At 35.9% G+C, this 72089-nt stretch overlaps 5 protein-coding genes and 1 non-coding gene across 7 annotated transcripts; 2 read left to right on the top strand and 4 right to left on the bottom strand.

Moving 5' to 3' along the window:
- Positions 1 to 734: 734 nt before the first annotated feature.
- Positions 735 to 3285, bottom strand: LOC140864042 (cytochrome P450 86A8). The gene has a single exon (XM_073267936.1). It carries the CDS (start codon positions 2823 to 2825, stop codon positions 1161 to 1163), a length of 1665 nt encoding a protein of 554 aa, XP_073124037.1. The 5' UTR covers positions 2826 to 3285; the 3' UTR covers positions 735 to 1160.
- Positions 3286 to 5706: 2421 nt separating this feature from the next.
- On the bottom strand, positions 5707 to 9469 carry LOC140865650 (ATG8-interacting protein 1-like). The gene is made up of 4 exons (XM_073270367.1): positions 9384 to 9469; positions 6584 to 7396; positions 6100 to 6171; positions 5707 to 5933 (listed from the first exon to the last, which is right to left on the bottom strand). The coding sequence occupies exons 2-4, from the start codon at positions 7394 to 7396 to the stop codon at positions 5919 to 5921; spliced, it is 900 nt and encodes a 299-aa protein (XP_073126468.1). The 5' UTR covers positions 9384 to 9469; the 3' UTR covers positions 5707 to 5918.
- A 39799-nt stretch (positions 9470 to 49268) lies between these two features.
- LOC140894299 (bifunctional L-3-cyanoalanine synthase/cysteine synthase 1, mitochondrial) lies at positions 49269 to 53422 on the top strand. Its single transcript, XM_073302770.1, has 10 exons — positions 49269 to 49710; positions 51095 to 51204; positions 51307 to 51364; positions 51692 to 51955; positions 52170 to 52307; positions 52394 to 52445; positions 52582 to 52661; positions 52752 to 52811; positions 52976 to 53056; positions 53159 to 53422. The coding sequence occupies exons 1-10, from the start codon at positions 49531 to 49533 to the stop codon at positions 53255 to 53257; spliced, it is 1122 nt and encodes a 373-aa protein (XP_073158871.1). The 5' UTR covers positions 49269 to 49530; the 3' UTR covers positions 53258 to 53422.
- A 219-nt stretch (positions 53423 to 53641) lies between these two features.
- TRNAY-GUA (transfer RNA tyrosine (anticodon GUA)) lies at positions 53642 to 53726 on the top strand. Its single transcript is given in 2 exon segments — positions 53642 to 53678; positions 53691 to 53726. It is a non-coding gene; the product is annotated as a tRNA-Tyr (tRNA).
- Positions 53727 to 54779: 1053 nt separating this feature from the next.
- On the bottom strand, positions 54780 to 58030 carry LOC140859968 (ubiquitin-conjugating enzyme E2-23 kDa-like). The gene is made up of 6 exons (XM_073262645.1): positions 57796 to 58030; positions 57578 to 57657; positions 56561 to 56675; positions 56411 to 56463; positions 56201 to 56329; positions 54780 to 55164 (listed from the first exon to the last, which is right to left on the bottom strand). The coding sequence occupies exons 1-6, from the start codon at positions 57837 to 57839 to the stop codon at positions 55034 to 55036; spliced, it is 552 nt and encodes a 183-aa protein (XP_073118746.1). The 5' UTR covers positions 57840 to 58030; the 3' UTR covers positions 54780 to 55033.
- Positions 58031 to 58739: 709 nt separating this feature from the next.
- On the bottom strand, positions 58740 to 61751 carry LOC140860210 (ubiquitin-conjugating enzyme E2-23 kDa-like). 2 transcript variants are annotated; one of them, XM_073263091.1, is made up of 6 exons: positions 61496 to 61751; positions 61318 to 61397; positions 60451 to 60565; positions 60301 to 60353; positions 60090 to 60218; positions 58740 to 59105 (listed from the first exon to the last, which is right to left on the bottom strand). In XM_073263091.1, the coding sequence occupies exons 2-6, from the start codon at positions 61394 to 61396 to the stop codon at positions 58975 to 58977; spliced, it is 507 nt and encodes a 168-aa protein (XP_073119192.1). In that variant the 5' UTR covers position 61397; positions 61496 to 61751; the 3' UTR covers positions 58740 to 58974. The 2 variants fall into 2 exon arrangements, with proteins under 2 accessions (XP_073119192.1, XP_073119191.1); XM_073263090.1 differs by having other exon boundaries at positions 61540 to 61751.
- Between the last annotated feature and the right edge of the window lie 10338 nt (positions 61752 to 72089).

The raw sequence follows: 72089 nt of genomic DNA, 5'->3' as shown, positions 1-72089 counted from the left end.
AAAATTGTATATATAATATATTAAAATAAGTAAAAGGATAATACTTTATCCATTCAAGAAATCATTATCTTTAAAACAAGATATCAAATTGATGCTTTTAAATCATTTTATTATATTTTACTATATGTTAGTATACATTCATTTTAAATTGTTAGTTTGATTTTATTATCAAATTTTTCATTTTTTTTAGGCATTTTAAAACGAATATTCAAATATGTACAACCAATTTATTCTAGAACATAGAAGTAAATTTATTATTTAATTTAATTTTATTAATTAAACGTAAAACCGAACTGAATAAACTAAACCGTAAAAAAAACCCGAATCGAACTTAAATGATCCGATTTTTGGATTAGGCATTTAGAAAACCAAAAATGGAAAAACCAAATCAAAATTTGTCGAAACTGAACGGAATCGACCATTGTTCACCCCTGTTTTCTACAATTTCCCCCTTAATTCGATCTCATCCCTTCAGTTTAAGTAATAATTTTGGTTCATAAACCTGGATCAAAGCCAACCATGGGCCTTTCTCATAATAGGCCCAAAACTAAGTATTAAATTGAAAATAATAATAATAATAATAATTGAGTGGACTTATTTCTCCTTCCTTTCTTCCAATTATGCGTGGGAGATTTTATGATTATCAAGAATCCAAATGGTAAAACACATACACAAGATGAAGCACCGAGGCATGTAAGTTGTGCGCACTTGTTTGAAAAGATATATATATTTCATTATTGTTACCCAAACAAATATAGAAAAATTACAAAGAATCGAAGCAATAATAAGAAACCAACTTTGTAACAAAACTAAAAGTGCCAAAACTATTAAGAATTTTGTGATATAAAGAGAACAAATAGGGCACTATTGGCCTCACAAAAATAAAAATTTTAAAATTATGAAAAAGACCATTCTTTCTTCCACCCATTAATGATTCCACCACCTTTCATCTTGCTGCATTGAATGATTGTACCTTCTAAACATGTACACCATGTGTCTTGAGCAGCTAACACAGTTTAATGCATTCATTCCCAAAATTAAGCTTCCATGTGACATTGTCCCATTATTGCACCAAATGTCAGAGTGCCAGCCTCACACTGAGTTATGCTAAAAACCTCAGTAATTAATTTGCCACCCTACATTGTACAACCACCACCACCTCAAGCCGCCGCAACCACCGGCTCACCCCCTATTCCACGACCAGCCTCACCCTCATTTCCGCTGTAGCCACCACATTTACCGGCACAAGATTCACCGTCGCCATATTTACTAACACTTGCAACCAATGGACCCAAGTCCCTTTGATGAACATTGACTTTAAGGCCATGCTTCATGAACAACGTCAATGACATCTTCTGCTCCACTTTATGGCCCGATGCCACCGTAAATCGGTGGCGGAGCAGGGCAGCAGCCGCTATCGATTTCATCTGCAAATATGCAAGATCCTTGCCTAGACATATACGTGGCCCGGCATTGAATGCCACGAACTTGTAAGAATCATGCATCACAAACTTGGTTCCATCAGAAGACAACCATCTCTCTGGCCTGAACTCCAGACAATCCTCGCCCCATGTAGACTTCATTCTCCCGGCAGAATATATCGAATATGTGATGGATGATCCCGCCGGGACGAATGTGCCGTCAGGCAAGACGTCGTCGGCCACAACATGCTTCGAGTCCTCCGGCACCGAAGGGTAGAGCCTGAGAGTTTCTGATAATGCAGCTTTCAAGTACACCAAACGATCAACTTCTTCAAATGTTAGTGGTTCCTCCACCCACGAGTTCATGTCCTCGCCACGGGTATCGATCATAACCGAGCATATCTCGAGCAGAATTTTCCTTTCCACTCTTGGGTTCTGAGTGAGAAGCCAGAAAAACCAACAAAGCGCCACCGATGATGTGTCGCGTCCGGCTAGGATGAAGTTGAGCGCCACATGTTGCAAGAATTTGTCCGTGTATGATTCCTTTTTCTTCATAAATCTTGACAACAGGTCATCATGTTGGTTAGAATCCTTCGGCTGATTTGTCAGTTCAAGCTTACGCGTATTGATGACTCCGCTCAAATACTCGTCCAACTCGCCCAGGCTTCGGCTCAAGCTGACTTCCAGTCCAAGCCGAAGCCATTTCTTCAACCTCCATACGACTTCAGGAAAGATGAACCTTTGCAGAGAAGCCTCGGTAGCTCGGTCAAAAGCCGACGCAAAGACGTTATTGGGGAGCCCTGGAGCCAGAGTTTTAGGGTCCTTCCCGAAAGCCAAGCCGCATATGTTGTCGAAAGTGAGCCTAAGCAACAGGTCTTGCAAGTCCACCGGCTCGGCTGCAAGATGAGCCTCCTTCAAAATGGGACAGAAACGATTGTCGATGGCTCGGTTGACCCATCTGGCCATGGCTTGGCGCAGGGTCCTTGTGGTGAACTCGAGAGCAGCAGTCTTTCTTTGGAAAAGCCAAGTGTCAGCATCAGAATTGAATATGCCATGGCCAAGAAAATCATGGAAAACTGCTTGCCAAGTTGGCCCCTTGGGATAATTATCGAACCGAGTCTTCAAAATGTGCTCCAAATTCTTGGGATCACAGGTGACTGTCACAAGGCCTTGTTTCCTAGCCAGAAAAGGTATAGCACATATACATGTCTGATAAGTACCACCGCATGCTCGGAGATTGTCGGCGATCCACTCGTGCATTCGCTCGGCGTTCTCTATTAAACCGGGGAGGCTTCCCAATAGGGGCCACACACGAGGACCCTTGAGTGATTTGGAGATAAAGGTGAACCACATCAGGTAGCAAGTGACACCAGTAAATAACACAACTGCCAAGGATAAATCCATGTTTCCAGTACTTTTTCCTCAAAGAATTCTCCAAACTACAAGAAGGCCTTCACCTAAAAAACATCATCAAACTCACAGCAATAAAAAGGACTCCACCAAGAACTGCATTAATGGTGGAGCGATTGGTATGATAAAAATATCAGTGAATTTTCAAGAAAAAGCTGTGACTTACAACATGACCTATATATGAGGAAACAATGTTCAAAGAAAAACCAGAAAGATTTGTGGAGGACGAAGAGATGTAAAAAAGTTGAATTTATATTTGTGTATGGGATGAAGAAGGATGAGCAGAAAGGGGAATTTATAGATGAGAGGACAATGAAAGGTAATAAGTTAGGCCAGTCAGTGCCTTGAATTACTCCATCCCCTACTTTGTATAACTTAAACAATCAGATGGCACCACCATAAATGCATTGCAGAGGCAGTTGAAGATTTTTAAGGAACAAGTGTTAGAAAACAACCAAATGAGGAAACAACTCTGTTCAAAAAACCAGCAATGGTAAAAAAAAAATTTAAAATAAAGAAACTCCTAGTGGTTTTTTCATCAAAGCAAACCACTTCCTCTCCCCCTCTCTCTCCAACTAATTTCTGCAGAAAAGGAGCTGGTGGCATTAAATTCGAGCATTCAATGAATGGAAATAAATGAGATTGGTTGAGAAACTACATAGAAAAGAAGAAAAGAATTTCAGTATACATAGACAAAATGCAGAAAATAAGGAAAAGTGGCTGTAATGATTTGGTTTAATACACTTTTATTTCATTTTCTTTTTTACTCTATGAACTTGATTTATATATATATAATTTATGAGAATCATAAATGAAACATGGGTTGGAGGTAGTGGCTAGTTACAGTTGGGTGAACAACTCACCAACAATTTATAACAAGCAGCTTAAATTGCGTGACCCAAAAGTTCATCTTTCTCCATTTGGATTTCATATATCTACAAAACCCAGTAAATTTCTACGTTTTTTTTTATCTGAGTTTCACAACCCAGAGTTGACCCTCTTCAATGCAGAAGACGAAAGTCAACCATTCTGCCATGATTTTCCTGCCAAGAAAAAGTCGACTTTGTCAGTTCCTTTTTTTTTTCGAAAATACAAATCTTACCTGCTTTTGGACTTCGAGCCTTTTGTCATGCCAATCTGTGGGCAATCAAGATGCGGTAATTCAGAGGAATCAAACTCACACGACCTCAAATTCCATAACAGGCTAAAAAGAAAGAAACTTAAAGGTGGTAAAATATTTGCATTTCAAAAGTTAATGACATCATCGTCGAAATTTGTATCTAGACATTCGGTACGTTTAATCATATGATATGACACGTGAAACGAAAACATCGTCTGAGAACCCACCAAGTGTACAAAAAGATTTTGATGTAATATTTCCCCCTCTGATCACTGACAATCAACAGAGACGCATTTAACAGTTTTTCACATCCATCAACTGATGAATAAAGAGAGCTTGAACCAGTATTCCATTAAACTCACTGCGGTTATGAAATCTTGACACGCTACCACCCCTTTATTTAAGAAAAAAACTAAACTAGAGCCGGAGCTTAAGTTGGTCTTGATGTCCTAGAGTAGTGAAACCACGAGTGAAGGGACGCGGGGCGCTATCCGTAACCCCGTAGCAGACAATTCTCCCTGCCCAACAAGAAAGGGAAGAAGGTTTGCTCTTAGCATGCTAACAATCCATCTTTGAAAAGCGAACTGGTTTTTCTTTTTTCCGCTCGAGAGGTCATGAACTTCTTTAACCCCTTCGGCCAGGTTGCATTAGGCCTGAAGTCAGTATAAAAAGGGAGCATCATAGTCTTGATGAGAGGGTACTTTAAGGAAATGGATCATCATAGTATTATAAAGACACTGTCGAATGATTTTTGTTGCACGAACATCAACCAGGATATATGCATGTTATCCACTCATTGTAAATCCAAGCCGGTGGATGATCTTGCTTAGGGATACGCTCGAGACAATGAATACATAGTCGTCGCTCTGAGTTATGCAGATACGTGTTGTGCCTTGGACATTCATACTTCTTGTTGGGCACCATGGCAACGGTCAAAATCTGGCTCGTGAATTTTGAACAGATGTAGCTATCATTACAACGATAGACTAAACTGCAATCAGTAGCATACCCCGATTGATTCCCAGATAAAAAGTGATATTTCGGACAATTTTGCAGCAACCAAAACATGGGCTTTGAGTTGCTTCGTAGGTAGAAAAACTTGAGCCTTAAAACACTACAAATGAGATCGCGTAAGGCGACCAGTCTTTCATGCTTAGAAGCAGGTAATATTAGTATGGACGGCCAAATCTAGTCACATGGATCATATCAGCATGTGAACAGATTCTGGTCGCCGATGCCAGAGGTCACCGCTCGGGTAGCATTCAAAAAGCAGGTAGCATTGAAGCTGGTTGATGGAACAAAAGAGGAGGAAATGCGATCAAAATGAATTAAAAAGGCGATCAAGCAAAGAGAAACACACTAGTAGGATCCCTGGTGCATGTCACGCCCATGAATTATGTTATGCTGCGATTAGTTAGAATTCATACGCTTGATTATTTCTAAGATATAATGTTTCCATGAAAATTGAAAAGTGTTTATTCATTGACTTCATATAAAAACATCAGTTTTACAACATCATCAGTCACACAAATTTGTTACCAATATGGATATTAACATCTGGAAAGTTAATCCAGGTAATCAAAGCTTAAAATATACAAATATTGTTGAGTGACCGGATGTTATAAAATCCAAGAAATAAAAGACCATATTTTGTACTTTCTTTCATGCATATCGATGCATGGAATTAACTTGTTACAATAAATCCATAATTATTTCCAAAATCACCCATCTTCATAAAACAGAATAATCTGAGCATAAAGAACATCACGTCAATCACTCCATCACCATAAAACACATGCTTGCAATATATTACATTAAATTTGTTCCAAAGCCTCGCGCACAGGTCATATTTACATTACAATAAACATTTCCTTCTTCACCTTTCAATGCTAACAATATGACAAACCTTATGGGGTATTAGCATCAGGGTTAAACTTGGAGAGTCGAACCATTTGCAAATCTCGATTCTACTGAGAAATGAACTGCAAATTCAGATAATTTCTTTAGCCAAGTGTTGAAAAGTCAAAACTCACCCTAAAGACCGGTGTCTCGGTCAGTCAGAACACAATGAATTCATAGTTTTTTAAAGGAAACTTCGACAATAAATTGTTATCCCGTGAGCATTTAAGTTTTATCAGAGGTACTTACTCTGATGTATGAACCAGGCTTGCCACCTAAAGCTTTAAGTCGAGAAACTGGACCAAGTATCCAACCTGTGCCCTGTATACAAGAAAAATGAGATACAAGACGAGATAAGATAAGTCTGTTAGTAGGCATGCTGTGTTCACAGCCTCAAAGATTGTGGTTTTGAGTCAACGGATCTGGAACATCATATTTCATCTTCCTTTCTTGAAGTAAGAATAATAATCGGAATTCTCAAAAAAAAAAAAAGAATAATAATCTGATAAAAATTTATATCAGGCAGAGCTAAATATTAAGTTCACTTGCTGAACTGTTAATAATATTTTTAGAGAGGAAATAATCCCAAAGCAGGAAAGACAAGTCATTTTGAATCCTAAAAATTTCAAGTAACATGGCACTGGTTTAATAACGATAGAAGCATGGTTCATAAAATGCTAACCAGAACACATATGGACCAGCACATGAACAAAATTGACATTAGTTAATGTACCTCATCATCAATAACTAACTGTGACTTCGGTAGCAGAGCTTGTTGTCTATCTCGCTGCCACCGATGACCAAGAATCACAAGTCCCATAACAGCTGCAGCTACAAAAATAGACCAAAATGGAGATTTGTTTTTTGCATGGTCGTATAAAGAAGCAGCATGCCTTTTCCACCAAGCTTCGCATGGAAGATTGGTCGGTTCACTATTATCCTCAACTTCTTTGTCATGCTGCTGTACATTTGATAAGTTTGCTTTCTCAGCATCGCCCAGAGACTCAGATGGTTCAGAAATTCCTGAGCATTCTTCATTCCTCGGTGAAGTTGATTTGCTGTCATGCAAATCAAACTTCACAGCGCTTTGCACGCTCTGCTCTTTTCCTAACAAACTGGGGGGAGCATCATCAGCAAAGTTGAAGAACATCTCATCATCTTTTTCATCCACATTTGGAGTTCTAGGAGATTCATCAGGAATCAGTCCCTCATCAATCAAATGTTCTTCAAGCTTTGAATCCGGTTTAACCTCTTGATTCACCATCCGCTCATTAGCATCATCGAAACCCCCCTTTCCACTATATTCTTCCTCGTGTTCAGATTTTTCTTGCAAGTTCTCGTTCTGACTACGTGGAAATACAAAATGCCCTGACATAAACATCGGATTTGAAGTTTCAGCAGCATCGTCCCCATCTAAAGTGCTTTGACTATCATCCAGGGGGCTTTGTTTGGGACCGGGAGCAGCAGCATACTCGGAGTCTGTGAGAGCCAAAACCTCCCATTCATTTCCTTTGGGAATGGTTTCTTCTTCCTTAGCATCAGCCATCTGTAGGAATTTCAGAAGTCATTAGCATACATACAATATATAGACAAGATAAGGCCATGAACGTGCAATATCTCAAACCTATTAAGCTCGTGAGAAAAGAAAAGGTTGGCCACATAAGGGCACTACACAGAAATTATAAGTAGCAGCTGACTTTGAACGCACATCATGGAAGGAAATAACTTCATGCATAAAATATGTGAGATTGACATATGACCGTTTATTTCATTGATCTCCTAGATTTATGCCACTCAAATTTATGTTTCACACAAGAACAAGATCAAATGCATGGATGTAGGCTGCTCCAATACAAAACTCACAATCTACATGTTACACGCATGCAATTCTACTTTATACCACTAGAGATAAATGTAAACAAATTACGAACAAAAAATCAAATTAAATTAAAATTCACCCAAAAAATGAAAGAAAAAATCAAACTAGCTGATGTGTTCCCCTTCAATGTGTTATAATTGGAGTACTTAGCTAATAATTTCAATACCTAATGATAGTAAACGTTAAATATCACTACAAGATAGTCAAGATATCAGCCACAAACAGACCACTAATCCATCGCCATCCTTTGCATGTTGCCAAACCAGCCAAATGTGACTTTCATCATTTTTTTTTTCTAAATTCAGAGTATTTCTCAATTCTAAAACTTTGCACTGTAAACAGAACCATGAACAACCCACGGACGTATGGAAAAAAAACATTCAATCAAATGAAACCCAGGTCCTATGATGATTCACCATCACAACTGTTCTAATTAATGCCAGATCATATTATTTCAAACAAGGCGTTGAAAGAATAACAATTCAAGCATAAAAGCCAATAACCACCATAGATCCTACGTATTGGTAGATGCAACACTTTCGTTCAATTGTATAAGTGTGCTTCAGTAAACACAGAAAACACAAATCTTGGGACATCTCCAACCCTCCTCTATCCTCCATTATAGAGGAAGGTTGGCACTCCAACCCTCCTCCAAAGGAGAGTGCTACAGTTCATTTGGAGACTTATTTGGAGGATGGCATTAATTATAAAAATGTCATCCTCCAAAATTGCAAAAAGGTCCTTCTGTAATTTTTTTCCTCTTTTTGGTCCATTTCATTTTCTAAATTTTTTTTAATTAATTTTAGTGTTCATTTTTTTTTAATTTATTTGAAGTGTTTTATTTTATTCATTCTAATTAATTGTAATTTTAATATTTATTATTATAAATAATAAACACCAAATGCAAATAATAAACAAGGTCATGATAAAAAAAAACACATAACACAATTTATTACAAACATTTTAATACAAACATTTATTGTCGACTTAATTTAACTTGATAAACAAGCGATATTTTTTAATAATATAATACATAATTATTAATATATTATACGATTTGAAGCTTATCAAATTAATTCAGTTGAACGATATATTATGTAATTATTTAATTATATATAATATATATTATGTAATTATTTATTTAATTATATATATATGTCTGTTTGTAAAAGAAAAAAAAATAAAGTATTTGGTAATATTTAGAGGATATGGATTGGACAAACTTTTTGAAAATAGAGATTAGTAATCCAACATAGAGGATAAAAAATAGTGCATATGGGTTGGAGATTACCTAAACGAAGTTTTTTTTAAAAAAATGAAGCAAAACGATTTATCAACGGTGACTACATATATGGAATAAGAATTCACATGCTACCATGAATTCATAAAAACACAAAATCAAGCAACTTAAGCAAACAAATAGATTAAATTACGGCGACTCAAACAGGTGAAAAATTGATGGTAACTAAGTTCAGATCTACATGTTTATCTGAATCATAAAAAAAAAAAACAATAATAATAATTATATGACAACAAATTCCAAGAAGAGATTAAAAAACAATTGAATCCTACTCCAATCGATCAATTTGAAAAAACATATATATATAACACAAAATTAAATAGCATATTCTACTCCGTGATTACGATTACTCACAGAATTAATTCCGATGAAACTTGCAAGGTAAGCCTCTATGACGATGAGATGAGAAGAAGGAATGAGAAACCGAAATTTATACTGGCTTTTTGGGGTGGATAACCGGCATAGCCGGTAGCACATCTTATAGTGTTTTTTTTTTTTTTTGGGAAAAAAACCAGATCCCATTAATTATACTATTATAGTGCTTTTAAAAAAACAAAATATGTGTGATATTTTTCGTTTTGTTACGTACCGTTCGAAGTTACTTACTATTAATTTATTGATAATTTTTTTTTTTCAGTTTTATGTTTGTTTGATCATATTAGTTATTCATCTATTAATTATTTAATATTTATCTTATATTAATTAAATCATTTAATTTAAATTATAATATTATCTTTAATAAACAATATTATTCATATTTTATTAATTTTTAAAATAACAAAATGATAATTTAATATTTTATTTAATCAATCAAATCAAATAAATTGTTATAGATAAGTAAGTTTTAGATGATTATTGAGATAAGTTTTCAATTAAGAGATCATGTTATATAGTATTCAAACCCCTATAAATACAGTTCTTCAGTGATAAATAAAACATTCTTATGCATTCTCTCTTTTATATATTCTTCAATAATCACAACACGTTGCTTTTTTAGATGAAATATCATGATGAATGTCTACCCGACAGTGGTACCACACATACATCTTTCAAAATAAAAGATATTTTCTGAAATTAACATTAACTGAAAATAATGTTATAATAATATCAAGTGCATAAAAAATTGTTGAAGGCTATGGAATGGCAAAAATCATTATACCAAATGATACGAGTCTATATATTGAAAATGCACTATATGCCAGCAAATCTAATAGAAATTTGCTTAGCTTCAAAGATATTCGTCGAAATGGATAATATATCGAAATTTTAAATGAGAATAATGTAGAATACCTTTGCATCACATCTGTTATATCTGGACAATAGCGGATAAAATAAAAAATTATGTGCACTCTCCTTCCGGGATGTATTTTACAATAATAAAAATAATTGAAGCAAACACTGTCACAATCCAGAAGTTTGTAGACCAACAAAACTTCAAATTATGACATTATCTACTTGGTCACTCTGGGCAACAAGAATGCGCAAAATAATAATTAACTCACTTAGATACCCTTTAAAGAATTAGAAGATTCGTTTACACAATGATCATACATATGATGCTTGTTCACAAGACAAAATAATCATAATACATTCCCTTACAAAGGTTGATGTTGAAATTTCAAATTTTTTGGAAAGAATACATGGAGACATTTGTGGGCCTATAAACCCATCATGTAGATCATTTCGCTATTTCATGATATTAATTGATACGTCCACAGGATGGTCACATGTTAGTTTGCTTTCAACTCGAAATTTAGTTTTTTTTTATATTACTTGTGCGAATTATTAAATTACAAGCTCAACTCCCAAATTATTCAATCAAGACAATCCGTCTTGATAATGCTGCTGAGTTTCAATCGCATGCATTTGACGACTATTATATGTCAATAGGGATTTCAGTTGAATATTAGTTGCCCATGTTCATACACAAAATGGCCTCACACAGTAATTTATTAAATGTTTGCAATTAATTGCTAGAACATTACTTATGAGAACGAAACTTTCATCTTCCGCATAGGGTCATGCCATAATACATGTTGCATCGTTGATTCATATAAGACCAACTAATTATCATCAATACTCACTCTTACAACTCGCTTATGTTCAAGAACATGATGTTTCTCACCTTCGAGTATTTGGTTGTGCAATACAAGTAATTCATATCCCACCTACAGAACGAACCAAAATAGGTCCACAACGTAGATTTGAGATTTATGTGGGATATGATTCACCATCTATTATTAAAGATTTGGAACCCTTAACAGGTGAATTGTTTGCTGCGAGATTTGTGGATTGCCACTTTGATGAGTTGGAATTTTCAATTCTAAGAGAAGCAAAGTTGTATCATGTAGAACAATGAAAAGTTAGTTGGGATGAGAAAACACTAGTTCATTATGATCCTCGAAACAATCAAGGTAAACAGGAAGTCGAAAGAATCATTCACTTGCAAAGAGTTGCGAATAAATTTCCTAATGCTTTTGTTAATATAAAGAATGTGACAAAATCATATATACATGTAGAAAATACCTCAGTGAAAATTGATGTCTCTGTAGGACCAGCTACTGTTCAACCTACAAACGAATCTAAAATATGCCAAAAGCGTGGTCGATCAATTGTTTCAAAGGATATTGTTCCTCGGAAAATGAAGGTACAAGAGAAAGAAAATTCAAAAGCTCCAGAAGAAGAAATATTGGATGATATAGTAAGAGAAATCAGTGAACATAATGTCGATATAATAATTTCTGAGAATCACAATCCCAATAATGAGGACTCAGAACCACAACATGTTAAGGATTGCCAACAAAGAGGTGACTGCCCAAAATAGAAAGAATCCATACAAGTTGAATTAGACTAAAAACGTAAAGTGTTTGGACTTGTAGTTTGAACACCTGAAAATGTAATCTCAATAGGATAAAGATGGGTTTTTGTATGAAAGAGGAATGAAAATGGTGAAATTATAAGATACAAATCCCAACTCGTAGCCCAAGGGTTTCTCGTAGAGATATAGAATTGACTTTGAGTTAACATATTCACTTGTGATGGATGTCACTATTTTTCGATTCTTGATCAGTTTAGTAGAATCAGAAAGTCTTGATATGCGACTCATATATGTGGTAATTGTTTATCTTTATAGTTCACTTGATGGTGATATCTATATAAGATTCACTGAAGGACTCAAACTATCGAAATAAAATGATGCAACCCCCAAGTCTATGTGTAATGCCCCGAAAAATATTTAATTTGAGAAATTACGGAATTTTGGATTTAAATTCTGTGTTTCATAAATTAAGGGATTGAATTGAAGTTTGAAAGCTTGAACATGGGCTAAATTGCAATTTGGACTAAACAAATCATTTAAAGAATTAAATGAGATGTTTGATATCTCATTATCATCACCATCAGCCGTGAGTTTGCAGAGAGAAGAAAATAATGAAAAAAAAAACATCACCATTTTCATCGTTCTGAGCTTCGATCTGCCTCATCCAACCGGTAGAATTCGAAGATAATCGCATATTTGCAATCCTTGCGACGAGAGCTACGTTTTAACGTAAGTTTCGTGAAATTCTACCAAGTTCTAATTTTTGGATGTTGTTGGATTCGAGATTTGATTGTATAAACATGTTCTTGAGTTGATAGAGATGGTATATCTAAGACAGTTTGAAAAGATATCATCGTTTGAGCATGTTTTTCATTTTTGGATTATTTTCGAAAATTCCAGAAATAGGGGCTGTTGGATTTCAAAATTATGATGATGATATTGAGACGATTTTGAATTGATATTGATGAAATGATGATGTAGAGAATTATGGAAATATCGGTTTTGGGTCGTTATGCCACCGGTTTGAGTTTTGACGAATATATTGAGGTTTTGAGTTAAATGAGTATTGAAATGTGATATTGAGAAGTTATGCTATCCGTTTCAGATTTTATTTGGAGATTATCGAATTCGAGTTGCTTGAATTCGAGTCATTGAGAATTCGACCAAGGTTTGAGTTGATTATCGTCTTGAAATGTTGATATTCAATTGAATGAAAATTGATATGTGAAACGACCCTAACTCTATAATTAATAAATAAATATGCGAATTTTTTTTTTATACTTACTAAATAAAATATGTACATATATTCCCATACATATATGCACAGAATAAAAAGATTTAAAAATAAATAAATAAATAAATAACTCAAATAAAAATGCATTCCTTAATAAAATAAATATCTGAGTCAAATATTGAATTAAAATACTGCATAAATAAATGATTAAAGTTTGCATGCACTGAAAATATTTAAGTAAAATATTTCAAACCCAACCACTGAAAAGAACTTAAAAAAATGTAACATACTAAAAAAATATTCAAAACATTCATAACGACTAAGACATCTATCACGGTCACGGGGATCACTGCCAGTCTGCTCATACGTCATCGCCTCCGGTGGGTACTACATCCTCCTCTACGAACTCACCTGCACCATACCAGTGTAGTGAACCTAGAGGCCCAACATGCTAACACAACAAGGGGTTAAAATAATTTAAATCAATTTACTACTAATACATAACATATACATGAATGAGCATGCTTAAAAAATATCATAACATATCATAACTTAAATTAACTTAAATAACATAATACATAAATATTATTGAGCAAATTATTTTCTAACATCGCATGGTTGTATCCGTAGTGTAACCTTAAATCATACATTAAATACTGATCAGCGTGGAAACCAACGTACGTGGCGGTGACGAATCACCTCTTAAATTGGCAGTAAACTGCCCTTCAATAGTTCACATATGGGGACGAATCCCCCTCAAATCTCAAATTGTCACACTATTTCAACTTCCAACATAAAATATTTTCTTATTGCTCAACCTTAACATTTAATCATACATAAAATTATTTCATGAATGCATGTACTTAATTAAACTGTGTGTCCTTCATATATATTTAATTTAATTTCATACTAACATATAAATATTAAAATAACTTCAATGCATAAAAATAATTAAATATATAATCAGGACACATGCAATTTCTCATGGATTGTACTGGACTGCTGGCCCTAACACTCAAGCCCATTTACTTAAATCTGGCCCATTAACACTGAGACTGGCCCAATAACATACTTAAGCCCAATAAAATTGTTCTAAGCCCAATTAAATAATTCAAGCCCATTAACAACCCATTCTGGCCCAATGGGCCCAAAAGCCCAAAGACTGGCCCAATAACTTCCATGGGCCCCCAAGGCCCATAAAAATTAGTGGACTCACTTAATTAATTTAATTAAACCCAATAATAATTAAATTTAACCCGAATAATTAAATGAAACCCAAATCATTTTATTCCAAATTAATTGGCCCAAAAACCCATTAAATCATAAAATACTTTAAATTTAAAAAGACTCGAGCCCGGCCCACCAACCCGGACCCGGACCAACTTAACCCGACCCACTACCCTACTGACCCGACCCGGACCACTGACCCGACCCGGAACCAAAACACTAACCCTAAACCCGACGCCCCCTCCCCTCTTTGCTCCTCTCGGCCGCCGCGAGCAGCAGCCCTTCTAGGGCTGCTGCCGCCCTGCTCCGGCCACCCCTGGCCGGAGCCCCGCCGCTCAGACGTAGCCCACGTCTGGGCGGACCAACCCAGCCCAAGGCCTCAGCCCCATGCACCTCCTACACCATAGCCGATCACCCTTTCCCTAAAACCTTAACCTGCGCCGATCTAGATCACCCGATCGCCTAGCTTGCTTCCTGGGCTCGTTTGGCTCGAACCACTCGAGCCACTCGAACCCAGACCACCCTTACACGACCTCAAGACCCCTGGCCAGCAGCGAGACGCACCATTAACCAAAAACATGAACATGAATGCCCAAAACGTGAACAAGTGCATACCTTCAACCCTTCTCGATTTTTTTCTGAAAAATTCTTGAAAAAAAAGTGATGCTCACGCACACACACACGTATAAACACTGATATAGTACGTAAAAATAAAAAGAATCATGCCTTGCACCGGAGTTTGAAGAGTTAACGGCGCGTGGGACGATTCCGGGACGACGGGACGACGAGCAACCTTGAAACTTCGAAGAAATTCGGCTATGGAACCTTCTTGGCTGTGGTTCGAGGAAGAAGATGATGAATAGTAGGGAGGGAGGCGGCTGATGGGAAATTAACGTGGGGTTTGGGTAGATTAGGTTTAGGTTTTTAATTTAATTAAAATAGGTTTTAGGATAATTAAAAGTTTTAAATATAAAATATAAAATTTTAAAACTCCAATTAAAAGTTAAAATCTGATATCTTAAGTTAAAAATATAAAAATCCCGAAATTACAATTTAAGGGAATTTTAAAAATAATTAAAAGTCATTAAAATGGCTAAATTTGGATAAAAATGGACTCCTAAAATTATATAAAATTAAATACTAAAAATTTTGAGGTAATAAATCTCAAAATAATATTTTTGGGCTCTAAAAATGCTCATGGAATAAATTGGCTAAAAAGTTGTCATCTCGTCCGTCCACGGTCCCGTCTACGCGATCAAAACAATTAAAATACTAAAAATCGTAAAATCACTAATTATGGGTTAAATGCTTAAAAAAATAAATTAAATCATGCACAAATAATTCACATAGTTATTTAACCCATAAATCACAAATTTAAATAATTAAATTCCCTAATTATGCATGCAGATTTACGTATTAAAAAAATACCGGGTGTTACAATTCTCCCCCCTTAAATTGAATTTCGTCCTCGAAATTAAAGTACTTACCTGAACAACTCTGGGTAGCGAGTCCTCATGTCTGCCTCGGTCTCCCAAGTAGCTTCCTCCTCTGAGTGATTTAGCCACTGAACTTTGACCATCGGTATGACCCACGTCCTAAGCCTCTGCTCCTCCCTAGCCAAGATCCGCACTGTCCTCTCCTCATACACTAGATCTGGTGGCAACTGCAAGGGCTCGAAATCCAACACATGCGACGGGTTAGAGACATATCTCCGAATCATGGATACATGGAAAACGTTGTGCACTGCCGCTAGCCTTGGTGGTAGAGCTAAACGGTAGGCCAACGTGCCAACTCTCTCCAAGATCTCGAATGGCCCTATATACCTCGGATTAAGTTTGCCTCTCCGGCCAAAACGCACTACTCCCTTCATAGGTGACACCTTCAGGAATACGTGATCACCTACAGCGAACTCCAAATCTCGTCGTCTGGTATCTGCATAACTCTTCTGACGACTGTGAGCAGTCCTCATCCGATCTCAAATCTGAGTCACAATGTCAGTTGTCTGCTGCACAATCTCAGGACCCAGTAAAATCCGCTCACCAACCTCATCCCAATGCACAGGAGATCTGCATCTCCTCCCATACAATGCTGCATAAGGAGCCATACCTATAGACGACTGAAAACTGTTGTTATAGGTAAACTCCACTAATGGCAGTCTAGTCTCCCAAAAGCCCCAAAAATCAATGACACAAGCTCTCAGAAGATCCTCGAGAACCTGGATCACTCTCTCAGACTGACCATCTGTCTGGGGATGAAATGTTGTGCTGAACAAAAGCCTAGTCCCCAATGCTGTGTGCAGACTCTTCCAAAACGCAGATATGAATCTCGGATCTCTGTCTGACACAATCGACACTGGTATGCCATGCAGTCTAACAATCTTCTTGATGTAAAGCTCTGCATACTGTGTCAATGAGTAGGTAGTCCTCACCGGCAAGAAATGAGCTGACTTGGTGAGTCTATCCACAATCACCCAAATCGCTGTGCAACCTCTGGCACTCCTCGGTAAGCCAACCACAAAGTCCATCGTAATATTCTCCCATTTCCATTTCGGAATAGGAAGAGGTCTAAGAAGTCCTGCTGGACGCTGATGCTCTGCCTTGACTTGCTGACAAGTCAAGAACTCTGACACCACTCTCCCGATGTCACTCTTCATCCCGGGCCACCAATACAATAGCTGCAAATCTTTGTACATCTTCGTACTTTCGGGGTAAATGGAGTACGGAGATGTGTGAGCCTCTGCTAAAATCTCAGCTCTCAACTGATCGACGTTCGGTACCCACATCCTACCACGGTACTGAACGATACCATCCACCACTGTATACAAGAGGTTACCCCTAGCCTCATCTCTCTGTCTCCATCGCTGCAACTCCTCATCAGTAGACTGTCCATCCCTAATCCGATCTCACAGAACTGGCTGCACCGTCAACACTGACAAGATCGGTGCATGACCATTCGGATAACACTCCAAGTCAAATCTCTGAATCTCGCTCTGCAGTGGTAACTGTACGGTCAAATATGAGACCACTGATGACTTTCGACTCAAAGCATCTGCTACTACATTAGCTTTACCCGGATGGTAGCTAATGTCACAGTCATAATCCTTCACCAACTCCAACCATCGGCGCTGTCTCATGTTCAACTCCTTCTGTGTGAAAAAGTACTTGAGACTCTTGTGGTCTGTGAAAATCTTGCACTTCTTGCCATACAGATAGTGCCTCTAGATTTTCAAAGCGAAAACCACTGCTGCTAACTCCAAGTCGTGCGTCGGGTAATTCTGCTCATGAACCTTCAGTTGCCTCGACGCATACGCAATAACCTTGCCACACTGCATAAGTACTGCGCCTAAACCCAGCTTAGACGCGTCGGTGTACACCACTAACTCCTCATTTGGGACTGTCACCGCTAACACCGGTGCAGTAGTGAGTGCTTTCTTCAGCTGATCAAAGCTCCTCTGACAGTCTGAACTCCAGATAAACTTCGCATTCTTCTTGGTTAAGGAAGTCAAGGGTACTGCAATAGAGGAAAAACCCTTGATGAACTTCCTATAATACCCTGCCAAACCCAAAAAACTGCGAATCTCCGAAGCATTCTTCGGAATACCCCAATTCTGCACTGCCTCAACCTTCGACTGATCAACTGCAATCCCATCTCTCGAAATAATGTGGCCAAGAAATGCCACCTGCTCGAGCCAAAACTCGCACTTGCTGAACTTGGCATACAAACGATGCTCCCTCAATGTCTGCAAGGCTGTCTAAAGATGCTGTCTATGCTCCTCAATGCTCCTAGAATAGATCAAGATATCATCAATGAAAACTATGATGAACTGATCTAGATACGGCTGAAAGACTCGGTTCATGAGATCCATGAAAACCGCTGGAGCATTGGTCATCCCAAATGGCATCACTAAGAACTCGTAATGCCCATATCGTGTCCTGAAAGCAGTCTTGGACACATCTGCATCTCTAACACGCAACTGATGATAACCAGATCGCAGGTCGATCTTGGAGAACACTGAAGCTCCCTGCAACTGGTCAAATAAATCCTCTATCCTCGGCAGTGAATACTTGTTCTTCACTGTGACCCTGTTGAGCTCTCGGTAATCGATGCACAATCTCATACTGCCATCCTTCTTCTTCACAAATAACACCGGAGCTCCCCATGGAGAAAAGCTAGGACGAACAAAGCCTTTCTCTAATAGCTCCTGAATCTGCTCCTTCAACTCTTTCATCTCGGTAGGAGCAAGTCTGTACGGTGCCTTAGAGATAGGCACGGTGTCTGGCACCAAGTCGATGCTGAACTCCACATCTCTCACTGATGAAATTCCTACAACATCCTCCGGAAAGACATCCGGAAAGTCACGAACCACCTCTATCTCTGATAATGATCTGCTAGATGGCTCTGAGGTTGTGACGATACTCGCTAGAAACCCCTGGCAACCCCGTTTCAACAACTTCCTCGCCTGAATAAGAGATATCACCTGAGGAAAATCACTGCTCTGAGATGCATGAAAAGTGAACGGGTCGCCTACTGTCGGTCTCACTGACACTGATCTTCGCCTAAAATCAATCGAAGCTCCATTGACTGTCAACCAGTCCATACCCAAAATCAAATCGAAACCACTCAATGGCAAAACCACCACATCTACTTGAATGGAGTGTCCCTGCAGCTCCAACTCCAGTCCTCGAATAACCTTCGAGGTAGAAATAATCTGCTCTGACGGCATAGTAACATCATACCCACTGTCAATACTCTCAGGTGTGATGCCTACCCGCCTGATAAACTCCAGGGAGATAAACGAATGCGTAGCCCCTGAATCTAGCAACGCAAACGTGGAGTTACCTCCAACTAGAATTCTCCCTGCACGCAGAAAATTCCCAACAATTTCATACCACTACTAAACTTTTTCCAACGAGTCACTACTAATCCTTAATTCTAATCATAAGTAAAACATGCTTTTTATTCTAACATGCAGTTAAATAACCCAAATAACAACAATTCCAAAATAAAGACGAAATTTTAACCAAAGAAAAATTATTAAAATGTTAGGGGTAAGATATACCGGTGATCAAGGAGGTGTCTGGATCTACCTCCTCGGCCTGCATGACGAACACTCTACCCGCAGTGTTCTTCTTCCTCGGGCAGTTAGCTATCTGATGCCCTGGCTCCCTACAGTGATAGCAAACCCCTGCTCCCAACAAACACGGTCCCGAGTGCATTTTCTGACAATTTTGGGCAAGTAGGAAAACCTATGGCATTAGGGGCCCCGCCCCTCTGCTGCTGTGGCCTCTGCTGCTGCGGCTTCTGCTGCGGATTCGGGCCCTTAGCCGGCCCTGTAAACTGCTTCTTCGCAGGAGGCTGCAAAGATGGTCGCTGATACCCAGCCTGAAACTGCCTCTTCCCTTGCTGCTCCCTCTGCATCTCTCTCCTACCCTCCTCTGACCTCAGTGCTCTACTAACTGCCGCCTCATATGTAGCGACATCCATCATACGTACGTCGTGCTTAATATCCGCTCTCAGTCCCTCCACAAACTGTCTCATCTTCTCCGGTGGACTGTCTGCAATGAGAGGCACAAAATGACAACCCCGCTCGAACTGGCTCACATACTCCACAACAGACCTGTCTCCCTGCCGGAGACTCATAAACTCCCGGATCATGCGACTCCTCACATCCTCCATGAAATACTTGGCGTAGAAGACACGCCTGAACTCCGCCCAAGACAGTGTAGGAAGGTGAACTCCCCTGGCAGCACCCTCCCACCATAGAGCTGCATCTCCTCTCAGCATGTAAGTCGCACAGTTCACCCTGTCGGCGTCTGTGATCCCCATATAAGCAAAGATGGACTCCAGAGAGCGAATCCACCCCTCAGCCACCAAAGGATCGGTGGTACCAAGGAACTCCTTCGGTCCCTTCTTCTGGAACCTCTCAGCAACGTCCTCCTCATGGGACAACCTAGGACGAGTAGCCTGCTTCTCTAACAGAGCAGTAATCCCTGCCATCATATTCGCATTGGCCTGCTCCAATGCTGCTAGAGGGTTCTGCGGAGGTGGAGGTGGAGGTGTAGGTGGAGATCCCCCACGTCTGTTCATCGGTCTGGGAGGCATTCTGCACCACCACATATTTCTTTACGTAAATCGCCATGCATAACTAAGTGGTTTAAAAGTAATGCTAACTTAAATTCAAAGAATTAAATCATGCTATAAACACTTAAAACTTACAGACCGATAGCGTGGATTTCTGAGCTCGCATAGCAGTAATGACCCCTCCAAGAACCGTGCTCTGATACCAACTGAAACGACCCTAACTCTATAATTAATAAATAAATATGCGGAAATTTTTTTTTTTATACTTACTAAATAAAATATGTACATATATTCCCATACATATATGCACAGAATAAAAAGATTTAAAAATAAATAAATAAATAAATAACTCAAATAAAAATGCATTCCTTAATAAAATAAATATCTGAGTCAAATATTGAATTAAAATACTGCATAAATAAATGATTAAAGTTTGCATGCACTGAAAATATTTAAGTAAAATATTTCAAACCCAACCACAGAAAAAAAACTTAAAAAAATGTAACATACTAAAAAAATATTCAAAACATTCATAATGACTCAGACATCTATCACGGTCACGGGGATCACTGCCAGTCTGCTCATACGTCATCGCCTCCGGTGGGTACTACATCCTCCTCTACGAACTCACCTGCACCATACCAGTGTAGTGAGCCTAGAGGCCCAACATGCTAACACAACAAGGGGTTAAAATAATTTAAATCAATTTACTACTAATACATAACATATACATGAATGAGCATGCTTAAAAAATATCATAACATATCATAACTTAAATTAAATTAAATAACATAATACATAAATATTATTGAGCAAATTATTTTCTAACATCGCATGGTTGTATCCGTAGTGTAACCTTAAATCATACATTAAATACTGATCAGCGTGGAAACCAACGTACGTGGCGGTGACGAATCACCTCTTAAATTGGCAGTAAACTGCCCTTCAATAGTTCACATATGGGGACAAATCCCCCTCAAATCTCAAATTGTCACACTACTTCAACTTCCAACATAAAATATTTTTTTATTGCTCAACCTTAACATTTAATCATACATAAAATTATTTCATGAATGCATGTACTTAATTAAACTGTGTGTCCTTCATATATATTTAATTTAATTTCATACTAACATATAAATATTAAAATAACTTCAATGCATAAAAATAATTAAATATATAATCAGGACACATGCAATTTCTCATGGATTGTACTGGACTGCTGGCCCTAACACTCAAGCCTATTTACTTAAATCTGGCCCATTAACACTGAGACTGGCCCAATAACATACTTAAGCCCAATAAAATTGTTCTAAGCCCAATTAAACAATTCAAGCCCATTAACAACCCATTCTGGCCCAATGGGCCCAAAAGCCCAAAGACTGGCCCAATAACTTCCATGGGCCCCCAAGACCCATAAAAATTAGTGGACTCACTTAATTAATTTAATTAAGCCCAATAATAATTAAATTTAACCCGAATAATTAAATGAAACCCAAATCATTTTATTCCAAATTAATTGGCCCAAAAACCCATTAAATCATAAAATACTTTAAATTTAAAAAGACTCGAGCCCGGCCCACCAACCTGGACCCGGACCAACTTAACCCGACCCACTACCCTACTGACCCGACCCGGACCACTGACCCGACCCGGAACCAAAACCCTAACCCTAAACCCGACGCCCCCTCCCCTCTTTGCTCCTCTCGGCCGCCGCGAGCAGCATCCCTTCTAGGGCTGCTGCCGCCCTGCTCCGGCCACCCCTGGCCGGAGCCCCACCGCCCAGACGTAGCCCACGTCTGGGCGGATCAACCCAGCCCAAGGCCTCAGCCCCATGCACCTCCTACACCATAGCCGATCACCCTTTCCCTAAAACCCTAACCTGCGCCGATCTAGATCACCCGATCGCCTAGCTTGCTTCCTGGGCTCGTTTGGCTCGAACCACTCGAGCCACTCGAGCCCAGACCACCCTTACACGACCTCAAGACCCCTGGCCAGCAGCGAGACGCACCATTAACCAAAAACATGAACATGAATGCCCAAAACGTGAACAAGTGCTTACCTTCAACCCTTCTCGATTTTTTTCTGAAAAATTCTTGAAAAAAAAGTGATGCTCACGCACACACACACGTATAAACACTGATATAGTACGTAAAAATAAAAAGAATCATGCCTTGCACCGGAGTTTGAAGAGTTAACGGCGCGTGGGACGATTCCGGGACGACGAGACGACGAGCAACCTTGAAACTTCGAAGAAATTCGGCTATGGAACCTTCTTGGCTATGGTTCGAGGAAGAAGATGATGAATAGTAGGGAGGGAGGCGGCTGATGGGAAATTAACGTGGGGTTTGGGTAGATTAGGTTTAGGTTTTTAATTTAATTAAAATAGGTTTTAGGATAATTAAAAGTTTTAAATATAAAATATAAAATTTTAAAACTCCAATTAAAAGTTAAAATCTGATAACTTAAGTTAAAAATATAAAAATCCCGAAATTACAATTTAAGGGAATTTTAAAAATAATTAAAATCATTAAAATGGCTAAATTTGGATAAAAATGGACTCCTAAAATTATATAAAATTAAATACTAAAAATTTTGAGGTAATAAATCTCAAAATAATATTTTTGGGCTCTAAAAATGCTCATGGAATAAATTGGCTAGAAAGTTGTCATCTCGTCCGTCCACGGTCCCGTCTACGCGATCAAAACAATTAAAATACTAAAAATCGTAAAATCACTAATTATGGGTTAAATGCTTAAAAAAAATAAATTAAATCATGCACAAATAATTCACATAATTATTTAACCCATAAATCACAAATTTAAATAATTAAATTCCCTAATTATGCATGCAGATTTACGTATTAAAAAAATACCGGGTGTTACAATATGAGCTTTGTATTGTTGTAGTCATTCAAGAGTTGAGCATTTCCAAATTTGGGAATTGAGGAATGAATTGACGAGGAATGAATGGGATTGAACCTCGAGATGAGTTGATTTCTCGAATGCCGAGAAAAATAACACACTTTACTTGTTACATTTTATTGCTTGATGTAATTGATTCACATGTTTTAAATGGCATGAATTATTTTGATCCTCGATGATTATCAGTGTTGCTTATATGTCATTCACATGAATCAAATGTTATGCATATGTTTGAGATGGTTTTGAAACGAGTACTAGTGAGAGCAAGTTATTTTGATATATGTACATTGTATCATCTCATTCATATTGAGCCTGATTTCTTTCAAAATTGATAGCATCGATGAAGAGGTACAACATCGATATCGAGGTCGGATACGAACCTTGCTGTTGGGTCTGATACGAACCACGAGGAGTTGATATGCCTATGCCAAGATCGGATACGAATCTCGATGCCGGGGTCGGATACGAACCTCGATGATTGTCGTCCGTCATTTGAAAGCCAACATATTATTGAACATGCATTTCATAAAATCTTTACATTATTTTGAAATGACATCGATGAGTTTTATCGATTTTGAAATGCATTGTAATTGCGATAATTGATTTATATTTGCTTCCGTTGTTCATACTGGGTTTTGTACTCACCAATTTTCAGGCTGTTGCTTTGTCTTGTATGTATGCATTGCAACAGGTAATCCCGGGCCTAGTCATAGAGAGCCATGAGAGCTTTGGGATGAGTTTAGAAGTGGAGCTTCAGGTTGTCTAGCGGATTGTGTTGAATTTTCCCCGAGGAGTCAAATATTCATATTTTGAAAAATTTTGTATTTTAATCTCGTCTTAATGGTTCCGGACTCCTTTTGAATTTTTTAATTTGTTCATGTATCTAGTTTTAGCATTTTTGGGTTTTTGGAATTTTTGACAACAGCAGAAAGTAGTAGGCAGAAACTTGGCTCGGGGATTTACGCAGAAGCGTGTTGGCTTGACGCATAAGCGTAGGAATGCGAGAGTTTGGAGCGCAGATGCATGTGTGTGTGCGCGCAGAAGCGCTTTAGTGCAAAGGCTTGGAGCGCAGATGCGCTTGTGAGAGCGCAAAAGCGTGTGTGTGAGGGTGGGCACAGAAGCGCAAGGTGAGGCGCTTATGCGCCATTGTGCGAATCCCTTTCTGCGCGGAATCGCAAGGTGGGGCGCTTCTGCGCAGGTCCTGTTCATTTAAAAAAAATTATCGGAATTGTTTTGCGTTGTCGTTTTGTATGTTGCAATTGTGATAGTATCTGTTGATGATCTAAATCTTATTGGCACATCAGAAGAGCTTACTAAAACTGCCAACTACTTGAAAAGTGAGTTTGAGTTGAAAGACTTGGGAAAAATAAAATTTTGTATCGGACTACAAATTGAACATTTACAAGAGGAGTTATTTGTTCATCATTCATCATATACAAATAAAGCACTCACACGTTTTTATATGGCAAGACATGCACATTAGCATCACCAATGGTTGTTCGATCACTTGATGTTAATAAAGATCATTTTCGACCACTTGAAAATGAAGAAAAGATCATTGGTCCAGAAGTACCATATTTAAGTACGATTGGAGCATCATCATATCTATCAAATTGTACTAGCCCTAATATAGCATTTTCTGATAATCTTTTAGCAAAATATAGCTCATGTCCAACCCGAAGACATTGTAATGGAGTAAAAAAAACATATTTCATTAACTTCGCGGTACAACTGATATGTGATTATTTTATTCGACAAAATCAAAGTATCTTTTAGTTGGATATGCGGACGCGTGATTTCTTTCTAATCTGCATAAAGCTAAATCTCAAACAAGTTATGTGTTTACACGAGAAGACATTGTTATATCATAGAGGTCAGTGAAGCAATCTCTAACAGCAACATCTTCAAATCACTCCGAATCATTGCAATGCATGAATCAAGTCGAGAATGTGTATGGTTGAGATCCATGACACAACATATCCAAGAATCATGTGGGTTGCCAACAACCAAAGATTGTCTCCGACATCAATATTTGACGATAGTATTCTTGCATTACAAAGTTAAAAGGAGGCTATTTCAAAGTAGACATAACAAAACATATTTCATCAAAGTTCTTCTATACACATGAACTTCAAGGAAATGGTGATATTGGTGTTCATCAAATTCGCTCAAGGTGACATGTGACCGATTTATTCACAAAAGCATTGCCAACTTCAACATTCGAGAAAATGGTGCACAAGATATGAATGTATCAGTTAAAGTATATTAGATGATTGAGATCAGGGGGAGCATCTATTGTTGTATTTCATTCGTTCAGGTTTTTCCTATTGATTTTTACTGACAATGTTTTAATGAAACATTTGCTTCCCCACATCTCTCAGAAATAATTTGTTAAAGTCGATAATCATATAAGAGAAAATGTTATAGATAAGTTGTAGATGATTATTGAGATAAATTTTCAATTGAGAAATCATGTTATTTAGTATTCAAACGCTGAGAATGTACATGTTTGCACACAAAAACAGCCTCCAATTTTATGGGCTAAATAGTACCCTACAAATACAGCTTTTCAGCGATGAATAAAACATTCCTACACATTTTCTCTTCTCTATATTCTTCATTATTCACAACACAAACTATTATCATCGATCAAACCAACCAAATATTATATTAATTATCATTTTAATTTCTTTTTTTATTATATTTGATTATTTATCTCTACATTATTATCATATCTTTAATTTCAAACGGTGTCTAAATGTATTACAGATAAATGATAAGACATATTTTGGGCATTTGTTTTAAATATAAAATTAATTACTATATGGATCTTTTAGTTAATAACATAACAATATTTTTAATGAATATAGTATGTGCATAATTAATTAATTATTTGTTTCATCCCGTAAATCATTTTATTATTAATTACTAGCAATTTTTTGCATACGTGTACAAAATTAAATTTTTTTATTAAAAATATTGAGGGTTAAAATAAATTTTAAAGTTAATATTTTGAGGAATTTATACAATGTCAAAATCGAAATGAAAAAAAACCAAATTTAATTTTATTTAGATTATATATTTAATTAGGGTTAAAATAATTTTTAAAGTTAATATATTTTTTTTCAAAAAACCCTGTATTGTGGCGGGGTTAGACGGAATATTAACCAATAAAACAAATAAAACCAGTTGAGTGGGGACTACTAGGCCAAACCCTCAAGCAGGTAACAAAAGTCTGAAAAAAAAAACACAACAAAAAGCAAAAACTATAAATAAAGGCAACAATAGAAAATTAAATAAAGCAATAAAACTCAGAGCCATCTACGAGTTGGGTCCATGGAGCGGTGTCTCGCAGAGGGAGAGCACGAGAAGCATGACTCGCCTTGCGTTTCAAAGAGGATTCGAACATCTCAAAGTCATCTGCATCACAGGACACAGAGCGAAAATCAATGTAAGGGTTGAAGTCCTGGGAGAGTGATGGTCTTTTCAATCACGACAAGGCTTGACTGGGCTATCAAGAGGTTTATGCTGCTGGAAAAATCATCATATGGGGAATACGAGTTCAAATGAACATCGGTCCGATGCAGATTTGTTGGTGCGGCAGGGTGAGACTACAGAGGAAGAGGCCGTGGACACAAGAACTAAGGCACTCTGGAGAGAGACTGAGCAGTGGATCCAGAGGAAGGAAGTAACTCACTCATGATAGGTTCTATCTAAATTTATATTTTATAATTTTCAAAACTTAAAAAAAATAGTTCAAAAATCAAATTATTATATATCTCTAAAATTGAATAAAATTAGGTAAAATCGAATCGAAACTACGAACCACCTCTATACAAGTATACAACCATGGCACACCACTTCTCGCAAGTCGCAAACTCGTAAATCGTAACTACTGTTTCCTAAAATTTTAGGAAAAACTGCAATTTTGGTCCTTTACGTTTGTCACTTTACGATTTCGATCCTCTATGTGTTCATACAGTGTTTTCATAACCAAAACGAACCGGTCGGTTCGACCGGGAACCGGTCGCCGGACCGGTCCGGTCCGACACAAAAAACTTTCGAATTTTTTTAATTTTTTTTTGAAAATTTAATTTTTTTTATTTTTAAACCTTAGATTTAATATTTTTATATATAAATACATTATTTTTTGAAATTTTTATTTCATTTAAATAATTATTTTAATAATTATTGATTTTTTAATAATTAAATAATTTATTATTTAAATAATTTATAACTATAATTGATATTTTAAATATATGTACATATTTATTTAGCTTTCAAACTATGTTAAATATATATTTTATGTCTATTTATATAATTTTTTAGTTTTTAAAATTCCAAAATTTATTATTTATTATATTAAATTATATAAACGGTTTTTCGGTTCGACCGTCTGGTTAAAACGGTCCGACCGGTTGGACCGTTTTTTTAAGTAAACCGGTTCGAACATCGGTCCGATTATGAAAACATTGCGTTCATATTTCAGTTTTAGTCTTTTTTATTCGAATATGCTTACGTGACACTATACACGTCAGCTTCACATCAGCACTGCATTGGTACCACATCAACGCCACATCAGAAAAAGGACTAAAATTGCCAAAAAAATAAAGATAACGGACTAATGAAATCTTAAAATATAGAGGACCTAAATCGCAAAGTGACAAACATACGGAACTAAAAAAACAATTTTTTCAAACTTTTATTAATTCTTCCATAAACCTTTCGAAACTTTTTTACTAGTACTAGTATACATATAGTTTCTTTTGTGGTCCACCAAATTTTTTTTAAGCACAATTGTTGGTCCTAATTGGATCAAATCGAATTGCAACTCTTTGGAGGCCCAATTGACGGTTCAACAAGAAGGCCTACACTTTTCAAAAAGTTGTGTGGGAAATTGAACTAGGATTCTCCTGAGAGAGATGACACTATCTTTTGCTGGATCGCCCATCAAATATTGCTGTAAATGAATTTATAGTTGTGAGAGGTAGAGCTGTCAAACGGGCCAATCCATGGCGGGGCGGACTGACCCATAAAAAATTCATCTTTTGGCGGGTCGATGACAGGCCAACCCACCATCTTGGCGGGTTGGAAATCCTTAACCCAACCCAACCCAACCCAAGGTGGGTTGCGGGTTAGGCGGGCCGGCCCGCGGATTGGCTAACGAAAAATATAAATAAATAAAAAAATATTATAATTAATTATAAATATCATTTCATAAATAAATATTAATAGAAACATATTAATAAAAATTTTAATTATTGATTTCATGTGTGTAAATTTTATATAAAGTAATTAATACTAAAAAAATTCACAACTTTTATTAAAAATACATATATCACAATAAAAATAAAAATAAAAATAAATTATTAATTCTCCAGAACCGCGATGGGCCAACCCGCGCGGGTCGTGGGCCTAGGTGGGTTGGCCCATCTAGGCCCACCTTTTGTTGGGTTGAAAAAATTTCAACCCAACCCACTAAAATTATGTGGCGGGTCGGGCCGATCCGACAAGCCTAACCCAAGTTGACGACTCTAGTGAGGGGTAGCATAACATTATCGGGGAAAATAACATTAATTTAGCCTCACTATAGAAACCCAAAAAAACATATAATTCCCTACATTGACCTTTTAAAACACCATATTTATAAAAAAAACATATGTAAAATCCCAATTTTAATATGTTGCTCACTCATTGTGTCCACTTGCGTACAGCATCCATCACATGATCAACATGTGAATGTCACCTCATATAGGATGTACAATAAATGGACGACATATCAAAACTACTGTGTAAAATCCTGTTGATGAGATAAATGTGCATGACTTTAATTTTTACATATAGAGAGTACTATTATGTATTTTAGCAACGTAAAGATGTGGTAAATACAATTTGCTCGACAATATTTACTCATACACTTGACCAAACCTCGAGCACATACACAATGCTAAGGCCATCTCCAATCAGGCGCCATCTTGGCGTAGGCACCATCTTGGCGTAAAACGCCAAAATGGCGCCTGATTTGTTGCTCCAACCCAGCGTCATTTTTGGCGCTAGGTTGGTGCAACGCTACAGTGTTGCACCATATTTGGTGCAACACTATAGCTTAACGCTATCTTTTTTTTTTCTTTTTTTTTTGTTTTCTAATTAATTCTTTAATTATTTAAATTAATAAAATTAAAATTCATAAATTAAATAATGGGTTTAAGTATTTAAATAAATAAAATAAAATATTTAAAAAAATTTAAAATTATTCTGAAAATATATGTTATTAAAATTTTTAATTCATTAATATTTCTATGTAGAAAATATTATTTTAGAAATTATTGATATTTAATTATTGTGTTTAAAAATATTTTGTGAAATAAATTAGTTGTTGTGAATAAAATAATAGAAAATATTCCAAGAATATTTCTTTTAGTGTAGAGTTTAGAGTTAATGGGTTGAAGATGAGTTTTATATTTGGTGTAAGAATTACACTATTTAAAAGTTAGTGTTACACTAAAATAACGTAATGGGTTGGAGATGACCTAACTCGACAAACACTACGCCAGCATTTCAGATTTTCGTCCAGATTGTAAAACTTATCGTATTAATTTATCAAACTAGGAAGATTTATTATTTTCCTATCGTTCTCGTTTCATGTCCCAGGCCGGATGGAATCTTTAATGGAGTTATACACAAACGGCATGGAATCTTAAAATTTGTTTTGTGTGTACATATCTTATGATTCTTATTAACCAATAATATATATATATATATATATATATATATATATATATATATATTTGAGCAACTTTGCCTTCAATAGCGACTCGCAAAACGACACATGCAAGTGCACTCCGATCCTTTGATTTGCGTTAGCTATATGGCGAAGTGGTTAATTAAGTTTTGCCTCTTGGGTTTTTTTTAATGACGTGGAAATTGTAACAACTATTTTTTGATGCGTATTGGGTAAATATTTTGGTTAAGGCAATAAACTGCAAATTTTACAAGTCAATTGATAGTCAAGTAAAAGTAAACGCACGGAGATCAGAGCAAATTATGTTCCACACGCTCGGTCGAAAATGTGTTTATAGTATTGAGAATTAATCGAACTCCTGATCAGTTGTAAGTGATTACGTACTTCACTGACTCGGATATAATTTAATGACAATTTTGAGTCTTTTTTTGAATTACCGTGCATGTTTTCTATATCTTGACAACTCAAAAGGAAAAGGCACTAAATCGATTCATAAATTAGGCATAATGAATATAAAGTAACTTTTGAAGATAGGGTATTTTTAGCAATAAAATTTTATATATATATTTCATTAAATTATATTGAAAGTTTAATATATATATGTTTTTGTTGTCACCATTTGTCTTCTATGTAATTAGTACTCAGTTGTTGAACAGAGACCCCATTCATTGCATATGGTGGATGGATGGGGCTTTCAAATGGACTGATAATTATGAACACCGCCGAGTGTAACTTCTTTTTCGTGGGGGCAAAGCCATAGTGGCATTTTGATAAGAGTAATGTTATGTGTATACAGAATTTTACACGTTGGGTTATACATGAGATTTAAAATTATATGATTATCCTACATGCATTTTTGAAAGATTTTATCCAAATAAAGTGCAAGGATAATCATGTAATTTTAAGTCTCATGTGTAACCCAACTTGTAAGATTCTGTGTACACGTAGCATTATCCGCGATTTTTTTTAAAACCTAAATAATAAAATAATTTGGAATATTCATGAGTTTTATTATAAAATATAATTTTTATGTCTTATATTTTTCAGTTTTTGTATGAAAATCTTATAAAATTTTAATAATAATAATAATAATAATAATAATAACAACAAGAACAACAACAACATAAATATTAAAAGATATCAAGTCTTCATATGTAAGATGAGATTTAATTTTTTGCTTGAATTAATTTTTTTCTCTTCTTCTTTCTTTCTTTGTTTGTTTCTCGCTTCGCGTCTCTCTTTTAGTTTTTTATTTTTAATTTTTTTAATAAAAAATAGTTATCGCTTAGGTGGGTTTCTACCCGCCTAGGCAGCTTGAGCGCAACCTAGGCGGGAGATTAGGCGGACAACGCCTAGAGGCATAGCCTAGCAAGAAAGCGAGGCGGTGAGCAACCGCCTAGAGCCTAGACGACGCCTAAGCGGGTCTAGGCGGCGCCTTTTAGAACACTGTTTTTTTATAAATATAATTTTAAATTTTAAATTAATTTTTAGTAGAACTTATGTAATATTTTTTTATTAAAATAATTTATTCAATAAATGTTTACATAGTTAAAATATTAAAAAATATTTTTTCGCAATCGCTATTTATTTAATATTTTTTAAAAATATTATTGAGAAAATTATTTATACAAAAATCAGAATTTTAGCTAAAAAATATTTATTTATTTATTATGGTATCAATTTATTCATTTAAAATTATTTAGATATTTTATGCATTAATATAATTTATCTAATCTTTTCCGTTGAAATATATAATCTATTTAATCTATCTAATACAATAAATATTATGTACAAATTAAATAAAAATTTTAATCAAACCCATTATAAATTTAATAAACCCATTTATTGTAATAAAGGGCAAATTTGACATTTTACATAAATGTTACCGAAAATTGATCGGAATCCGGCGGACATGTACCAATTAAGATATTAAAAAAATTTCGTGTATCAATTTGATATTTAACCAATAGTTCGTGTACCAAATTAAATTTTACTCATTTTTTATGACGTGCGAGTTTGCAGTCGTTATTTTTCGGTGCGCACTGAGTAAACCTCGAACTAAAACAATAGCTTGTAATTGCAAATCACGCTAGCTGGTAAACTTAAGTATGCAAACCCTGTGTGATATGTTAGTTAAGTTTGTTTGGTTAGTTTGTTTTCCAATTCTAGGATGTTAATTATTCGATAAATAGAAAGTTGGAGAGAGTGTAATATAGGTTAGAAGTTATCGGATTTATTTGTTACTTTGCAAAAACCTTAAGGGAGTAATTATGTAACTTTCCAAAATTCAAGGATGCTAATAAACATATATTTTAAAAAATTTGGAAAAAATTGCGAAATAATAAAACTTTCATTAAAAAGAAACTGTGTGTCAACAACTGTAAAATCAAATCGTTCTCAAGAGAATGCCAAAATGCGAAAGGATTTGAAAATAAGCATTTGTTTTCCTTCCAAATTTAAAAATAAAATGTGCACAATGAAACATCTCTTATGACATAGCGCTCATGCATCTCCCGCGCTGACCGACCGTTTGCTCCTCTTCAAGTCCAACACCATACTCGTCAATATAGTCGTCTAGAGCATCATTACCTGCACCATTCAAGTATATATAGTGAGTCTAAAGATTCATCAAGAGTATACGTACATAAAATGGGTATAAAACTTGAAACTTAAAATAATGATAACATGAACATATCGTAAAAACTTGTCATTTAAGGGTGATGAGATAAATGCATTTGTGGCAACCATCATTATGAGCATATCATTGGTTCTCGAGATCACGGATTCGTTGTACAACTATCATATGACATCGGCTATTTAAACTTTCATTATTTGGAAAGGTCCTCCCCGATCCCCGGAGCTCATCTCGGGGCGCCATCTCGTGAGCACATCATTTGGAAATGTCCCTCCAGAGCTCATCACAGAGTACCAGTCCTAACATTCCATCTCGTGAACACGTCATTTGAAAAGGCCCCTTCGGAGCTCATCTCGAAGTACCAGTCTCGTATTGTCATCACAATTACACATACAACATCAAAATATTTTTCATGCATCATCAACAAAACATTCATCATACTTCTCATAACTTCATCATTTCATGCTCTTTAAAACTTTCGTGATAACGTCATGCATGCTAAAACTGATGTAAACTCATTCACACATAATAATAATAATAATATATATTTCATAAGATTTCAAGACTTTCATAGTAAACATAGATTTCATGAAGGATTATAACATATAGATGCATTACATAGTTTTAATCGATCCACGTGAGTCTTTTCGTTCGTTACAGACATCCGAATTTGAATTTTTTTTTCGATAGAACATCTTAAAAACGCTTAAAATGGATTTAAAAACATAAACTTGAATTTTGGACTTCAAATGCGAAAAAAAATTCTGGACAGAACATTTCCCGCCATGGCGGAAAAATATTTGTCCCAGCGCAGGTCGGTGCCTAGGCGCGACCCCCCTCGCGCCTAGGCATGAGGCGATCTACCTGGGGTTTCCAAGCAGGTCGGCGCTGCGCAACTTGGACGAAAAAACGATCATCCTGACCCATTTCGACGCATTTTGACACATTTTTTTATAAACTACACACCCACAATTTTAAAAGAACTAGTATACACCCGAGAGAGCATCAAAACTTGTTAAAAATCCATCCAAAACATCTCATCATTCAAAAGTTTGATTCAAAACTCTACATACATCCTAGAGACACCAAAGTTCTGCAATAACATCTCAAATCATAAAATTCTTTAAACTTTTGAATCCTAAAACGTCAAGAACGAATCACGCTTCTCAATTTTCATCATGAATCTTAAAAACTCTCATAAATCATGTATAACACAACATATACACATGAAGTTCATAGCAAAAATACTTATACTCTTGAATTGTAGTTTCAAAACATTAAAAACTTGCTTGATCGTTGAAGTCTGGATTTAACCTGCACTTTGGAAGCGATTTAGCCTCGAACGGTGAAGAATCTTGCCCTAGCTTTTCGAACACAAACGTGTAGGGAAAAAGGGGAAAAGGGAGTAGGCGGCGTCCAAGAAGAGAAAAAAAAAATGAAAAGTTTAGACGCCTACTCAGTTTGTGACCAATGGACTTAGAAGTCGGCCTGTTAATCTCAAACACTAACTTTTAAAGTTTTTTCCCTCTCAAATATTTAAATTTCAATCCATCATTAAACTTACATAACATAAAATATTTTCCTTTGAATTCGTTCGATGGTTGATAAGTGCATTTTATGCGCTTAATTTGGTTATGATTTTATTGCATTTTGCATTGTTTCGAGCAGATTTATGCGGTTTCGTTGTTGTTTATGTGGATGTAGGAGAATTACAAGTTGGTTAATTTATAGATGAAAAGAAGAAGAAATTGAAGAATCAAGAGTATGGGAATCTTCTAAATCTCCTGCATTTGCATTAGAGTCTATGAGGAATTGAGAATGAAGAAAAATCGGCGCATATGCATGAGATTTTGGTGCAGAAGCTTAAAAAGGCAGAAGTCTGAGAACAAGAAGAACCGCATATGCGGCCTAATCCACGCATCTGCGAGAGAAGCCAGGGATTTGAGAAAACAAAGTCGCGCATATGCGGCTAAAATGATGTAGAAGCGATAACAGACAGAGATTTGAAGAAGCCAGGGCCGCATCTGCGGAAAAGCTCACGCATCTGCGTAAAGTTCTAGAAGTCAAAAAACGAATGAAGTCACGCATATGCGGCCAGTTTTAGTGCATTTGCGGAAACTGGCCGATTTTGCATATCTGCAAAATCGGGAATTAGATCAGATATTTTTGGGAAACAATTGTGGGCTTTTCTTTGGGCTTGGAAGGAAGATATAAAAAAAAAGAGGATTTTTGGAGAGAAGCCGTCATTGAGAAATTGGGAGAATCAATCGGCTTTTGAATATTTTGGAGAAAACAAGAGCTCAAGAACCCGGTACGAAGACGGAAAACGGCGGCATCCGGCGACGGAGAAGCTTAATTCTACTTCGTTCTAATTTCTTTGAGCTCTATTTTTCTAGTTTTATGGATTGTTGGGAAAACGTATTTTGTTTGATTTGCGAATTTATTATGAACTAATTTCTTAGTCTAGAGGTAGACGGATCTTGACTGAAAACCATGATTTGATTATTTTAATTTATATATTTTAATTTCTTCGCTCGATTTATTTGTATTTTCCTGATTTCAATGATTTCAATTTACTCACCATAGATTGAATGATAATTTATTTAAAATCAATCACTCGAGAGAGGAGATTTTGAATACGATATAGGAAAATACATCTTTGGTGTTTATATTATTCGAGAGACATATAACTCCATAGAAGTCATTAGAAGAATTATTGTGCCATTTACCGAATTTAATAATTGAACTTTGATAGAGATATTGAGTTTGTTATTGTAGTGACCCTGCATGATATCACCTACTAACTGGCAACTAATAGCATGCATTAAATTTAATACAACAAAATAACTTAAACAGAGTAAAACGTGCGGAAACAAAACCATAATTTACATATCAGCTTAGTAATATAATCCAGGCTTAAATCTGTAGTGATACAACTATATCGAAAAACTTAAAAGTAAACATTATACAACTATATCGAATGCTGCTGTATAATAAACTCCTCAAGGCTCCTGCTCCCTAGTCCTGCCTTGAACTACCAGCTCTGTCCATCCTGCGGCCTGTCCCGTGAAATAGGGTGTCCAAGATAACAACTAGGACGTGAGCGCTAACGCCCAGTACATAAACATGAGTACACGTAAATATATGATGCATGCAACATGATGACTGGTAACGGGTCATCCAAAAATCATGCTCAGAACCGGCGCCACATGAGTGCTACCATCGCACGGATCAACCTCTGGGTGCAACCACACTCGTCTAGTATACCAGAGTAGACAGACATAAATGCCCCCGCCGTCGCGGTACTTTCAGTGACAGACTATCGAATATAGAGCTGAGCGGCTCTATAGTCAGGTATAACAAGGTATATGCTCAACGTGTATATGCACATGACATATGAGTATAGAAAACAGTAAATCATATATCATGCCATATAATAATGCCAAATAAATGCAACATATAAACATGTATACTCGCTGGCAATCTCAGTCAATGTGTACGTACCTCTAGGCTAGTTCAAGTATAGTAAGATCCTAGGTTCCAAGCCTATATTCAAAAGTTCATCGTATCACTACACAAGTTCTATAAGCCTTAACTAAGCTAATAAGTACTCCCAAAACTTAAATAGATTCCCGGACCATACCTTCGTCCATCGATAGCCCTTTGGAGACGCTAGTCCTGGATGACTATAACCTCAACTTGGTTATGCCAGAACCTCTATTATAATCGATAGGGCCCTCAAGTGTATATCTCACACTATAGAACTGAAGAAGGAAACTCGGGAATTTGTAATTGAAAATGAATCTGGGAATCCCTATTTATAGGCAAAATTCACGGGGACGAACGTTGCGAACGTTCAGGGAACGTTGCTTCCGTTCATGCATGTCCGACACTTGTCAAAATTCGTGGCTTAGTCATCGAGCCACCTCATGCCTGCCTGTATCTCAAGGAACGTTGCGTCCGTTGGACGAACGTTGCAAACGTTCCGCCCCTCAACGTTGCGTCCGATGAGGAACGTTGCATCCGTTTGTCCTCATAGCTTTCTTGTTCATTAAGCCCTGAAATTGGCTAATTACGAACCCTTAAATATGTTTAACATATTATTATCTTAAAATAGAATCTGGGTTACTACATTCTCCCCACCTTTAGATATTTCGTCCGCGAAATAATATCTAAAGACAAATCAAGATAACAATATGAAACATCAAACCATGTTTTATTACAACAACTGTAATTACATCTTACATGGTAAATCAAAAGTACAAAGCAAACAACTCAGGATATTCAGTTCGCATACGACTCTCAGTTTCCCAAGTTGCTTCTTCAATGCCTCGACGCTGCCACTGTACCATCACAAGTGGCATAGTCTTGTTCCGAAGAACTTTCTCCTTCCTGTCTAGGATGGTCGTTCAACAAATAACAGATCTGGCTCTAGCTGAATATCAGTAGACTGAATCACATGAGACTCATCAGCTATGTACTGTCGAAGCAACGACACGTGAAAAACATTATGTATACTGGAAAGATTTGGCGGTAAAGCCAGACGATATGCAATATCTTCGATCTTCTCCAGTATCTGGAAAGGCCCAATAAAACGAGGAGACAACTTGCCTTTCACACCGAATCTCATCACCTTCCTGAAAGGTGATACTCGTAAGAACACATATTCACCAGGCTCAAACTGAAGTGGCCTGCGGTGAATATTCGCATATCTGGCTTGTCTATCTTGAGCAACTTTGATCCTATGCTTGATCAAATCTACCTTGTCTACAATCTGCTGCACCAATTCAGGACCCTCGACTTGCCGTTCCCCGACTTCATTCCAGAATAACGGAGTACGACACCGTCGACCGTACAATGCCTCGAAAGGTGCCATATCAATACTACGATGATAACTGTTATTGTAGGCAAATTCGATCAAAGGTAATTGATCCTGCCAAGATAATCCAAAATCCATAACAAAAGAACGTAGAATATCCTCCAGCGTACGAATAGTGCGCTCTGACTGCCCATCAGTCTTCGGATGATATGCAGTGCTCAAACTCAGAGTGGTACCCAACGCCTGCTGAAAACTACCCCAAAAACGTGAGGTAAATCGCGGGTCTCTATCACTGACTATTCTCACTGGAATCCCATGAAATCGCACTATCTCCTGGATGTATAAGCGTGTCATGCGATCATAAGAATACTCCCGGTTATAAGGAATAAAGTGTGCTGATTTCGTCAAACGGTCAACAACGACCCAGATATCATCACACTGACGTGTAGTCATAGGCAAGTGGGTGACAAAATCCATAGTCACGTGCTCCCACTTCCATTTGGGAATCTCAAGATTCTGCAGTAATCCATCTGGTCGTCGATGTTCAGCCTTGACCTGTTGACAAACCAAACATCTCAAAACAAACTGATAAACACTTCGCTTCATCCCCTTCCACCAGAATCTAGTTCGCAAGTCCTTATACATTTTCATGCTACCAGGATGAACTGATAATCGACTTCTGTGAGCTTGAGAAAGAATATCATTCCTGAGCTCCGCAACATTAGGTATAACCACTCGATTAGATAGGCACAATAAACCATCAGCCTGAAAATGGAATCCAGATGTATTAACTCCATTGGCTAGACGTGCCAAATGCTGAGTCTTAACATCAGATATCTGAGCATCTCTGATCCGATAATACAATGCTGGCTCAGATAGAATAGTATACAAATGAATCACATTCCTTCCTTTCTTGTGCTTGAGCGTAAAACTCAATGAACAGCACTCCTGAATCATATGAGATATTTCATTAGTCTGAAATGCAGAAAGTCTCACCTGCCGACTCAAGGCATCAGTAGTAAGATTGGCAGAACCTGGATGATATTTGATTTCACAAATCATAATCCTTCAGAAGATCCGTCCAGCGTCTCTGTCGCATATTCAACTTCGCCTGAGTGAATAAATACTTCAAACTCTTGTGATCCGTAAACATCTCAAATTTCTCGCCATAAAGATAATGCCTCCAAATCTTGAGCGCAAATACAATGGCGGCTAACTTGAGATCATGTACTGGATAATTAGTCTCATGCGTCTTCAACTGTCAAGAATCATATGAAATAACATGTCTACGCTGTGTTAGAACACATCCTAACCCCTGACCAGAGGCATCATTATAGACAACATAACCTCCTGATCCAGAAGGTAGAGCTAGCACAGGTGCAGTAGTAAGACGTCTACGCAGCTCATGAAATGACTCCTCACAATCCGAGGACCATATGAAGGTAACATCTTTCCAAGTAAGCTGAGTCAAAGGCCTGGCCAACTGTGAAAAATTCTCGATGAACCGACGGTAATCCAGCTAGACCCAAGAAACTACGAATCTCAGCAACCGTCATCGGACGAGACCAGTTCAGCACTGCCTCTATCTTACTAGGATCAACAGATATTCCTTCACTAGAAATCACATGACCGAGAAACACTACCCGATCAAGCCAAAATTCACACTTGCTCAATTTCGCATACAGCTGTTTATCTCGTAACGTCTGTAAAACAATCCTTAGATGTTGTGCATGCTCATCCTTGTCATGAGAATAGACAAGAATATCATCAATGAAGACGATGACAAATCTATCCAGATACTCTCGAAATATCTGATTCATCAGATTCATAAAGACTGCCGGTGCATTCGTCAAACCGAATGCCATCACCAAAAATTCATAATGTCCGTATCTGGTCCTAAAAGCAGTCGTAGAAATATATGAGTCTCGTACTCGCATCTGGTGGTATCCCGATCTCAGATCTATCTTAGAGTAGACAGAAGTACCCTGTAGTTGATCGAAAAGATCATCAATCTGCGGCAAAGGATACTTATTCTTGATGGTGACACGATTCAACTGCCTGTAATCAATACACAATCGCATCGATCCATCCTTATTCTTGACAAATAACACAGGTGCTCCCCACGGAGAAACACTCGGACGAATATATCCCTTATCAAGCAGATCCTGCAACTGCTGTTTCAATTCCCTCATCTCTGACGGTGCCAGACGATAAGGTGCGCGGGATATAGGCGTAGTTCCTGGTACTAGATCAATACCAAATTCCACCTCTCTAACCAGAGGAAATCCAGGAATCTCATCAGGGAATACGTCAGGAAACTCGCTGACAACCGGTAACTGATCAATACCCGGACTACTCGTGGACATATCAACTGCATAGATGAGGTAGCCCTCCCCACCTAACTCCAAGACATGACATGCCTTCAAAGCCGAAACAAGTGGCATCGGAGGTCATGCACCCTCACCATAAAAATACCAGCTATCACCCTCAGCAGGATGAAACTGTACCAGACGTTGATAACAATCCACAGTAGCATGATACAAAGTCAGCATATCTATTCCCAAAATACAGTCAAAATCGGCCATCGCTAATATCATCAAATTAGCCGCTAACACATTACCCTCAAACTCCAGAAGGCAACCCATCACTAGACGCTTAGTTACTATCTCTTGCTCCAACGGAGTAGATACAACTAAATCCATATCTAATGATACATAAGATAATCTATGTCTCTTAACAAAGCGACTAGAAATAAAGGAATGCGATGCTCCAGTATCAATTACAAGTGCAAGAATACCACATAACAGAAAGGTACCTACCAACATGCGATCGCTTCCCTCAGTAGCCTGCTCCTGAGACAGAGCAAACACCTGCCCTTGAGTCTGAGGACGATAACCAGAAGAACTCTGTGGTGCTGGCTGCTGCCGTGGATAAGTAGAAGCCTGAGATCCAACCTGTGAACCCGATCCACTAGCAGAACTCATGCGCTGAGGACAATCTCTCCGCAGATATCCCTGCTGACCACAAATATGACAAGCACCAGTAGCTCTCCGACATGAAGCTACAGGATGCTTCCCTCCACAGTGGCTACAGAATTTCTCCTCCTTCTTTTTCTTCCCAAAGCGAAATATACCTCGTGAACCACGAGAACCAGACGAAGTACTAGGAGTAGAAGAAGATGTAGGTACAGATTGCACAACAGATTGAGCTTTAGGCTCAACAGATCCACTAGGCTGTCCTGGCATCATCAACTGTGCCCGCCTGTTGCTAGTCTCCACAAGACGGCAACGGTTCACCAAAGTCTCAAAAGATACCGGGTCATCACAGACGACAACCTGAGAGTAGATATCTTGGTTCAAACCTTCTAGAAAGATATCATACATCGACGCATCACTCTCATTGATATGAGGACTGAAAGGTAGCAGATCAAGAAATCGTTGCTGATATTGATCAATAGTCATTGATCCTTGCCTCAAAGTAAGCAACTCCATAGATTGTGCTTGGCGAACAGCCGGAGGAAAATACAATTTCTGGAACTCCCGACAGAAATTCCCCCAAGTCACATGTCCTCTCTCAGTACGTGCCTGAGCAGCCTTGGCATCCCACCAAAAACTTGCTCGATCCTCTAGAACGAATTCTAGAACTTTCAGCTTCTGATCCTCAGTACAATCGAAAGCACAAAAAGTACTCTCGAGTTTAGACATCCAACTCCTCGCCTGTTTAGGATTCTCGCCTCCCACCAAGGGCTTCGGTCCTACCTGCATGAACTTATTAATAGTGTAGCGACGTCTACCCTCATGAGGACGATGTCGATCATCCTGATGATGATGGTGACGATGATGATGACCACCTCCCTGGCCAACACTACCGTGACTCTCGTCAGCCATATCCTGAAAAGAATTGCACATTAAAATCCCAAATACGCAAGAATTACTCAAGACTAAACTAATTCCCAAGTACTAATCCCAAAATCTATGCATGCTCTGATACCAAAAATGTAGTGATCCTGCATGGTATCACCTACTAACTGGCAACTAATAGCATGCATTAAATAAAATTAATACAACAAAATAACTTAAACAGAGTAAAACGTGCGGAAACAAAACCATAATTTACATATCAGCTTAGTAATATAATCCAGGCTTAAATCTGTAATGATACAACCATATCGAAAAACTTAAAAGTAAACATTATACAGCTATATCGAATCCTGCTGTATAATAAACTCCTCAAGGCTCCTGCTCCCTAGTCCTGCCTTGAACTACCAGCTCCGTCCATCCTGCGACCTGCCCCGTGAAATAGGGTGTCCAAGATAACAACTAGGACGTGAGCGCTAACGCCCAGTACATAAGCATGAGTACACGTAAATATATGATGCATGCAACATGATGATTGGTAACGGGTCATCCGAAAATCATGCTCAGAACCGGCGCCACATGAGTGCTGCCACCGCACGGATCAACCTCTGGGTGCAACCACACTTGTCTAGTACACCAGAGTAGACAGACATAAATGCCCCCGCCGTCGCGGTACTCTCAGTGACAGACTATCGAATATAGAGCTGAGCGGCTCTATAGTCAGGTATAACAAGGCATAGTCTCAACGTGTATATGCACATGACATATGAGTATAGAAAACAGTAAATCATACATCATGCCATATAATAATGCCAAATAAATGCAACATATAAACATATATACTCGCTGGCAATCTCAGTCAATGTGTACGTACCTCTAGGCTAGTTCAAGTATAGTAAGATCCTAGGTTCCAAGCCTATATTCAAAAGTTCATTGTATCACTACACAAGTTCTATAAGCCTTAACTAAGCTAATAAGTACTCCCAAAATTTAAATAGATTCCCGGACCATACCTTCGTCCGTCGATAGCCCTTTGGAGACGCTAGTCCTGGATGACTATAACCTCAACTTGGTTATGCCAGAACCTCTATTATAACCGATAGGGCCCTCAAGTGTATATCTCACACTATAGAACTGAAGAAGAAAACTCGAAAATTTGTAATTGAAAATGAATCTGGGAAGCCCTATTTATAGGCAAAATTCCCGGGGACGAACGTTGCGAACGTTTAGGGAACGTTGCTTCCGTTCGTGCATGTCCGACACTTGTCAAAATTCGTGGCTTAGTCATCGAGCCACCTCATGCCTGCCTGTATCTCAAGGAACGTTGCGTCCGTTGGACGAACGTTGCGAACGTTCCGCCCCTCAACGTTGCGTCCGATGAGGAACGTTGCGTCCGTTTGTCCTCGTAGCTTTCTTGTTCATTAAGCCTTGAAATTGGCTAATTACGAACCCTTAATCATGTTTAACATATTATTATCTTAAAATGAAATCTGGGTTACTACAGTTATTGAATACGAATTTCTGCTTGACACTCGAGAGAGGTAATAGAAAATAATAGGGATTCTTGGCTAATACATTAGAAGAATTTATAATTAAACAATCATTAGAAATAAATTATGGTGAACAATCAAGTGAAGTCGAACCTCTAGCATTCATCGCTTATTGAATTTTCGTCTCGTGAACTCGTGGTTATTTAATTTTATTTCTTGCAAATTTTAGTTTTATTAAGATCAAACCATTTTCGTAGCTCTACATAGGATTAGGATTATATTAGTTGCAAATATTTGATATAATATCATTTATTCATTCTTCGTGGGATCGACTTGGACTTAATTCCTATATTATAACTTGATATCGTGCGCTTGCGAACGAAAAACACGCGACAATGGTCGTCTCGTTCCTTCAGTCCATTATTAATCCCAAAAACATTAAACTAACTTACAAAACATTAAATATCAGGTATATCATAACATCACATAAAATTAAACATAACTTTAAATTTCATAATTAAAACACACAAAACCATATAATTTATTTAAAATTTTCGTGATTGAGCTAGTGGACTCATAGACCTTAAAATTAATATGTGATGTTTTAAATTAACTGATTTTTTTGTGTGTTAATGATAAATCTGATCATCGAGGTAGATGTAATTACCTTTTATTTATTTCACTTGAATTTATTCAATTAAATAAAATGATGGGTTTTGTATGGGAGAGTATTCAAAAAATATTTTAAGTGTTTTATGAATGAAAAAAATTTAAAATGTGTTTTGAAAAGATTTTTGTAAAAAATATATGACATTTTTCTTGTTAAAAATGTCCTCCAATTATAATTTTAAAATAATAATTGAGAGATATTTTTATGTTTTTTTTAAAAACACAGGTCAAATGGGTGATGAATCGCAATTAATTTTTTTTTTTATAAAATAATTATCCAAACATTTTATATTATTTTTATATGTTCAAACACGTTTAGTCTTAAATATAGTATGCAATCCAAAATTAAATGATGAGTACTTGTTTGGAGAATCCAAATTAAGGCCGGATCGAATGACTAATAAATAATAAACGAAATATCACAAGAAATTAAATTAGTAATATATTATCAGCAATTTAATTTCTAATTTAATATAGACACGTACGATTCATTTTTTAAAATAAAAAAAATAAACCACGCTTACACTAAAGACAATATCTTAATCTTTGGGCATTATTGATTATTATATGAAGTAAATATTTTGCTTAAAAAACTATAAAAATGTCATATCATGATATCATTAATTCAGTAAAATTCCATGATATAACATCTATAATATAATTTTTTTTACTCTAAAAATTGAAACGAATAGTATAGCATGTTATCCTATATATTTCAATTTTCAACAGTTGATTTTTAGACATGAAACACTAGAAAAGTAACATGTATAAAAATTCTCGTGAGAGCTTTTTACAACGCAATTTCGTGAGACAAATCTCACAAATATCCATGAAAAAATATTAGGTTTCAATTTGTATAAAAAGTATTATTTATCATTTTAGATAAAGATCAAATGGATTCATTTGAAAGCTATAAATATCGTAACACTCCCATATATATATATATATATATATATATATATATATATATATATATATGGGAGTGTTATTTACACTCCAAAAAGTGTTAATAACACTTCACATTACTTTATTAATTTATTACTAGACAATCTTGCCCTTATAACATCTTTTTTTTTATAATTAAATTTTAATTTACCATAAAAAACTCAAATACAATACTTTTGTAGGTCAACAATTAAATTTTAATTCGAAAAAATAAAATCAATATTTATAAAAAAATCACCGAATTTTTAGTATGTATAAGAACTTTTAAATAACAATAAGATTTAATATTATTTATATTTTATCTCAAGTTTTAATATTCATATACAAAATATTTGACAATTATTTTTACAAGAATATATAAATTATTGGGATGTAAAATTTATTTATTCATATTAAATTTGAGATAAAATACAAAAGATCTTAACATTTTTATATCAAATTAAGATTTTTTATTATATATATTTATATATGTGTCCTAATTATAGCTTTTATAAACCTGATTTCTACAATATAAAGATATTATTTGAATCTATGTAGATAAAAATTAAATATTATATTAATTTATGCCTATTTTAGTTTTTTATTTCAATAATGTTAATACACACATATTTTAATTATAAATTTAACCAATAATATTTTATTTTAAAATAAAAAAATTTCATTAATATATCTCTTTTATAAGATATTATGATTAACCAAAAAAATTTAGTTTATACCAAAAACGTAAGAAAATATGTAGTTTTTACCAAAAAATAAAATAACATGCATGTAATTAAAAAATATATTTAAATAAGTACGAGAAATGTAAATTAAAACAGAAATTAAGATGAAAGAACGTAATAGTTTTTTAACAATTTTTTTGTGTATCTTTCTTTATTTAATGTGAGTTACAAATTTAAATATATATTTTGTAACTTATTTTAAGAATTGAGACTATAAATTAATTACCAAAATTAAATACAATCAATTAAAAGGTATCAAAGTAAATTTTGAGTTAAAATTTAAAAATAAAATGTATTTAACAATAAGTGGAATATAAATAACACTTATTTTATAATATATATATATATATATAATTTTTAGACAATCATCGTGGACACCTAAGTTAATGCATACAATAAGGTGCTTAGATGCATGAATTTGTTAAATATAGGAATTTGAAAAGACATGGCGGCTTCATCGAAAAATGCATGAACTTGTTAAATATAGAAAACGTTGTTTGTTACGTATCTTATTCTTCATTTGTACTGCAACCTTTTAATTTGGGCAAATCGTGTTTTTTTGACATTTTTCATCTACTACTCGCAAAAATGTCTGTTAAATATCGGTTAAAAATTAATTTATTTAGAACAAAAATTTTTGAATTTTCATATTGTCTCTTGATCAGGTGAGCCGACGAGCAAGAAAAAAGGTTCCAAAATTCAAACCTTCATAATCATAATAGTTAATTGCAAGGTTAAAACAAATTTTTGTTATTCAAAATATATGTAAACTCAAAACGCGAATATAACAGAAACAATATACTAAGAACGAAGTAAGATCGTATAACAATTCAGTAGTATATTGAGTATGTAAATACTGTAAAGTATAAACAGAATGAGTAAGGAAACAGTTAAGCAAACCGAGGCCTGTAACTAGTACAGTCTCCTTAAAACAGATTCGTCCCCTCATGAGTGTGCTTCGAGGATTACACGGACGTCTGTCTCCCAGGATACAACGGAGAAACCTTGTAGAAACCTAGCACGAGGAACGACGAAAACATAGTGCAACTAAGAGGATTTCGTGAGATGTGTTTGTCTGTGAGATCGTGTGTACTGAAGGACTAGAGTATGTCTCTATATATAGGCACTTGAGTTCCATATGGACAGTCACAGCAGCCAGCTGAAAGGCCAAAGGTCATGCAGATGAAGCACCAACAATCAGAGTAGCCAGCTGGAGCACCAACAGTCAGTCAGACAGGTGGCCAACACTGGGTAGACAATTTTTCCTTGATCAGTCCGACATTTGACGCACCCAAGGTCGCGCTCGTACGCTTGCATGCAAGTCAAGTCTTTTTAAGTGCAAATCGGGCCCTTGATTTGCACCCCCAGCGCAGGCGCGCACCTGGACGCGCGCGAGAGAGAGCCTCTTGACCAATTATTCTTACAACTTCATAAAGTGTAACATATTATAAACTCACCAATTTTTCCTTTTCTATTCAATGTGGGATACTCCAACATGCCTTCCTTATGACAAGACCAATTTCTATTCATTATGAAAAAAACCCAATATAATCCCAACCCAATTAATCTCAAAGTCCAACAATTTTATAAACACAATATATCTTCTTAAGTTTTTATACAAACTTTTCAATTTGTTTTTTACGATATTATATTTGTATGTTTATTTTAGTTCTTTCTTCTAGATTAATATTTTTAGATATGAATTTTGAATTTTTTTTTGTTTATGCATCTTTTGAATTGATTAACTCATTGATTGTCATTGTGGTAGCCCGTAACCAAATCAAGTAATTAAGGAACTAATCGCATTTGCTAAACTTGAGTTCGGACGATCCGAAGTAGAGGATCGGAGGCTCCGAACGAGATCGGACGATGCGAAGCCAGGAGCGGAGGCTCCGAAGGTGTTCGGACGCTCCGTCGGCAGGTTCGGACGATCCGATCGTGGTCCAGTATTACGTCATCGCTTACGTCAGCAAGATGACGTCATTGCTGACGCGTGGATGGGACTTCAAACGGTCCGAACGTGTTCGGAGGCTCCGAAGCCAGTTCGGAGGGCCCGAACTCCGTCTATAAATAGAAGGGCCGAAATTCATTTTGAAGTGCACCATTCACCTCTTCTCTCTCGATTCCTCAGTCTTTCAGCTTAGATCTAGGGCATTCTAGGCGTCCCTTTGGGAATCCGAAAGTGGCGTAGCGATCCAGGCGTCGTAGCGGAGCTGTGGTCTAGTTTTGAGGCGATCGACAGCAAAGGGCTGACGACGAACGAAGGTATAGCTTTGCTTCCTAAAAATATTTAGGAGTATGTAATAGCTTAGTTAAGGCTTTTAGAGCACCATAATGATAGTAGTATCATTTGGCAGTGTAGTGCAGACTATAGGCGTGGACATAGAGCTGGTAGAGCTTGCTTAGCATTTGAGGTACGAAAGTACTGTTCGAGATATCCTGACTGAGTATGCATGTATTATGTGACTGCATGATTTATATGTCATTGATTTATGCTGTATACATTTGCATATTGAGCTATCTCGTTCGAGATGTATGTTAGTAGGGTTTTATCCTATCCTGTTAGTGGTTGGACTTCCATCGATTTGGGTCCGGCATATCCACTGGTATTTCGGTATGAGAGCCACCTCCTAAAGCGACGGCACATCATGCTACATACCAGGGCCCGGTCTGTCTTTGTTATCTGATCTTTGACCTCGAGTTTATAGGGAGTTCACTTTGTATGATGTATACTCATACTTTCGTGCTGAGCGTTTTATGCTCACGTCTCGTACTCTGTGTTTCTGGACACCCTATTCCATGAGACAGATTTGCGATTGGATGAGGCGGGTGGATCCAAGAGGGGCTAGGCAGAGGTTGGTCAGCTGAAGTTTCGCCTAGGTTTTATTTTTGTTGTTATTAGGTTGATACATCTTTCAATTTGGTTGTATAAATTTTGGATATTTATAGATTATTTGCCTTGGGATTGTAGTATTTGTTTTGATTCCGCAGTTTATTTTGATATTCTGTTAATTAAGTTAATTGCATGCCTAAGTTCTGTTTAGTAGGTGATCCAGGTAAGGGTCACTACAGTCATTAATTAATTTTCTTAGTAAAATTAAGTGTAGGCGATTGATTAAAATGTTATTATGTTTTGATAATGATTTTTCAGTCAATTAAAATTTATGATTTATATTTATTGTAGCCCGTTGGGATGAAAATGTTTGGTTACGGTGCTATACTATATGACATACGTAATCACTTTACAACCACTGAAATGTTTAGATATCAAGTAAAGGAGGAGTAAATACGGGTCGAAAAAATAATATTTTTTTTTTATCAAAATCAATTTAATTAAAGATCTGTATAACGTAATTAATAACTCGTGACATAGCAAATGAATATTTGTGAAAGTTAGAAGGGAATAAATCAGAAACACCAGCTATATAAAATTTACTTTGTGCCTTGCCATGGGCCTTTTGGGCTTGGCAAGAGTCATAATCGCTCGCTATTCACTTGCCACTGGAGCGACGAGAAGCCGGATAAATAATAATTACCTGCCCCAATTGTAATAAGAAGGAAAAAAAAAAAAAAAAAAAAATTATCCACAAAGACATAGACGAGTTGGTAAAATCTGAGGTGACGTGAAAAGAAATTCTCCAGCGTTCACTATTGAAATATTGTTAGGGTTTGCTCTAGGGGTTGGTCATGTTGCTTCCTCCTTCAGGTCCACGTTATTTGTGCGCATACCTTGATTTAACCTCCGCATGCCCCAATGACTCCAATGACCTCTGTCTCATGTGGGCAATGGGATGAGGTTCTCTTCGGGGTCAACCCTTTTTTAGTAAGAAAAAAAAATTTGCTTTGCAATTTAAAACATTTACTAAACCCAAACGGTTTCACAATTTATCTTGGTCTATCGATCCGACCAATATTTACAATAAAAACAATAAATTTAACATAAAAACAGTATTTTTTAATCAATAAAAAACAAAATATTTGATTTCGTGAAACCGTCACACAAAATTAATCCGTTCGGGAAGGGTAAATGGCAAGATTTGGCCCCAATTTTAGGTGGAGTCCACCTAAAAATGTGAGTCGCACATGAAACGAACCAAATCTTGACCATTCATGCTACAGACGGGCTGAAGATCGATTTTCCCCATTTTTAACAATCCGACGACACTTGCCACTGCCTTCCGAAACCAAATATCTCAATTCTATAAAATAAAACAAACAAAGAGTAAGCACAATGTAACATCTTTCCTCTATAAAACAAACACAGAGTTGCAGTTGCAGCCTCGAATTCCTCCGTTACAATTTACACCAATCACTTCACATTTAATTCCCTCTTCATCAATGGCGGCTCTCTCAAAGAGAAGATCCCTATTCACTCGTTTCAGTACTGAATCAAGAAAATATCTTACTACTTCCAGTTCCAGCACATTTCCTTTGGCGGATTCTCCTTCTTTTGCGCAGAGGCTAAGGAACCTGCCCAAAGATCTCCCCGGAACTAAAATCAAGAAACAAGTTTCCGAGGTGATGTGATGTTCTCCATATATATAATTTCTTGAATCATTAAGTTTTTAAGAGCTTGAATATACTATATATGTTAATTGGGTTCAAATCTCCAATACAAAGGCTAATCTTTGTTTTGGACTTAATTTTCAGTGTTGCGATGATTTGATAGTTTTTTTTATGTTTGATATGATTTTTAAAAGTGAGATAATTTAATACAAATAATTTAGATTGACACTCAATTATTAAACAATCACTCAATTATTAAACAAGTTGACCTATTTCTTTACAGTGAATGAATAGTTTTGTAAATTATTTTTGTAATCTATATGGATAAATATAATCAAATTTAGATTGTGTTGATGAGTTGTCAATGAGTCAGTCTAACTTTTGTTAATTCATATCACAATCCAACTATAAAAATCAATTCAAACATGGGCTTAGTTATCAATCCATCCAAATATCCACCTATCAAACGGAGCCTTAATGATATATTAATCAATGAGTTATCAAGATTCAAGAATCCTCGTGTGGGTTTCTTGGTTCGTTTTATTTCCGTGCAGTTCCTCGTTTGGTGTTGGCGAGTTTTTCAATTGGAAGTCATTTGCTTGTCCGAAAAGAGTGGGCGACCGCCTGCAATTTTTTTTCGTGTTATTTGAAGTTTTTTTCATTTTGGTCTCGTCAGTTATGAATATGTATTTTTTACTCTGGAATCTTGCATAATTTTTTTTAATTTTCGGTTCTTTCATTTGTAGTTATTTTCATTTTTTATTTTTTTATTGATCGTAAAAAAACTGTAAATAAAATACAAATTAAATGATTAAAAATAAAAAATGTTATACAAATTATTAGAGGATTAAAAATAAAAATTTACCGTAACATGATTAAAAAAAAAAAATACAAGTTACAGAATTGAAAATACAAATTAACCAAAAAAAATTGCAAATAAAAAGACTATAAATGTTGTTACTATCCCGAAAAGAATTGATACTTTATAGAGGAGGAGTTGACAGACACGGAAAATTAGGCGGGACCGGATCAACGGCCCGGTCCAGGCTTAGTGGTAAAACTTGGACCGGGCCTATCTATGTGGTATTTTGTTTGGATCGATTTCAAATTTGTTCCACTCAAAACGAACTGGTCATGCTATTTTTTGACAATATTTTTTAAAAAAAAATTACCCTTTTTTAAAAGGTAATATTGCATCTTACGTCCATTTGATTTTAACCCTTCGGTCATAGTATGCTGCTTTATCTTTCTTTGGCAAAATCGCTTCGAACCAACCCGTCACGTTGCCATCCTTAGTATTATTTAAAAAAAATATTATAAAGACACGATTTTCTCTCATCGATCACATTCATTAAGAACACACTTAGCAATATAACGTTTCCTCTAATGCATGCAGCTCATTGGGAGAACACCAATTGTGTATCTTAACAAAGTAACTGAAGGATGTGGCGCTTATGTTGCTGTGAAACAAGAAATGATGCAACCCACTGCTAGCATCAAAGATAGGTATCTCTTTTATCCCATCTAATTATTTTACATTTCTTTTATATATTTTTCTCTTCGAATCTTGGCTACCTGTGTGAATTTTCATATGACTTTTGTTACTAGACCTGCATTGGCCATGATCACAGATGCAGAAAACAAAGGATTGATCACGCCTGGAAAAGTAAGTGGAATTGAAAATATCCACTTTCTTTCTGGATTTTTATCAGAATGTGAATGATAAACCAAGAAATTAGTTGCCTAAATCAGTTATTTTGGATGGATTTTGTTGAAGCAATTTTATCTATGGATACTGAACGTCTAAATTAATCAGTTTCTAGATCACATTGCGAAATCGATTAGCTTGTTTGGATAGATTTTTGTCGTTGTGGCGGTTTCATGGAGAGGGGGTGGAGACTTTGGATGGAAACAAGTGTAACTTTGAAAGATCACATAAAACATTTCAAATTTTGGTTCTTTATGTATAGCTGAACTTGTGCTTTAATTTCAGACGATATTGATTGAGCCGACGTCTGGAAACATGGGAATCAGCATGGCATTTATGGCAGCCATGAAAGGATACAAAATGGTTTTGACAATGCCTTCTTACACAAGTTTGGAAAGAAGAGTGACAATGAGAGCATTCGGAGCTGACTTAATCCTCACCGATCCAACCAAAGGAATGGGAGGTACGGTCAAGAAAGCTTATGAACTTTTGGATTCAACGCCCGATGCTTTCATGCTTCAGCAGTTTTCAAATCCAGCCAATACTCAGGTCTCAAAATCTAACCTCATTTTACCTTAACTCAAATGTCTCAAGCACTAGCAACTAGTTTGCATTAGTCCCGAGTTAACGCAAATGATTAACCTAACTAGCAATATTAATGTTACTCTAGGTTTGTTTTGATTACATGATGCATGTCATTTTTATGGCAAGTTCAAGCAAACTTGAGTGTGTGTTGGTAATATTTAAACCAAAGTATATATAGGTACATTTTGAGACCACAGGTCCTGAGATATGGGATGATACCAATGGTAAAGTCGATATTTTCATCATGGGCATTGGAAGTGGTGGTACCGTCTCCGGTGTCGGACAGTACCTGAAATCACGAAATCCCGATGTTAAGGTAACACAGATGTTAAATGAAAACACATGGAGATATGTATAAGAAATAAAGCAAGTTTATCGATTATCTTAATGTTCATTTTGTAGATTTACGGACTTGAGCCTGCTGAAAGTAATATTCTCAATGGTGGTAAACCAGGTATATTTTGGTGAAAATTATCAAAAAAACCTTGGACCAAATTTATCTGTCAGATGGACAAATTTCATCCTCTGAAGTGCATTTTCGAGTGGAGTATCGACTGAGAATTTGCAACATGTTATTATATGTCTTGTAGGTCCTCATCATATTACCGGAAATGGAGTTGGATTCAAACCAGACATCTTAGACATGGATGTAATGGAAGAGGTTCTCATGGTAACCAAAACATTCTTGCTGCGAAAACACGTTTATTTTCTGCTGAATACCGAAGCTAAAACATGTTTCGCATACTCTGATGTGCTTCAGGTTTCGAGTGAAGATGCTGTTAACATGGCTAGAGAATTGGCATTGAAAGAAGGACTCATGGTAACGTAGATCAAGTGACAAATTTCATTTGATAGCTTATAATTGTTCTTTTTTGGTAAAATGTGATCATGTAACATTCCACTCGTTTGCCCCTTGAAAGTTATTACTTTGATGCAACTAAGCATATGTATTAGCTCATGTGATGAAGGTGTGGTGTCTTGTAGGTGGGGATTTCATCAGGCGCAAACACGGTTGCAGCTCTTAGGCTTGCCAGGAGGCCTGAAAACAAGGGCAAACTCATTGTGGTATGTATGTAGGAGTGTACTCGAATAACCGGAACTTTGATTGGAGTTGTTCTGGGAAAAATGTTTAGTTTATGGTAAGAATTATACTCTCATTTGTTTCAGACTGTGCATCCGAGTTTCGGGGAACGATACTTGTCGTCGGTCCTGTTCCAAGAGCTGAGAAAAGAGGCTGAAAATATGCAACCTGTTTCGGTTGATTAAGGCCAAGAGGCGTTTTATTGAAGGAAATTAATACTTGTGCTTGTGAATGTGTGCATGTGTTTTTTAAAAGTATTGTATGTTAATGTAAGATGCAATTTCGGTTGCACAAATGACAAATCCAGACTAATGCAAATTGCAATAACGAGAGCTTTCTTTATTCATTCAGTTGCTTGGTTTCCTTTTTTTTTTTTTTTTAAGAAAAACAAAAAAAAAATTTGTTCGACTTGCTATTATTTCAAAATAATTGAGTTAGCAAAAAACAAGGCCCAATATTTCAGATTACAAAATATGGTTTCACTTTTCAGAGCTAAAACTTGATTTAATGAATTTGGAACTGCTGAGTGAATTGTATATTAATTAACTGTCTAACGTTTTATTCAAAAGCCGACCTTAGCTCAGTTGGTAGAGCGGAGGACTGTAGTTTGATGCCGAAATCCTTAGGTCGCTGGTTCGAATCCGGCAGGTCGGATATATATTTTTGTTTTTTTTTAATTTTAAAATATATATTAAATTTATATTATCGTATAAATTTTAATGATGTTGGTTGGTTCCCACTTGCCATCACGCCTTTGCGAATCAACCAAATTTCCATATTAACCATGTGTCTTATTGTGTTAAATTGCGTGACTTAATTTAAGAGCATTTACAATAACCGAGGAAGCCCAACTTCATCGGTCCAAATAATTCTCACCCCTTCTCGCTCGACTTCATCGGCCCAAATAATTATTGCCCCTCCAAAGAGTGACGATTAGGCTTGGATACCGAACCAAAATATCAAATTTTCGGGATATTATATCGAAATTTTTTTGGTATATCGAATTTTTTTTTCGATATGTGTACGATATTAGTATGGATTTTTTCCTTACCAAAATTTTGGAATTATGATATCTACCGGTATGAATTTTTTTCACACCAATATTTTCGATACGATATACCGAAAACCCACCCCTAGTGAGGACAATCAAATTTGATCTTGTGGTTCAGGATCGACGACCAAATTTAATCTCGTCATTTTAATTTTTTAAATGTTATTAAAAATAGAAATGATTTAAATGATTTTAAAAAATATATCAAAAAATTGTCTAATTTTATTTTTTAAAATACAAAAAATTACCCAACCTGTCATTTTTAATTATGTGTATTTTTTAATCACATATTTTTTTAAATTATGTATACTTTTTTTTAATTATATTATGTTTTTTTTTAAAAAAATTATGTGTGCGTTAAAATTTAATAATGTGATCAATTTTACTATTCTTTTAATTTAAACACAAAATTATTAAATTAAATAAAATATTAATAATTATAAAAACATACAATAAATTTATCAACGCTGATATCATCACGCGATCAAGTTATCACTTCACCATACCAACTTCCTCGCATTGTTTCCTTGCCATAACATAGATCCAATCTTGTCATCGTATGGTTTAAGCCCTTGATTTCGGAGCTGATTCCCGAGAAAGAGGTATTTCCGATTTCGCCTTCTTGTGTAATTAACTAAACCTCATTCCTTAAAATGGCCTTCGGAACCCAGTAAAGTTATAAAATAGTACATACTATCATTAATGAGACACAATACATTTTCAAGAGAGTACCCAATACAATCATGATTTGTGCATACATTTGATTAAAATAAGTGAATCAAACATGTTTGAATAATGGTACAACTAAATAATTTTGTTTATGTGCAATTTGAAAGGATCTTGATCTTGAGGGTAGTAGACAAGGGCGTCATATACAGAATCCAGGTGGATGCTAACATAATCAGGAGAGCTATGGATCCACTTTCCCGACTACTGCCTCATCGCTAGAGTCGTATTCTTCCTCACTTAGCTCATCATCGCTAGACTTTTCTTCTGGAGCAGCTCCAATATCTTCTGGCTTGGCATATTTAAGACAATATTCTGGAAATTCGCACGTGGGTGCGTCACATTCACAAGATGTTATCAATGTAAGAATCTCATATCAAGAAAAGTCCAGGTATATTATCTCCTTGTGGCAATAAACAAAAAGGTGAATCCAGTAGGGGTGAACTTGCAACAGTTCCAGTGATAGAAAAGAACTTCCCACCTTCAACACAAAAAGGGATTTCAGGTGTGGGATTGAGCGCCGAGATAACCGGCCCCTCAACTAAAATAAATTTCAATTTAAAATAATTCTTTCCGCTGTGACATCCTATATTTGCCCATATGTATCACTTCTTCGTAAAAGAAGATCTATTTATGTCCCGAGATGGAAGGAACTTGACTTTGGAATTTGGAACCTACATGTTCTACTACATCAAAATGTTTCAAGGCAGGGGCGAAGCCAAGAGGATGAGCAGTGGGAGCCATCCCCTTCAATGAAATAAAATCCAATTTCATGTGCAACATATTCTAATGATGTAAGTTTCACCGGTCAAAATGTTATAACTTATAAGTTACCATCATCGATCGATGAAAATCTTAGGTCCTTTGAACTGTAAAAAACATCGCAAGATAAGTTTAACGGTATAAGACAATAAAATTCTTGATTGAATCAGGAATTACAATTCCACTCATGTTGATCCTTTCCCGTTTCAAAACATGGGAATGAAATCATCAGGAAGACCAGATACCTTAAACAATAGGGTCGAACGGTGATAAATTTGTAAAATTAATTAAACTAAACATATGTTCCGAGTGTTACTATTGATTCAGGGATCATTTGCCTTGCATTGTATTGTATTGCAAGTTGCAACAATAAAAAGAAAGATCAAGCATCGTGCAGAAAATAAACATCAGATAGACCTGAAAATTTCAGAGCCACTCAAAACCCTTTTTTTTTTTTGGAGTTTCAAACTTGAAGCAACAGTATGCAGAGAAAAGCCAAGGATATTTCCTACTTCTGATCTCGGCAGACCTCATAGAAACTAGAAAGCATTAGACATTTCCGAATTTATAAAGATGAAGCTTTTGGTACCTTTAACTCTTTGTTCATAAGCACTTCGGTCACGCATCATCAGAGCTGCAGCCTCCCCATTCAAAGGGTCCGACGGATTAGGATACAAGAGAAGTTGTGGTAGAAATACCTCAAACACGTTCACTAGGTCTGCCGAGTATGTGAGCAATCAGAATCATTCTTAAGAACATAAACTTTGAATAGGCAAAATAAACTATAGTAGTGAATTACCGAACATGGGGCTCCAAGTCTGGTTAATAACATCCAAACAAACCGATCCTGACCTGAATTTCCACAATCCACAAAGAATACTCTCAATATACACACGAAAATTTACTCAGTCATGGGAGAGTATCTAAACTTTAAATATATTTTACTCACATTTCATCCACATTTGGGTGGTAGATCTTGTTAATGAATCCTATAGATGGAGATTTGTATGGGTAAGCATCAGGAAGCTCCACCCTCACTTTCCAAACTCCGCCGAGGTAAGGGCCTACCTCAATCAATTGGGACTAGTTGGTTAACACTTAATAGAGAGGAATTCATTCCAAGAAACAAAACCAAACTTTGTTCGCAGAAGACCGATCTCAATTTAAACGAGCCAGGTAGTTAGACTGAAAAAAACTTCAACCTTTGTGCTATTTTATAAAAAATGCAATATTTCCAATCACACAACCACACAAATCACATTATCACCATCGTGAAAGGTAAAAATTAAAAGCTAAGAATTACTTAAGAGCTATCAATTATGAAAAATCACCCTCTTTTCCCCCATTTTTTTTTTCCAATTGCCATGCAACCTTAAGACATGATCGCGGACAAATAATTTATACTAAAAGGGTTGACCCCGAAGGGGACCACATTTCACATGAGTCAGAGGCCCATTGGCTCATGTGTAGGTTAAATCGAGGGATGTGCATGAGCGGCAGAGACCTGAAGGAGAGAGCACATGGCCCAACCTCCAAAGCATATCCCTACAATAATATCAGCAGGGAATATGCTCCACACGAGGATCACAAATATCATGAATACAGACAACAGTTTTAGTTAGTTACTACAATGAAACATTAAGAATTAAAAGCTAAATAGTATAATTACTTAAATACTGTCAAATACGAAGTACACAAAACACAAAAGTCTTTCTCTTCTCGTTCCTTCTTTTTTTTTTCTTTAAATTTTCCTTCGCCAATCATGAGACATAATCATGATAAAATAAACCCACATATCCCAAACATGGTACAATAAATTTCAAAAACTGCAAAGTCAACAAACTTGGATTATGAACGAAATAAAAGAAACCCAAGAATCAAAGGTACACCACAAAATAAGCAACAAAATCTTCATTCAAAAACAGAAATATAAAAAACCAGTGAGAGGAAAATAAGGAAACTTTACTTTCTTTAGGTCCATGGAAATGCACATAAAACACCTGCATCTCATCATTCACAGTCTCCACCTTATAATCACTCATCATCCTATTTCAAGAAAAAAAACAAAATCCTGCAATTAATTATTTTCTTGAAAAAAATTTATTTATGAAAAAGCATGATTCTTTCACACAAAAAAATCAACTCCACATTACAAGTAAAGCCAATAAAAACATGAGAAATTACAGTTTCATCAAATCCATCTCACGCCTCTTGCTAGGAGAAGACATCGTTAATCTGCTCAGTAATTTTTCTGGGCTCGCGCTTTCTTCGATTATCTTTGATTTTTCAGAAGAAAGAAATAAAGTTAGAGAGTAGAATTGCTTGTTCAGCTGTATAAAGCAAGGGACTTTAAACGAGCATTGATGAATAAATGGAGAACACCAGAAGATATGCCGTGTGATGAGCCGAGATGTGTATTATGTAATTAAAATCGTTGTGTAGTTCGACTAATATCAAAGTTTCAATAATAATAATTAAAATCGTCTAATGCGACAACTAGTAACTCATATCAAACGGTCGAACATAAAAAAGGTGTAAGTTCAAAATTTTAGTGTAACAAGTTTTGTAATTGTAATAATAATGAATATTCTTGAACTTATAATGAAAAGTTTCATGAATAAAAAAAAGTTAATTACTTATTTTTAAATCGAATTTATATTATCTTTTAAATATTAATGATCTCGACTTCCATTAAGACACGGATTTTTAGATGCTTATCGATTTTTGATGCCCAGCAAGATATTTCCCGGGATATTGTCCAATAATATCTCGGAATATATCTCATTTCCACGTGAACTTCAGACGAGAAGTTGCAAAAAAGATGGGTATCCCGGGATCGTAATTATTAATAATTATTAGGCTTACACAGTACCCTTGAAATTACATGATTATCCCTACACTTTATTTGAAAAAAATCTTTCAAAAATACATGTAGGATAATCATGTAATTTCAAAGGTACTGTGTAAGCCAACGTGTAACCCTTAATGTACATGTAGCATTACCCTAATTATTATTGCCAAAATTAAACTAGCTTTGACATACGTAGAGAGGTATTTCGACTTCTTGATTAATTAACTAAAATCTCATTCATAAAATGGTCTTCTAAAAGACTAAAACTAGTTTAATTTATAAAATAGCAGATAATATCATTGAATGATGAACCACAATACATTTACAAGAGAATACCCAATACAATCATGGTTTGTCCATACATTTGATTAAATAAGTAAATCAAACATGTTCGAGTAATGGTACAACTAAATAATTTCATTATGTGCAAGTTGAAAGGATCTTGATCTTGAGGGTAGTAGCAAAGGGTGTAATATACAGAATCCAGGTGGATGGTAACATAATCGGGAGAGCTATGGATCCGCTTTCCCGACTACTGCCTCATCGCTAGAGTCGTATTCTTCCTCACTTAGCTCATCATCGCTCGACTTTTCTTCTGGAGCAGCTCCTATATCTTCTGGCTTGGCATATTTAAGACAATATTCTGGAAAATTCGCATGTGGGCATGTCACGTTCACAAGACGTTATCGATGTAAGAATCTCATATCAAGAAAAGTTCAGGTATATTATCTGCTAGCAGCTAGTGGCAAGAAACAAAAAAGGTGAATCCACAAGGGGTGAACTTGCAACAGTTCCAGTGATAGAAAAGAACTTCCCACCTTCAACAGAAAGTGGGATTTCAGGAGGGGGATTGAGGGAGGAGATCATCGGCCCCTCAACTAAAATAAATTTTAATTTATAAATAATTCTTTCCACTGACATCTTAGATTTTCCGATATGTATCACTTCTTCGTAAAGGATCTATTCGTGTCCGGAGATGGAAGAAACTTGACAATGGAATTCGGAACCTACATATTCTACTCCATCACAATGTTTAAGAGCAGGGGCGAAGCCAAGAGGATGAGCAGTTGGAGGCACCCCTTCGAAAGAAAATCCAATTTCATGTGTAACATATTCTGATGATGTAAGTTTCGGTCAAAATGTTATAAGTTACCATCATCGATCGATGAAAATCTAAGGTCCTTCCAAATTTTAGAGTGAACTGCAAAAAACATTGCAAGGGAAGTGTAACTGGATAAGACAATAAAAGTTCCTGATTGGATTTTCAGAATGGGACTGAAATCATCAGGAAGACCGGATACCTTAAGCGATAGGGTCTAACGGTGATAAATTTGTAAAATTAATTAAACTAAACATAAGTTCCGAGTGTTGCTATTGATTCAGGGATCATTTGCCGTGCATTGTATTGGAACAATAAAAAGAAATATCAAGCATTGTCCAGAAAATAAACATCAGATAGACCTGAAAATTTCAGAGCCACTTAAACCTTTTTTTGGTAGTTCAAACTTCAAGCAACAGTATGCAGAAAAGAAGCCAAGGGTATTTCTAAGTTTTAATCTTGGCAGACCGTATAGAAACTAGAAAGCATTAGACATTTCCTAATTTATAAAGGTGAAGCTTTTGGTACCTTTAACTCTTTGTTCATAAGCACTTCGGTCACGCATCATCAGAGCTGCAGCCTCCCCATTCAAAGGGTCAGACGGATTAGGATACAAGAGAAGTTGCGGTAGAAATACCTCAAACACGTTCACTAGGTCTGTTGAGCTTGTAGGCAATTAGAATCATTCTTCAGAACCTAAAATTTGAATAAGCAAAATAAACTATAGTAGTGGAATTACCGAACATAGGGCTCCAAGTCTGGTTAATAACATCCAAGCAAACCGATCCTGACCTGAATTTCCATAATCCACAAAGAATACTCTCAATATAGACACAAAAATTTACTCAGTCATGGGAGAGGATCTAAACTTTAAATATATGTTACTCACATTTCATCCACATTTGGGTGGTATATCTTGTTAATGAATCCTATAGATGGAGATTTGTATGGGTAAGCATCAGGAAGCTCCACCCTCACTTTCCAAACACCGCCGAGGTAAGGGCCTACCCAATCAATTGGAATTACTTGGTTAATAGAGAGAAATTCATTCCAAGAAACAAAACCGAACTTCGTTTGCAGAAGACCGATCTCAACTTAAACGAGCCAGGTAGTCAGCAAATCACTTGAAAAAAACTTCATCCTTTGTGCTATTTTATAAAAATGCAATTTCCTAACCACACAACCACACAAATCACATTATCATCATAGTGAAAGGTAAAAATTAAAAGCTAAGAATTACTTGAAAGTTATCATTTATGAAGTATACACAACCACCCAAAAAGTACCCTCTTTTCCTTTTCTTCCCCATTTTTCCAATTGCCATGCAATCTTAAGACACGATCACAGACAAATTCTTTATAGATCCCAAAGATGAATACAAACAACTTTTTTAGTTTGTTACGATAATTAAACATTAAGAATTAAGAGCTAAATAGTATAATTACTTAAATACTGTCAATTATGAAGTACACAAAACACAAAAAGCCCTCTTCTCGTCCCTTCTTTTTTTCTTCCTTTTCGGTTTTTCCCCCAATTTTCCTTCGCCAATCACGAGACATACAATCATGGTCAAATAAATCCACATATCCCAAACATGGTACCATAAATTTCAAAAACTGCAAAGTCAACAAATTCTTGAATTGAGAACGAAATAAAAGAAAACAAACAATCAAACGTACACCACCAAATAAGCAACAAAATCTTCATTCAAAACAGAAATATAAAAAACCAGAGAGAAGGATTAAGGAAACTTTACTGTCTTTAGGTCCATGGAAATGCACATAAAACACCTGCATCCCATCATTCACAGTCTCCACCTTATAATCACTCATCATCCTATTTCAAAGAAAAAAAACAAAAACAAAATCCTTCAAATAATTATGTTCTTGCAAAAAAATATGAAAAAGCACGATTCTTTTATACAAAAACTCAACTCCGCATTACAAGTAAAGCCCAAAAAAAGAAACCGAGAAATTACAGTTTCATCAAATCCATCTCACGCCTCTTGCTCGGAGAAGACATTGTACATCTGCTCTGTAATTTCTGGGCTTGCTCTTTTTTCGATTATCCTTGATTTTTCAGAAGAAATAAATAAATTTAGAGAGTAAACTAAAATTGCTTGTTCTACTGTGGAAAGCAAGGAACTTTAGAATAGCGTTGATGAATAAATGGAGAACACCAGAAGATATGCGTGTGAATCCAATACAATACGTGTTCTTTTTTAAGCTGAATATAATATAAATAATATAATGATAAATAATATATTATAATAAAAAATAAATAAGAAATGTTTGATTAATAGATTATAGTTTGTTTGATTTAATTGATTATATATTATATGAAAATAGTAAATTATTATTTTATTTTTTAATAATTAATAAAAAATATAAATAATATTATTTATAAAGGTAACATAGTAATTTAAATTTAATGATTTTATTGATGTAAGATAAATAATTTATAATTTGATTGATGTGACATAAATAATTGAAAGATGGATAAATAATATGACAAAAAAACGTGAGATAATTAAGATAATTTATAGGTAGATAATTATGAGATCCTAGCATATGAGTAATACCCAAAACAAGCATCCAATGGTTCGTATTTTTACACATAGGCGTAATTATTTATTTATTGTTGACGTGACAAATTATGAAACATTAGATCTATCATTGAAATAATACTCATTGGCTAGGTTGAAATTCACCATTAATTATATGTAACTTCAAACACATCCTATGTGTATTATATAAATAGTGAGTACCACAAAGAGAAAGTGTGAAGGAGAATTGCGAGAGGAAGAGAAGCAAAGAGAAATTGACAGTGTTTAAAACCCAAACCTTTTTTTTAATCACACGGGAAAATTACCGTTGGATAATGTTGGAAAATTTTGTGGACAAAATTAAATGGATGAATGAGATTGATACTCATTGTCCCACATTGGTAAAATGTGGGAATGAAAGACAATATATAATGCTCAAGTTTGGACAAGGGGTTGGGGCCCCAAGGGGTACCCATGTTTGTTACGGGGAGCGGACCTAGTCTAGGCTAGGTTCGAACCATTAGCCACACGCGCGCCGCCGGCCGGTAAGGCACGTGGGCCTGGGATGGCTGGCTTTGACTGAATAAAAATTTTTTTGGACAAAATCAGTGTGCATCTTTTCAGATGAAAGTATGCAACTCTTCGGCCCGAATCAGTGCAACATTTTGGTCCGAAACAGTGCGTTCTTTCGGCTGAACGGTGCATCTCTTCAGGTCGAACCATTGCAACTTTTCGGCCATGCATGCATCGAAGTGGTGCGACCATCCGAGGTAGCTTTCCAATGTCTATAAATAGACCCCATCTGCATTCATTCAGACTCTCTCATTTTTGCATTCATTTCTTCTGATTGCATACTCATTCTTCCTTCTGTCTGAGTTTCTAAAACACTTTGAAGTGTTCGTAGTGCTTCGATTTTGTAGTGCTACTAATCGAAGTTGATAGATAGTGTTCTATCTTGGGAGACATTTTGATCAACCCGTAAGCACCTAGGCGGGCAAATTTGTCTTAAAGATAGAGAGTTATACTCTCGGCTCGCTATACTTTGTGGCTGCTGCGTGCATACTGTTTAAAGTTCATAACAAGTTTAAGACAAATTTTGTATGATGGCTACTGATCCTTCTGCCATAGTCACGCCGCCCTCTGTTATGCCCCTACCACTGCCCCCTGTTACGACGCCACCACCGCATGTTACACCGGCTGTTGTCACGGCCCCTGCTGCTTCTAATGCGCATGCCGAGAGACCTGAAAAGTTCTCCGGTACTGACTTTAAGACATGGCAACAGAAGATGTTGTTTTACCTCACAACACTTCATCTTGCGAGGTTTTTGAAGGAAGTTATTGTTGTTCCGGCACCGGATGCTGATACTCAAGCAAGGTCTACTTTCGATACATGGACTCACAGCGACTTCTTGTGTTGGAACTACATACTGAATAGGTTGGACAATACGCTGTATAGCGTATACTCTGCAACCAAGACAGCTAAGGAACTGTGGGAGTCCTTAGAAAAGAAATACAAGACGGAGGATGCCGGTTCAAAGAAATTTGTAGTCGAAAGGTTCCTCGAATTCAAAATGATTGATACCAAAACGGTGATAAACCAAGTGCAAGAATTTCAGATCATCCTCCATGACATAATGGCCGAAGGGATGATGCTAAGTGAATCCTTCCAGGTTGCTGCCTTGATCGAAAAGCTGTCACCCTTATGGAAGGAGTTCAAGAATTATTTGAAGCACAAACACAAAGAAATGGGGCTCGAAGACTTGATCGTCAGGCTGCGAATTGAGGAAGACAATCGCAAAGAGGAGATCAAAGCTAGTAAGATGCCGATGGAAGCAAAGACAAATTTAGTGGAGCCAAACGCTACGAAGAAAAGGAAACATTTTGGGAAAGATGTGAAGCAAGGGAAGAACAAGAAATGGAAAGGAACATGTTGGAACTGTGGGAAGACGAACCACAAGGCCAAGGATTGTCGCTTACCAAATAAAGACAATCAGTACCGGGCAAATATGGTCCAACACAAATCTGTGCCTATTGATTTGTTCGAGATAGATCTGTCAGCAGTAGTCTTCGAGGCTAACATGGTTGATCATCCCAAAGAATGGTTTATTGACACCGGAGCGACACGATATGTCTGTGCTGACAAGGAGTTATTCTCGAAATATACTCCTATAAGTGGAAGACAACTCTATATGGGTAACAATGCAACTTCCAATATCGTTGGCTTAGGCAAAGTGGTGATTAAGATGACTTCGGGAAATGAGCTTACTCTCATCGATGCCCTCCATGTTCCGGACATAAGAAAGAATCTTGTATCGAGATCTAGATTGGTCAAGGCCGGATTTAGAATAGTGTTTGAAGCAGGCAAAGTTGTAATCATAAAAAATGGACATTTCCTAGGAAAAGGATATATATAAAAGGGATTATTCAAAATGAATGTAATAACTGTACTTCGTGATCTTGTAAGTAATAAAGTTAATGCTTTGAATTACTTGGTTGAATGTTCTAATTTATGGCATACTAGATTAGGACATGTTAACTTCAACACTTTGAGAAAACTTGGAAAATTAAATCTTATTCCAAGGACTAAGATTGATTCAAACTACAAATGTGAAGTATGTGTTGAAGCTAAATTAACTAAAGTACCTTTTCACACAGTGGAAAGAAGTACAATACCTCTAGAACTAATTCACACTGATGTTTGTGATTTAAAGTTTGTACAAACTAGAGGTGGGAAAAAGTACTTTATTACATTCATAGATGATTGCACAAGATTCTGTTATGTGTTTCTTTTAAGAATCAAAGATGAAGCTCTTGAAGCATTTAAGACCTATAAGAATGAAGTTAAAAATCAATTAGGCAAACGATTCAAGAAAATTCGTAGTGATAGATGAGGTGAATATTTTGCTCCGTTTGAAGAATTTTGCAATGAATATGGCATTATTCATCAAACAACTGCTCCTTATTCACCACAATCTAATGGTGTTGCGGAAAGAAAAAACCGTACTTTGAAAGAAATGATGAATGTCATGCTAATAAGTTCTGGACTAACCCAAAACTTATGGGGGGAAGCAATACTATCGGCAAATCATATTCTTAACAAAATTCCACATAAAAATAAGGATGAAACTCCTTACGAATTGTGGAAATGACATAAGCCCTCATACAAATACATGAAAGTGTGGGGGTGTTTGGCGAAAGTAGAAATACCAAAGCCAAAACAAGAAAATATTGGACCTAAGACTGTATATTGCATCTTCATTGGATATGCAAACAACAGTAATGCATATAGATTCCTAGTGCACAAGTTAGTGATTCCTGATATACATGAAAATAACATTATTGAATCAAGGAATGCTGCATTTTTTGAGAACGTCTTTCCTTGTAAAGAAGGAAAAGAAAAGAGCTCTTTCCAAAGAGTTCATGAATCCACTAATGAGAAAACTCATGAAAGTGAAGAACCAAGGCGTAGTAAAAGAGCTAAGATAGCTAAAACATTTGGTCCTGATTTTTTTAGTTATGCTATAGAAAATGATCCAAGGACCTTAAGCGAAGCGTTATCTAGTCCTGACGCTCCGCTTTGGAAAGAGGCCATAAAAAGCGAAATAGATTCCATCATGCAAAATCATACTTGGGAGTTAGTAGATCTCCCACCGGGAAGCAAACCTTTAGGATGCAAATGGATCTTAAAAAGGAAATACAAAGCTGATGGAACAGTGGAAAAATACAAAGCAAGGTTAGTGGCCAAAGGATTTATACAAAAAGAAGGGTTGGATTTCTTCGACACCTATTCACCTGTTACGAGAATAACGTCTATTCGAGTACTTATAGCAATTGCTGCTTTAAATAATCTCAAAATTCATCAAATGGATGTAAAAACGGCCTTTTTAAATGGTGAGTTAGAGGAAGAAATATATATGGAAGAAATATATATGGCACAACCTGAAGGATTCATTGCTCCTGGTCAAGAAAGAAAAGTGTGTCGACTCATTAAATCATTGTATGGGCTAAAACAAGCTCCTAAACAATGACATGAAAAATTTGACAAAACAATGATGTCAAATGGATTCAAGATTAATGAGTATGATAGATGTGTTTATATAAAAGGCACACATGACTCGTATGTAATTGTTTGTCTATATATAGACGATATGCTCATAATGGGTAGTACTCATGAAAACTAAGAAAATGTTGACAAGACATTTTGATATGAAAGATATGGGAAAAACAGAAGTTATCTTAGGAATTAAGATTGTAAACACGCCTGAAGGAATTATCCTAACACACTCATTGTATTGAGAAAGTACTTAGGAAATTCAACGCGTATGATGTTTCGCCGTTAAGATCACCCGTGGATTTAAGTTTACATTTATCCAAAAATCGAGGTGAACCCGTATCTCAACAACAATATGCAAGGATAATTGGGAGTCTAATGTATATTACAAAGTGTACTCGTCCTGATATTGCATACTCAATAAATAAATTGAGTAGATTTACAAGTAATCCTAGTCATGATCATTGGAAAGCATTGGAAAGAGTATTTAAATACTTAAAGTATTCAATGGACTATGGATTACATTATGCAACATATCCTTCCGTACTAGAAGGATACTGTGATGAGAATTGGAATCCGACACAAAAGACTCTAAGTCCACTAGTGGATATGTGTTCACCATCGGTGGAGGAGCTGTGTCGTGAAAATCCTCTAAACAAACGTGTATAGCTCGTTCAACTATGGAATTGGAATTCATAGCTCTAGACAAAGCGGGAGAAGAAGCGGAATGGCTTCGTAATTTCCTAGAAGATATTTTATGTTGGACGAAACCAGTGCCAGCAATAATGATACATTGCGATAGCCAGTCAGCTATAGAAAGGGCACAAAGTAGTATGTATAATGGTAAGTCAAGACATATACGTCGAAGACATAATACCATTAGGAAGTTGATCTCAAATGGTGTTATCGCAGTTGATTATGTAAAATCAAAAGATAACTTAGCGGATCCGTTGACAAAAGGTTTAGGGAGAGATCAAGTAAACTGCTTATCAAGAGAAATGAGATTAAAACCTACAAAATTAAAGAATATTCATAGCGGAAACCCAACCTTGTAGATTGGAGATCCCAAGATCTTGGTTCAATGGAAAAATCAAGTTATGAATGTTCGCGTGCACTTAGAACTTTGTTCTCTTCTCATTCCTAGGATAAAAGTGCAACCTGTGCAAATAGTGAGGGTAAGTTTTAACAAACTTTTAATGATTCCTATATTTCTTTAAGAAATAGAGTATGACAGGATACTCATATACTAGGAGGTCACCTATTTAAGTGTGAAGACGGGCCGCTTCAACGAAACACTTAAGAATCCAAGATGTTGTCCAGGGCCAAAACGGACAAAACCATGAGAACAAATAAAGTGTGAGAAAAATTATTGTGTGAATATTATTGTTTAGGTTTACATCAACGGCTGAATAGTTCAAGACATCATATTCACTAGGCAGCCTAGTAAATCCGATAGTATTTCACTAAGGAAGGTTCAAATCCGCAAGCTACCTCTCCCCTTGCAATAATTTTTCGCAAGAAACTCTGTTTTAGCATATGCATACATATACGCATAAATCACATTCATGTGGGGGATTGTTGGAAAATTTTGTGGACAAAATTAAATGGATGAATGAGATTGATACTCATTGTCCCACATTGGTAAAATGTGGGAATGAAATACAATATATAATGCTCAAGTTTGGACAAGGGGTTGGGGCCCCAAGGGGTACCCATGTTTGTTAAGGGGAGCGAACCTAGTCTAGGCTAGGTTCGAACCATTAGCCACGCGCGCGCGCCGCGGCCGCGGCCGGCACGGCACGGGCATGGGCCTGGGCTGGCTGGCTTTGACTGAATAAAAATTTTTTTGGACAAAATCAGTGTGCATCTTTTCAGATGAAAGTATGCAACTCTTCGGCCCGAATCAGTGAAACCTTTTGGTCCGAAACAGTGCGTCCTTTCGGCTGAACGGGTGCATCTCTTCAGGTCGAACCATTGCAACTTTTTGGCCATGCATGCATCGAAGTGGTGCGACCGTCCGAGGTAGCTTTCCAACGTCTATAAATAGACCCCATCTGCATTCATTCAGACTCGCTCATTTTTGCATTCATTTCTTCTGATTGCATACTCATTCTTCCTTATGTCTGAGTTTCTAAAACACTTTGAAGTGTTCGTAGTGCTACTAATCGAATTTGATAGATAGCGTTCTATCTTAGGAGATATTTTGATCAACCCGTAAGCACCTAGGCGGGCAAATTTGTCTTAAAGATAGAGAGTTATACTCTCGGCTCGCTATACTTTGTGGCTGCTGCGTGCACACTGTTTAAAGTTCATAACAGATAATTACTACTAAGAAGATTATTAACGACAACAAAATATTTCAAATTTTTTAAAAATAAAACACATTATATATCGTAATATTCTTGTGGTAAAATCCCAAAATAAACTCCACACTGCAATTCACACCACTGATTTTAAAATTTGCAAGGATGTCAAAAATTCGATGACATCAATTTTCATCATATTTTATCAAAGGCAAAAAAAAACTTCACCAGCCTAAATATTCACTAAGAAATGCAGATGTATGACCTAGGGATGCCTAAAACATAATGAATATTAACAAAATTGCAGTAACAATGCATGAGATATGTTCATAAGTCTGATGTTGACATCTGATGTTGGCAACATGATAGGCATGTTTGTGTTACATATTTTCATTTCATTTTATTGTCGGTTTTGCATGCATTCATTTGTTTTAATTAAGTTTTAGTTTGTATTTCATGCATCGTGTCTGCATAACATACTCCCGGATTTATTGTGTAGTACGTCGCATTTTACTGGAAAAAAGAGAAATTAAAGAACAAAAGAAGAAGATGCGCAACAAGAGAGAAAAAGATGGAAAAACTATTGCGCAAGAGAAGAATTACGGAGCAGCAATGATATAAAAATCATTTTTAATTTTATAGAGCTTCAAATACGATCTCCACCGTCCAGAATAAATTTTAAGATGTTTTAAAGCAGCTGTCCAAATTTCAGCTCAATCCACGACTAGATCTTCAGATATGAATTTTTCAAAATCACTGCTCGCTTGGAGAAAAGTTGCTCGCTCGATCCGCAACATGTTGCGGATCGAGCGGCCAAAAAAATATGAAAACAGTAGGTTCGGAAAAGTTGCTCGCTCGATCCGCAACATCTTGCCGATCGAGCGAGACATGCTGTTCGGAAAAAAAATCTATAATTTAGGAATTTTTATTATTAAGGACTCTAGCCTTAATTAAAAGATATATCTCGAATTTTAGAGTCAGATATGGATTGAAAAGAGAGATTGGACGGCTTGGAACGCGAAGAACGCTCTGGCGGCTAGGTTTTATATTTCCAATTCTTAGATTTAGTTTCTTCTTCAATTATTTCTTAGTTTTTATACTTGGTTGAGGAAGACGAACCCTTGAGTTATTTTATTTGTGAGATTCAGTTTTCTATTGTTTAATTCCGAATTGAGTATCAAGAGTTGTTCTGATTTATTTCATGATTGTGTGTTTGATTATTAGATTGATCACCTGATAATTCTTTCGTACAATCTACCACTAAATTAGAACTCAAATCCGTAATTGTTTGAAGCATCTAATTTGCGAAGCAACTACGTTTGATATTTTCTGCTGTTGAATTTGTTAATTCGTAGGAACAACAATCGACTAGGCTAAATACAACCACTGGTGTTTGTGTTGTCTAGCTTCATCAGTTTCACTTATTTTAATGCTACCTTAGATTTAAATCTAGATCGCTGGAATTTGGGTTGATTTATTGGTAAGAGTTAATCTAGAACGCTGGTGTCTAATTAACTAAAATTAAGGTGGAACAAGAATTAAATTTTTAATGATGATTATTCCATGTGAATTAATTATTTTTAGGGAATCAATGATCGAATGAATAATTTCAAGGGTGTAGTCGACTGATACCAAGTTTCGTTATTTTATTGATTTTTCTTATTTTAATTTTTGCATATATAGTAGTTAGTAAAATCCAAAAATTCCCTTTCCAGTATTTTTAAGAACAAAAATAAAATTCACTTTCCTCGTGGAAACGATCCCTACTCTCACTACTACATGTTTATTTAGTTAATCTAAGTTGAGTTAATTTGGGCGCGACACGACTAAGCGCTACCACAATATCTTCTGAAAACACTGTAGTTTTTCCAAAATTGAAACAAATTTTATCTCTACATTTCCTCTTTTTTTAAAAAAAAAAAAAAAAATCAGAAGTGGTAACCTGCACACTGAAAGCACAGTCTTCCAAGGACTTTCTCAGATAGCTTTTCCATTTTCTTTTGAAATTTGATGTGTTAGACTATTGTGTTAACACCACTGTTAAGGGCTCACATATTTATTTTTCTAGGTCACTTTTCACATGAAACAGGATTATGAAATACACAAACATTTCTCAACTACTCGATGACTTAAATGAGCAATTATCGAGGCTTAGTGAGTTATAAAAATCTTTTATCCTGAAAAACTACTAATTATCCAATTGATTGCCGAATCAGAGCAAACATTACACCAAACAGAGTGCATGAATGTTATGCAGACACAAAAAAAAAAAATGCACATGCATGATTGATGTTGGCCTAGAATGTCAGCAACATCTCGGACCAACATTGGTGAAGAAAAATTATAGTGAACATAAGCCAAAAGACTTTCTAAGATTAGAAAATATCTCAAAATCTAATGTCTTAGTGAATATTTCAGCCAGTTGGTTTTTAGTGACAACGAATTCGATACAAATCAATTGTTTTTTTTTTAACCAAATCACGTATAAAGTGATGTCTAATATCAATGTGTTTAGTGCGAAAGTATTGAACTGGGTTTTTCGAAGATTTAGTTATTTTGTATATTTTTTTATCCTAATTTCCTTGTAACATTTAAAATGAATCAAATTATATATATATATATATATAATTAATCAAATTTGAACTTAATAAATATGGTAAATATTGCGAAGGAATAAAAATTCTTACTAATATATATTATGTTTAAGCATTATATATATATATATATATAAATGAATCAAATTTAAACCTAATAAATATGGTAAATATTGCAAAAAAATAAAAATTTTCTGTTAATAATGCTCTATTTTCATTCGTGCTCAATCTTCTATATTATTAATAATAATATTGTATTCTATTTAAGAAAATTTAATCTTCGAAATTGAAAAACTTTTTAAATGTTAAAAGAAAATTAGGTAATTATTTAATTTTGTATATTAAATCTTCTATTGTCGTTTTAAAAATTCAACAACAAATTTTTAACAATTTTATATATTAAAGCATATATTTGATAAACACATTTTCATAAAATCAATAAATTTTTATAGAGTGATTAAGAAAATTTTAAAATGATAATTTATTTATTATTATACTTGTATTATTTATTTATCTTCTTTTTAAAGTGTAAATTTTTTAGCAAATAAAAACATTATAAACTATGTGAATTTGAGTCAATTATATATGTGAAATATATTTATCTATTATATATATATATATATGGTATGAAAGAATTTAAAATACGTCTTGTTGAATTTAAAATATAAATAGAAATAAGTAGTGTTTTTTTTTCCTTTTTAGCTAAAAATTTTTGGCAGAATTTTACTATATTTGGTAAAAACTCAGTTATTATATATATATATATTTGGTGAAATTTTATTATATTTGGTAAAAACTCAGTTATTATATATATATATATAGATTAAAACTATATTAAATCATGTTTTTAAAAAATAGTGTAATAATAATGGGAAAAAATTCTATTCTTGAACATATCATCATGGAAAGTCTATTATTTAAAATTCAATTGGATTCGAAAACTTTAAAAAATTTAATCTTGTCTCAGAGAATCGAACCTATTAAAATAATTTATTTTCAAAGTATCATTTCTTTACAAAATAACGATTCCTCTCC

This window comes from Henckelia pumila, chromosome 4 (genome assembly GCF_033568475.1).
Source record: "Henckelia pumila isolate YLH828 chromosome 4, ASM3356847v2, whole genome shotgun sequence".
Taxonomy (NCBI): Eukaryota; Viridiplantae; Streptophyta; class Magnoliopsida; order Lamiales; family Gesneriaceae; genus Henckelia; species Henckelia pumila.
Note: the sequence above shows the minus strand (reverse complement) of the source record. Positions and strands in the feature narration are given on the sequence as shown.

Bases quoted from the DNA above. Each gene is read 5' to 3' on its own strand.
- LOC140864042 (XM_073267936.1), bottom strand. From the start codon at position 2,825: ATGGATTTATCCTTGGCAGTTGTGTTATTTACTGGTGTCACTTGCTAC.
- LOC140865650 (XM_073270367.1), bottom strand. From the start codon at position 7,396: ATGGCTGATGCTAAGGAAGAAGAAACCATTCCCAAAGGAAATGAATGG. The intron at 6,172-6,583 runs GTACATTAACTA...TCTTGTATACAG, and splicing joins AGTTAGTTATTGATGATGAG to GGCACAGGTTGGATACTTGG.
- LOC140894299 (XM_073302770.1), top strand. From the start codon at position 49,531: ATGGCGGCTCTCTCAAAGAGAAGATCCCTATTCACTCGTTTCAGTACT. The intron at 49,711-51,094 runs GTGATGTGATGT...TAATGCATGCAG, and splicing joins TCAAGAAACAAGTTTCCGAG to CTCATTGGGAGAACACCAAT. The intron at 51,365-51,691 runs GTAAGTGGAATT...CTTTAATTTCAG, and splicing joins GATTGATCACGCCTGGAAAA to ACGATATTGATTGAGCCGAC.
- LOC140859968 (XM_073262645.1), bottom strand. From the start codon at position 57,839: ATGTCTTCTCCTAGCAAGAGGCGTGAGATGGATTTGATGAAACT. The intron at 56,330-56,410 runs GTAATTCACTAC...CATACTCGGCAG, and splicing joins GACTTGGAGCCCCATGTTCG to ACCTAGTGAACGTGTTTGAG. The intron at 55,165-56,200 runs GTACCAAAAGCT...GCGAATTTCCAG, and splicing joins TTATGAACAAAGAGTTAAAG to AATATTGTCTTAAATATGCC.
- LOC140860210 (XM_073263090.1), bottom strand. From the start codon at position 61,583: ATGTCTTCTCCGAGCAAGAGGCGTGAGATGGATTTGATGAAACT. The intron at 60,354-60,450 runs GTGAGTAACATA...ATGGAAATTCAG, and splicing joins CACCCAAATGTGGATGAAAT to GTCAGGATCGGTTTGCTTGG. The intron at 60,219-60,300 runs GTAATTCCACTA...CAAGCTCAACAG, and splicing joins GACTTGGAGCCCTATGTTCG to ACCTAGTGAACGTGTTTGAG.